This window comes from Spinacia oleracea, chromosome 4 (assembly GCF_020520425.1).
Source record: "Spinacia oleracea cultivar Varoflay chromosome 4, BTI_SOV_V1, whole genome shotgun sequence".
NCBI classification, from domain to species: Eukaryota; Viridiplantae; Streptophyta; class Magnoliopsida; order Caryophyllales; family Amaranthaceae; genus Spinacia; species Spinacia oleracea.
In genome coordinates this window covers 87,549,574-87,621,662 of record NC_079490.1, presented here as the reverse complement: position 1 = coordinate 87,621,662, position 72,089 = coordinate 87,549,574, and the positions used below count along the sequence as shown (strand labels likewise).

The window sequence follows — 72,089 nt, the reverse complement described above, 5'->3', positions numbered from 1 at the left end:
GTGTCGTTTTTTGGGCGTTTTTGTTAATTTTTCATTAAAAATTAAAAGTGACGGACAGTAATTCAATTAAAAGGTCAACCTAAACTACTCGGAATTGCTTGAAATTTTGACACAATGTTTCTGGGAATATTCTTGATCTATGGTAAAATTTTCAGATTTTCAGGATAAGTATTGCCTTTCCCCAATTCGTAAAATTTGAAACCCTAATTGAATTTTAATTAATTTTGGTTTAATAATTCGGTTAATTGGGAAAGGGGATATAATTTCATGGGTCAGTGGCTAATTTTAAAAATTATTGTAATAAATATTTGAATGGTTTCGTTAATTTTAATTGCACTTAAACCTAATTATTAAAAATCTGAAATTTAAATGTTAAAGAACGATTTAAAGCTTCGGATTTTATTAATTAAAAGTTCAAATTTTAATGTTGATTCGTTCGTTCATAAAAATTTGAATAATGTTAGCCTTTGATTTAATAATTTTACGAAATTGGATTGTCGTTGAAGTTTATTAAATCGTTAAAAATCGTTGTTTTTCGAAAATAAAAATCGTAACTTTTTGAAAAATAATATTAATGCAAGTTCGTGAAATTAAATTTATTTTTAATTAAGTTGGTCCGTAGGCACGAACACGATGTGTGGTGGACGTATGGCTCGACGAGCCATGCGGGCTGCTATACGATGGCCGAGCCGCAGCGACACGGGCAGCAGCAAGCGTGCTGCGTGCCTCGTGCGCGTTGGGCGAGGAAAGGGGCAGGCGATTGCTTGCGGGGGGCTGCGACGAAGCAAGGCGCAAGGCCATACGACGTCCAGCGCAACGATGCACGACGACGCAGCGCAGGGGCAGCGACAGCTGCGGGCACGCGCGCGGGCGAAGGCTGCGGGGTGTGCGAGCTTGCTCGTGCACTCGTAGGCCACACGCAAGGTCTATGGGGCTGGGCGCAAGCCTAGCCCAACTACGTAATTGAACTTTTTCGTTGAAAATTGTTTATTTCGTTGGGCTTCGCATATTTGCATTAATTTGGGCTAACAGGATATTTAATTTAATATTTTATTTGCTTGGGCCGGGCCGCGAGTTTTAATTTAATATTTCATAATTAATTATCCGGAATAATTATTGGTTTGAGTGGGAGCCACTAAATGAAATTAAAATGAAATTATTTTTAATTATTTTCGTAGGTCGCATTATTTTAATTAAATTCAATTTTAATTAGAATAAAGTCTAAGGATTAATAATTTGGAAATTGATTAATCTTTTAGGACGCGTTTATGTGAACGTGAATTTTAATTAATTCACGTAAATACTTGCATATTTATATGGGTCATTCGTTTTAGCATACGAATGGGTGAATGCATAGAATGTATATTTTATGTAACGCAGGTACTCCAAGTGACTAGTATGGCCAATTTAGGATAGTTAAATACGGTCTGCTTACCGTTCTATCTTTGAATGTAAAGTTTTAAATATGGTCTGCGTACCATGGAAATTTTGATGTAATTTTATTATTTTCAAGTATTTCTAAGTTTAGAACTTTAAGTTAGCATTTGAACGAAGATTCAAGACGATGCCAAGCTAACAAGGAGGTGATGAAGATTGGATGCTTCAAGACAAGATGTTTTGGGTCATACTAGATCACCATTTCTTTATGCAATTTAATATATATATATTATACGTGAATGTATGAATGTATGTATGCTTTGCATGAACAGGTTGTTTCATATGAATCGATTAGATTAAGTTCACTAAATAATCGAACCAACATAGAAACAACTAGGTCCAAAGTAATATTGAGTTTAAAAATTGCCTTCCAAATCAAGCACTTACAAAAATCTAGGGATCTAAGATAGTAGGTTTCCGCCAAAGCGAGGTGCTATTTTAGTAGACTTAGGTGGTAAGGCGTCCCAAAGGAGCACGTTGATTGTGGTTTCAACTCAAACAACAATGGCATTATGTTGTGGCAATGGGATAAATTATGGCATTAATTTATTAACCAAGAGTAATTTGGAGATTACTAGCAATAGGTTTTTCTTACCTAAAATCTTAAAGTACTTAAGACATGCCAAAGCTGCTTAAGGATTTAGGACTTTTGGGGTCTTGGAATCGTTTCATTCATTTTTGGACCATGCTTTTGCTTTTTGCATGAATGAAATGTTTTAATAGCTTTAATGATTGCATGTTTTTGCTTTTATTTCAAAGTTATTGAATTATATGAATGGTTATTTATTGCAAATTTTTTTCGATTGTAGTAATCAAATGGCCGCAAACAATAACAATACTTTCAACCTGCGTTCAATTCTCGACAAAGAGAAGTTGAATGGCAACAATTTCCTCGACTGGCAAAGGAACTTACAAATAATTCTTATGCATGAGGAAAAGGAATATGTCCTTGAGGAAGAGTTACCGGAAGAGGCTGGGCCGGAGGTAACTCAAGCTGCCCTTAATCGTTGGATTTAGGCCAACAGGGATGTCAAATGTGTGATGCTTGCATCCATGAGTCCTGAACTTCAGAAAACGTTCATTAACTCGGATGCTTACCAAATCATCTCGGAGTTGAAGAACATGTTTCAGGACCAAGCCAGAATCGAAAGATTCGAGACTCAGAGGTTGATCCTTGAGACTAAGCTCAAGAAAGGAGAACCAGTGAGCCACATGTTCTTAAAATGATTGGACTCTTTGAGAACATGAGAGCTCTAGATTCTGACGTCTCAAATGAAATGGCTATTGACATCATTCTCCATTCGCTTCATAGTGGATATGATCAGTTCAAGTTGAATTACAACATGAACAGCATGGAGAAATCTCTTACTGAGCTTCACGGTATGCTGAAAACCGCTGAAAAGACGCTCAAGCAAGAGAATAAGCATGATATGCTTATGTTGCATAAGGGCAAGAACTTCAAGAAATCAGGAAAGAATAAGGGCAAGAAGGGTAAGGGCAAGGCTGCGCCCTCATCCAAGTCCAACGGCACCAGTTCTGGTAAACAGAAGAGGGTGACTCGTTCTCCTGCCGACTCTGAATGCTTCTACTGCAAGAAGAAGGGGCATTGGAAGAGGGATTGCTTGAAGAAGAAGGAAGATGAGAAGAACGGGAACGTTGCTTCTACTTCAGGTATATATGTTATACATTGTAATCTTGCAAATTCTACTTCTTGGGTATTAGATACTGGTTGTGGCTCACACTTATGTTCCAATTCGCAGGGACAAAGGAGAAGTAGAAAGCTTGATAAAGGCGAGATGGATCTACGCGTGGGAAATGGAGCACGGATTGCTGCATTAGCCGGAGGATCTTATTTTATTTCTTTGACTAGTGGGTTTGTTTTGGAACTGGAAAACTGTTACTATGTTCCTAGTATCACCAGAAACATTATTTCCGTTTCAAGTTTGGATTCTAAAGGTTTTAGTTTTCCAGAAACATTATTTCCGTTTCCGTTTCAGTTTTCATAGTTGTTCTTTTTCTTTGAATGGAATGTTTTATGGTTCAGCACAACAAGAAAACGGTCTTTATGTGCTAGATACGAGCAAACACATTTATAACATAAATACCAAAAAGGCTAAAACTGGTGATTCGGATCTCACATTTCTGTGGCATTGTCGATTAGGCCATATAAACACAAAGCGCATGGAATTACTTCAACGGAAAGGAATTCTAGAATCATTCGACTTGGAGAAGATTGATCAATGCGAATCTTGTTTACTTGGCAAAATGGCAAAGCAACCTTTCTCAAAGGTGGGAGAAAGAGCAAGCGAACTACTAGGGCTAATACATACGGACGTATGTGGGCCTATGAGTACGAAAGCTAGAGGTGAGTTCAGCTATTTCATAACATTTACGGACGACTTCAATAGATATGGATATATTTACTTAATGAAGCACAAGTCTAAATCGTTTGAGAAATTCCGAGAATTTCAAAATGAAGTAGAGAATCAACATGGCAAGAAAATCAAAGCTCTAAGATCAGATCGAGGAGGTGAATATCTTAGCCACGAGTTTGATGACCATCTAAAAGAATGCGGTATTCTTTCTGAATTGACTGCTCCGGGGACACCTCAATGGAATGGAGTGTCGGAACAGAGAAACATGACCTTACTCGATATGGTCAGGTCAATGATGGGTTAGGCCGAACTTCCTTTACAGTTCTGGGGACATGCGTTGCAAACTGCAGCACTCACACTAAATCGTGCTCCGTCAAAAGCTGTTGAAAAGACTCCATACGAATTATGGACTGGGAAACTTCCAAAGTTGTCTTTTCTGAAGATTTGGGGTTGCGAAGCATATGTCAAGTGATTAATTTCGGACAAGCTACAACCTAAATCTGACAAATGTTTCTTTGTTGGGTATCCAAAAGAAACAAAGGGGTATTATTTCTACAACAAGTCAGACAACAAGGTTTTTGTTGCTCGTGACGGTGTCTTTTTGGAAAGAAATCATATTTCCAAATTGACAAGTGGGAGAATAATAGACCTCGAAGAGATTCGAGACGAACAACGAACTCAGAACTCTTTAGAAGAAGTTCAGGTTGATGAACCTCCAAGGTCTTTAGAAGAGCCAGTGGGAGTAGTTCCTCAAAATGTTGTTGCCCCTCGTAAGTCAAGTAGAACTATTTTTCAGCCGGACAGACGGACAGGCGTCCTCTTGACTGAAAACTTAGACGTTCTCATATTGGATAGTGATGAACCTATGACTTACAAGCAAGCTATGACGAGCCCAAGCTCCACTAAATGGTTAGAGGCCATGCAATCTGAAATAGACTCCATGTCTAAAAATCAAGTCTGGGATTTGGTTGATTTGCCGGATGGGTTCACACCTATCGGATGCAAATGGGTCTTCAAGTTGAAGAAAGACAAATATGGAATTGTATACATATACAAGGCTAGATTGGTAGCAAAAGGTTACAGGCAAGTTCACGGCGTTGACTACGATGAAACCTTTTCTCCAGTCGCGATGCTTAAGCCTATTCGGATAATCCTTGCGATTGCCGCTTTTCATGACTATGAAATATGGCAAATGGATGTCAAAACTGCCTTCTTGAATGGTGTTCTTGAAGATATTGTGTTCATGACACAGCCGGAGGGTTTTGTCGATCAAAAGAACCAAGGAAAGGTATGCAAGCTTAAGAAGTCCATCTACGGACCAAAGCAGGCATCAAGGAGTTGGAATAAACGATTTGATGAAGCAATCAATAAGTTTGGCTTCATCAAGAATCAGGATGAATCTTGTGTATACAAGAAGGTCAGTGGGGGTAAAATTGCATTCCTAGTCTTGTATGTTGACGACATACTGCTTATTGGAAACGACATTCCTATGTTGGAGTCTATAAAGACTTGGCTTGGGAAGTGTTTCTCAATGAAGGACTTAGGAGAGGCATAGTACATATTGGGCATCAAGATCTATAGGGATAGATCTAAGAGGATGATTGGACTAAGACAAAGCACTTACATTCACAAAGTGCTAGCTAGGTTCAATATGATGGAAGCCAAGAAGGGCCATCTACCCATGTCACATGGCACATATCTAAGCAAGAATCAGTGTCCCAAAACATTTGATGAGCGTAGAAAGATGAGTGGAACTCCATAGGCTTCGGCTATTGGATCCATCATGTATGCTATGATTTGTACAAAGCCGGATGTTTCGTTCGCACTCAGTACAACGAGCAGGTACCAGTCAGAACCAGGTGAGGCGCATTGGACTGCTGCCAAGAACATCCTAAAATACCTGAAAAGGACTAAGGATCAGTTTCTGGTTTATGGTGGTACAGATGAGTTGATTGTTAAGGGCTATACGGACGCAAGCTTTCAAACCAACAAAGATGATTTCAGATCACAGTCTGGGTTTGTGTTCTGCCTCAACGGCGGAGCAGTAAGGTGGAAAAGTGCTAAGCAAAGCACTATTGCGGATTCTACAACTGAAGCCGAGTAAATTTCTGCCTCAGAAGCAGCAAAGGAAGCTGTTTGGATTCGGAAGTTCATCGAAGAACTTGGTGTTGTCCCCTCCATTAAAGGACCAGTGGCTTTGTATTGTGACAATAGCGGAGCCATTGCCCAGGCAAAGGAGCCTAGGAGCCACCAGAAGTCCAAGCACGTACTGCGGCGATTTCATATACTTCGAGAGATCGTTGAAAGAAAAGAAATCGAGATTTGCAAGGTTGGAACTGACGACAACGTCGCGGATCCATTGACTAAACCGTTGCCACAAGTGAAACACAACGCACATGTAGCAACCATGGGAATCAAGCATGTTGGAGAATGGCTTTGATTTTCTAAGTATTGTTTTAGAACATCTGTTAGATCTATGTTTAAAACAATTGGTTTAACCATTTCATATTTATGAAATTTATTATTTCATATTCATTTAATTGTGGTTTAGAATTAAATGATAAGTCCATGTGATTCAAATCATTCAAATGGGATGTCAAGATGGATTCTTCGACAAAGAAACACCCATAAGTGAACTTGAATATTGAAGTCACAAAGGATCCCTAATCCAGGTCATTGAAAGGTGGACGACCAATGACTAATGAAGATTAGATTGCAAGAAGATTACTTAGTTCTGTTTCTTGAACTAGAGTGACAGGATGTCAGAATCTTTTGCATAGATACTTATTGGATCTTGAATCGGATTGACCATGAGAACACTTTAAGAGATTAAAGTCATGTCATAGGTAGTTCTCATTAATGGTGATTAGAAACCGTTCCTCAGAACATGAGCGATGATGTCTGCTCGTTTGAGAATTAGTTCGCTTTGATGCTAGCTAAACGTCGCACCGTAAAAGGAGGCTATAAAAGCAGTTATCGGGCGTACTATGAATCAAAGTGAGTGTTCATAGATTGGAAGAATGGATTATCCTCCTATCTTTGATAGGATATGGTGTTGTTGTGTAACAAGGCCTCTCGGAGAGTTAGATACTGTAAAATGCATGGTCGTGCTCAGAATGGTTAAGGCTTAACCTTCTGCAAAAGTTTGACAGTTGAACTCTGTAATCCGAGAAACACTTCTGGACCTAATAAGGATGGCTTGGATCTTACCTTATGTTCAGTAAGTAACACTAAGTGACAAAGGAATGTGAATACACACTTGTCTGAATGACAAGTGGGAGACTGAAGGAAATATGTCCTTCACCCAAGGTGCATTAAGTCTAATACCAAGGTTCAGATTAATTGCGAACAATTAATTCAGTGAGATCAAGTAATCGGAACAGCTAGCTGGAGCAATGCTTCCGATCAGTGAGTTCTAATGGACATTAAACTCACAGCTTACTCTTGACTGAACCTACAAGGTCACACCAATGACACGTAACAGATCACCGGATTAAATGAATCGGAAATTCATTTAATAGCTTTTCGGGAATTAGTATTATACGATACGACCTTGCATCGGAATCGTATATCATATCGCGGATATTCGTAATCTAGGCGAAACGAATAAATCGTATCGTACGACGGTGATTCGTCGTATACGAAACGATAAATAATATATCGGAAATATATTTAATCGCGGATACGAAAGGGGCAACGCTGCCAGCCCAACGAGCCAAGGCGCGCAAGCGCGCAAGGCCCACTGGGCGTAGCAGCGAGCCAGCGCGCAAGGCCCATGCCTTGGCTGGGCGCGCGCACACGCAAGGGACAGCAGCAGCAGCAGCAGCAGCAGCGCACGCCCAAGGCCCAACGCCTGTATGGATGTGCGCGTGTGGGCTTGCGCGGATGATGCTGGCCGGCCTTGCCTTATGGCTTGGTCGGTTAGTAAGGTTATGTAAATAACCTTCTAACCCCTTTTCCAACATAACACAATTAATACACACAACCCTAGGAGAAAACAGAGAACCCTAATTCTCTCTGTGCCTCCAAAGTGTGTTCATCCCAAAAGCACAAACTCTTGATCGATTGTCTAAGCTACGATAATCAAGACGGATCTGATCGTGTCAGTGAACCAAGTAGAGGAACGAAAACTGGAGTTCTAAGTTCGTGTTCGTTGACAATTTGTGGAAAACACGCTTCAAACGTAAGTCTGCTTAATCTGTGCTTTATACATGCTTCCTGGCTTTGGGGTTTGTTTCCGCACATGTTATTATGTTTAACTGTATTCCCCTACACCAAGGGGGTATGTTACTATTGAGACCATGCCTGATCAGAACCAACACACTACTGATGGTGTTGATACCGTTGCTCACTTTAATTAATATATTGTAATAATCCACCCTCATTTTCTTATTCTGATTTGTAAAAACCCAAATATATGTTCTGATTTATAAATTTCTAATGAAATCAAATATGAACTAGTGACAGGAAAGCAAAATAAATTTACTTATTTGTGAAATAGGAGTACTTGATATCTTGTGCAAATGAGCAAAATAAGTTTACTCATTTGTGCAAATGAGCAAATAAATTTACTCATTTGTGCAAATGAGCAAAATAAATTTACTCATTTGTGCAAATGGGCAAAATAAATTACTCATTTGTGAAAATGAGCAAAATAAATTTACTTATTTGTGAAATAGGAGTACTTGATATCTTGTGCAAATGAGCAAAATAAGTTTACTCATTTGTGCAAATGAGCAAAATCAATTTACTCATTTGTGCAAATGAGCAAAATAAGTTTACCCATTTGTGCAAATGAGCAAAATAAATTTTCTCATTTGTGGAAATGAGCAAAATAAATTACTCATTTGTGAAAATGAGCAAAATAAATTTTCTGTTCATGTGTTTGTTTTATGTTCAGCTAGTTTTTTATTGATGTTTTGTTCTCTTATTCGTGCTTCTTATCTTACTCGGTTGATACTTTTGACTGATTTTTACGAATTAGGTTTTCGAATTATTATTTGATATTAGGTTCAGTTATTAGATTTTATTTGATATCTTTGAATTGGTAGTTTTTTTGAATTAAGTTCATTGGATTTCATCTTTCGAATTAGTTTTTTGCTTTTGATTTTCTGGAATTAACTAGGTTTTACTCGAATTGAATTGATGCTAAAAGTTTTCTAGGCAAGATCTTATCACTGATTGTTGCAAGAGAGAACCAGATATCAATAACATGTAAGTGATGAAGAATCAATGTATTTGTTTAATTGCAACAAGGTCCTGCCATCCTCTTTAAACTAACACCAACAGCAGATTGGTTGGATCAGATCCTTCTGCATGTTTAGGTATTGTGCCTGATCCCTTTTGTATATTAAGGGGTGTCCATCCCTTTGGAGGAAAGATATGTTTGTAATATCTTGCAAATACACTTGAAACTATTTGTGGTCTTTGGCTTGCGTTTTATGCAACTCTTCAAACTGTTTGTCCCGCTATCCTGGTTTTCTAGATGATAGGAAGACCTACTAGCCTAACTCTGGGTTCTACCTCCTTGGTTTTGGCTATTGTTTCTTTCTTTATTGCCTTGCCTAAATCCACCCATGTTGTGGCTAAGAGGATTGCTTTTTAGGCCAACTTGTTATCATTTATGTTGTTGGCTACATCAATGCTAAATAATATAATCCTATCATGCATCCTCTCCATGTTGCTGCCAGCACCGCCGTTGGTGCCTTTGCTTGTGTATTGGATATGCCTTATAATCCAACTGTAACTGTTGCAATCACACCTGACCCTATTGGAATGCCTTAAATAAGGCAATCGTTATGTGTAATTTCTCTCCTCTTATATGCTCTTCCCCGACTCTTCTCAGTATTATATGGTGTTTTTCTTCTTGTTTGAGAATATGACTCGTTCTTTACTCTTAGTGGAAGTACAGGGCTTGATGGAACCCAATACTCTTCCTTTGGTGTTTCTTGAGGGAGAACTTTTGCATTAGCCCGTGTCTTGAACGTACCATGTTTCCTAACTGTTGTTGCTGCATCTCTGAGCTTCTGGATCTCGGGATATGTTCTTTCTCCTTAGTATTAAGATCAGAGAAGTATTTGAAGGTGGTGATTTTAGTACAACCAATTTGAGATTGATCTGATGGTTTGTATTGCTGATATCCTCGTGTCTCTTTGGAGTTCGGAGTACTTAAAATGGAGTGTAAGTGTTTAACTGCAGCATTAGAGAATATTTCCAACAAACCAGGCATAAGTGTCAGGGTATGTATAACCTTGGAACCTTGATTTGATTTTCTGGTTGCTGCTGCTTTTAAGCATTTCTGAAAGTTCAGACAAAACATCGAAAGTTCGTATTGTGTTGGTACCAACATGAAGTAATGCCTATTAGCTCAATTGGTAGAGCTTTGTGCCATTGCACAATGATGTAGGTTCGAATCCTACATAGGCAACTCTTGTATTTTGTTTATGATATTAGTTCTCGTACTGGATTATTCTTTACTTTTGAATAAGCAAAAGTAAACTATTTAAAAAGTTTTCAATATTAACAAAGCCGAACTTTAAAATTTAAAAAATGAGCAAAAAAATTTGCTCATTTGTGTCAACTATAAAAAATGAGCAAAAATATTTGCTCATTTGTGTAAACTATAAAAAATGAGCAAAAATATTTGCTCATTAGTGTAAACTATAAAAAAATGAGTAAATATTAAAATGAGTAAAAATATTTACTCATTTATGTAAACTATAAAAAATGAGCAATTTTTTTTGATGTTAAATAAGATGAGATTTTAAAATATTTGCTCATATAGACACAATGTGCAAAAATTTTGAATATTAACAAATCCGGATTTTAAAATTCATTTCTTTGAACTATATAAAATGAGCAAATATATTTTTGCTCATTGTTTCTAAATGAGCAAATATTAAAGTTCAGATTTTAAAGTTTTTGCTCATTGTGTCTAAATGAGCAAATATTAAAATCCGAACTTTAAACCTTTGCTCATTGTGTCTAAATGAGCAAATATTAAAGTTTGGATTTTAAAATTTTGCTCGTTGTATCTAAATGAGCAAATATTAAAGTTCGGATTTTAAACATTTGCTCATTGTGTCTAAATGAGCAAATATTAAAGTTTGATTTTAAACTTTTGCACATTGTGTCTAAATGAGCAAATATTATAGTTTCGATTTTAAATTTTTGCTCATTGTGTCTAAATGAGTAAATATTAAAGTTCGGGTTTTAAAGTTTTGCTCATTATTTCTAAATGAGCAAATATTAAAATACGAACTTTAAAGTTTTGCTCATTGTGTCTAAATGAGTAAATATTAAAGTTTGGGTTTTAAAGTTTTGCTGATGCAGTCAATCAGGCAAGTCCGGTTTAGTTTTCTATACAGCCATTTAGTCATGCTCAGTTAGTTCTAACAGAGATCGGTATACTGTTATGCTCAAGTCTGCCTTGAAGGGGTCCGTTTTAATCCTACCTTGGTTAATTTGGCCCGAGTTCCTCTGCTGTTGTTTGGACCTACATTCTGATATGTGCAGACTGGTTGTTCTATAAGTGGTGTTTGCAGGATGTTTGTACTGATTTCTGTTGTTGCAGTCTACTGCTGTGGTTTCTGGTTTGTTCGTTGTCTTCTGCTGTGATTCTACAGTGTGCAGTATGAGTGTGATTGTTTGTTGCAGCTACTACTTTCTGTTGCTGGGTTGTTTAAAGTGCAGCTATTGCTTCTGTTTGTCTAGCAGTTGCTAGTTGTTAGGGCTGCTATTGTGGAGTTACTTGTTGTGCTGTGTTCTGCAGCAGTTGGTTCTATTGATTCTTGTTTGTGCTACTGGCTGCTCTCCCGCATCTGCTAGTTGTGTTGTTTTGTTAGGGTTGCGGACTGTGCACCCTTTTCTGCTGTTTGTTGTTTGTTCGCTTGGATTCTGCTATTTTCTACCTTTTGGAAATCAAGTTTTCTAATTTACCAAAAAAAAGAAAGAAACATAATAGTTCAAAAAGAACATGAACTGATAATAAGTAAATAACATTAACCCAGAAGTAAATAAAAACAATACAAAAAGTAAAGATTAACCTACGTGGAATTCGAACCCACATCTTTTGTGCATTTTCACAATGCTCTACCTATTGAGCTAGTAGGCTAGTGTTTTTAAATAGAATCAACAAAAGTAAAACAAAAACCAAAATAAAAAATGGATTAAAAAAGACTTTAAAATATTTTTGAGTGGACAAAGGGAATATTACAAGCAGTCAATCATATTGATTAATAAAACACATGAGTTCAAATATTTGACAGAAGTTAAAGGAAGAACTTTGGATCTCAATCTGAGAGTTGAAGCATGAGTTAAGGACCAATAGAACAAATCAATCTGAAAACAGTCACATTCACAGCTGTCTGAGATTTCTGCAATAACTGCAACTTTTTAAATTAACACTCGTCTATTTCAGAGTAGTTATCATATCGTACAAGCCCTCAAATATATGACTCTAACTTGGTGCACGCAACAAAATCCAAGTATGACTTACATCTATTTCTGGGTTTAAGGTAGTAGATTTATCCTCACATGCCAAAGTAGTAGGCATGACTATTATTCTCATTTGGAAGAGTTCTAAATTACCATTGTGATGACTGAATTCATTAGCAGTTTAAAATTTTAACTAGCATACGCTGAAATTGTGCAGAAATTTAAAATGATTGGAAGAACAGATGAACTTGAACTGTTAAGATGTACATGTATCCTTGGAAATAAATAAAGAAATCAACAGTGGAAAAACAGAAAATGCAAGGGGAAACAGGTACTTAAATTATCATTTTAGGAGGGTATCAAAGACTAAACAACAGTCCACAATTTTCTAAGACTAAGACAAATAGACAATACAATAATGATTTTCAAACGCAACTCCTTGATAAAGGAGCAACATAGGATTTGAAAGCTTGATAGTCATTAAAAGTTCAACAGAAGATTTAAAATTGCCGCTTTAACATTATCAAGTCTGAAACTGGAAATTGATACAACATACGAGAATGATTAAATGAAAGAGAAAACCCTAGGTTACGATATTGATCCATTATATACTTGTTTAGGCTATAGCTCGCCATGAATTTTCTTTATCTAGCAGTCTAAGATGAAGTTATCGTGACTAGTGAAATGAGTTCTCAACTTCTCACAGAAGATGCATACCATTGAACAACTTCGTTATTCCAGCAGCACTAAGCTAAAGGTTGCAGAACATCTGAAGGCATATCTAAATTTAATACGAAGTATATAGAGGCCCCAAACCATGCAGCTTAAGTGCTTAGCATCTGTTCTCTTTTACTGCAATATTCCGATAAGTACACAAATGATACTCTGATAACATATTCATATAATCTTCTATAGTGGCAAGACTACCTTGAATAACCTAGACAAGTTATCAAGTAATGCTGAGAAGTCTCTTAAGAAAACAAGATGTCTCTCCAATATTCACACTAATCAGTTTAACAGAATGTGAATAACACCCCGGCCACATTTGTATCAATTTAAGATTTAGGGAAAGGAACCAATAGATGACTCATCATAGAACTTGGCGACAGTCCAGAAACATATGGTTTCCTCTCAGACACAAGTCACTAAACAAAAGTATGAGCTTCTGATTTTTATTCTTATCATTTCAGGCATACACAGTCTCCGTCTTAATATAATGATAAGAAACAGATAGGCCCGAATAATACTAACCATGGTTGATGAACTAAGTGAACCATCTATCAGCAACGTTATCAAATTCTTAGTCCAAGGGACAATATACAGGGAAGGGTTTCAACAAGGACTACTCTCCAATTCTCTCTAGGGACGGCTTTACAATCACAATTACATTGACAAAATCCACGAGCTATGGACTCAAAACTCAGGGCTTACTTCTGAGTTCTGACTAAGATAGTATATGTTGCATAAACCTACCATATATGCTGAAAATCAATGTAGAACATTTGGAATCACTCATCAATTGCATAAACCTACCCTATAGAGAAATGATGTAGTGTTTGACAAATGATTATGAAACCAGAAGCCACATGAATACAAAAATTCTTCTGCAATTGGAAAAACAACCCCTCGTTCCATGGAAGATTGCTCATTTGAGTCAACAGTCCGAAATGAGCAAGAGGACTGAAAATGATGATTGCTTGTAGTTTAATCTAATATATATATATAAAGGAGGCATATTTGCTAGAATATTAGAGCGCCACCTAGGATTACTATAGGTTTCCGCCAATGAAAAAAGATATTTCTAATTTATTTAGGAATTAAAAAAACTGGATGCCACGTAGATAATTGATTATATGACACATAGATATTTTAATTAATTAATTAATAATATAACTCTCATAATTAATAGTGATCATAATCCTGAGTTTTGTTTAATAGTTATCATAATTCTACTCGCGAGCCATTAGATTGTAGACTTTAATTAATATGAAATACAAAATTTATATTGTTAGTTTTAGCTTTTATCTTGACAATATTGAAACAATACAAGAGTGATTTCTCTCCGAGAACAACAAGAAACAATTTGTTGGATGAATGGGAGTTTATGAAATCCAGGGAGTATATCCTTAGCTCCTTACTCCTTAGATACGGAGTACAAATTATCCTAAGGCCAAATTTTGATTTTTATTTACACATTAGATAAAGATGCCTATATTGTTAAAATCTCATGTAAATTAGATAAATTTAAAAAATAATAATAATAATTAAATGATAACATACATATAAATCATAAAAGTTCTAATCAAATCATGATTCCAAGGTACGTAATGTACTTACTAATGTACTATAACTCTTCAAGATATGAATTGAAATTCTAATCAAATCCTGAGTCCAAGTTACGTACTAATACTAACGCACTATAACTCTTCAAGATAGAAATTGAAAAGTCTAATCATATTCAAATTTATAATTGATTAAGTCCTATAAATTGATCATATTGTTCAATCCATAACCCATACACAATCACATCTTTGACTTTTAATTTTGGTTATTCTTCTAATATCGATCTACTTTATGATTTTAAAATAAGCTTCATAAATTAACTTATAACGTTATCATGTAATTGCAAGTGATTATGTGCATGCCTCAATTAAAGCAAAATTTGTTCAAGGCTTTCGTCCAAAATCAATTGAGGGAAAAGTCTACACAATCAGATATTTTCCGGTCCAACCTAATAAGGAACAATATCTATATTTTTGTTATTTACTCCGTAGTAAAGTTTTTTTTTGATTTATTATGTAACAATTTTGATTTATTTACTCCGTAATAAATTGTATTTTTTTCCTTTGTATTTTTTTTCTCTTTTTAGATATCGTTGGTATGGTTGTGAATGAAGTTGGAGATTCTATCGAAACAGAAGACCATTGGTACACTTTTTTTCTTCTTCTAAAGAGTTAATTAAATATACTTTTTATGGTGTTATTATTTATTTAATTTCTTTATCTAACATGGTACAACGAACCCAACTAAAAATTTAGAGCAATTGTTTTGATGAATATTCGCAACAAAAAAAACCAACTTGGTGATTCCACTAAGGCCTTTTATTATAGTTGTTATATCTACCATGGTAAAACAATTTTTAGGTAAGTATTGGCATTGCACATTATAACTCATGTATCTCTTAAAATTGTTTTATGAACCATTTATTTATTTTATTTTATTTTATTTTATTTTCTACATGTAAAATTAATCTAACCACTTTACCGTCAACCAAGATATATATAAATCTTGATGTTCCAGAGGTTCATAAATTGAAAGAGATATGGAGGTATAGTTCATATACACATATATGGTTTTTATACTTCAAAACTACTCCGTACGAATTAGTCTCATTAGAATCTGTTGTTGCTTGGTGGATATCCTGTTTTCGATTGGAGTTTTGCTTTTGGATTTAGAGATACAATAAAAGTCTTTTAATTCCGGAGTGCTACGTACAATGCTAAATTAATTATCAAGTGAGCTAGAGAAAACAATATAAAATTTCCTAAGGAAAAAGATCAATTTTACAAGTATAAACTATGGTAGAACGAGACATGCATAAAATTAGTCACAATTGTAGGATGAAGGATTGATGACGCAGTAAGTCAACATAGTGAAGAAGGTATAATTAATTAAACGGTTGAAATTGAAATCGTATATGGATTTTTTTGTTTTTAGACTTGAGAGCTTACAGTATAGCCTATTAATTAGCCTATAGGATGGTTTGCGGATATTCTATGATACGTTTTCAGCCTATTTACCAATAACACTACATGCATGAAATTCTAGATACGTTTTCGGCTACAAACTAACACTCCATGCATGAAATTCTATGATACGTTTTCGGCTACAAACTAACACTCCATGAATGAAATATAAACATGATTCACTCTTAATATATACTATATGTTCACTCATAATTTAGATGTTCATCTCTTAATTAATATATGTTTTCTTATATATATTGTTGTTATTGTGAAAAGTTAGAAACTATAATTATTGGACAACTCGAAGTACAACGTACTAAAGAAATCATCTCTAAAACGATGATATCTCAACTCTCATTGATCATATCCAGAAAACTGTTGAAAAGGTATTTAATATTTTTTACATTAAACTTTTTTTCCTATAGAAATACAGAATTGTTCATGTCGTAGTCACATTTATACATTAAACCCAATCTAACTTAACTCTATTATTTGTGAATATTTATATGATTTAATCTTCTACTGTAAGGCGAAAGTTACTAAAATCATGGGTTAAAATAGCTGGTATTATATCTCATGCCAGGGTTGTAAAAAATGCATCATTCAAGGATTAAAAGGCTTTTATACCATCCTTTGCGAAAAGTAAAAGGCCAATTCCAAGGTTTATATTCTACACTCTATAGCAAGAAAGAAGATGGTTATTGCAATTAATTGCCTAATTTTAATTGAAGATTTTTATCTGTTGTTAGAGTTGGAATTTATGAGTAACAATGGTGATTGGTGAAAGTGATAAGGATAAGTGTTGAGGGTTTAGAATGATAAATGTCAAATTGCCACATGGGTTTTGTTTTTAAAATTGAAAGTAAAAGCTACAAGTCTAAAGCAACAATATAGGGAAAGCTTAGGCCTTGGACACGAGTGGACATGAGTCAAATAGAGGGGTATGTGCTTCTTATGAAAAATGATGGACGTGAGCTACAGATTTTTGGTTTCTTATTTCATATCATAAATTTTGTGAAATTATGTATATACATTATACATTGATTTGGGGTTAACATAAAAAATAAAATGATGCTAACGGAATCCATGTATTCACCAAAACGCAACCTAATAATATAAGTAAAAATAGTTATTATAAAAATAAAATAAAAACGAAACATGTGCATCGCACGGGCTTCAAAACTAGTTATCAGTTAAACTAGACAACATTTTAGTCAACAACATAAATCACAGGAAAACCCCAACAAACACAACTTGATTCGGAATGAGCAAAAATTGACCAGAATGAGCAAAACATAAATCTTCAAAATCATAAACACCTAAAACAACTTTGAATATACTATCAAATTCGAGTTAACCATAATTATTCAAACATACTACGGAAATCAATCACAACACCTTCTCAATTGCACCAGAATTCGACCGAAAATTAAATGCAATTCGACCTAAGTTGATTCATTATCTACAATTTGAAGAAAACAATTAAAGAGAGAAAGAACAATTGAACAAACAACAATAAATCGTGAAATGAACATTAAATCTCAACAAAATTGCAATAACACTCAAAATATAACCCTACAATTTACATAAATCAGCAAAGAAGCACTCACCAATTGCAATAGAGGAGAAGACACGCAGATGATAGCAACGTGGAAATGGTGGCGACGCGGTGGTTGCAGCAAGTGGGAGACGGTACCGGTGTAGCGAGTGGTTAGGCGCACAAGAGGACGAGGAAAGAGAATAAAGGAGGAGGAGCCGCAATGGAGCCATGGAGGTATGCTTCACGAGGAGAGAGAAAACGAAGTAAGTTTTTTCGGAAGTCACGATAAGAAAATATCATATCTTTACAATATTTACCATTTTGCCATTACTAAAATAGGGTAGTTAGAGGTTTGGAGCGGTTAGATCTGGTCGAGATGTACGCACGAGATTACTTCTCATTCTTCTCATTTTAAGCTCCCTTCTCATTTGAGTGTAAATCTATATATATATTAGATTAGATTAGATTAGATTTACTCCCTCCGTCCCGGAATACTTGACCTGTTTTCCTTATCGGGCCGTCCCTTAATACTTGACCTGTTTCTAAAAATGGAAATATTCTAACAATATTATATTATTTCTCACTCCACCCCTATTAACCCACCTACCCCCTACTCCATACAAAAAATAATTAAAAATCCAACCCCTACTCTCCCCCAACCCCACCCCTTTACACATTTCCCACTAACTACATTAAAATAATACCCCACTATCAACTACTACCTATTAAATTAAATAAGTCAATTCAAGTCCCTTAAACTCTATGTCGGTCAAACCGGGTCGAGTATTCCGGGACGGAGGGAGTACCAAATTATCAACTGATTTATTTAAATTTAACAAATTATTGTCGATTTCATTTAAATTTACCAAATTGTCGCAATAGTGCTTTTACTAATTTGGTGAATTGGCCCCTTTAACTTACACCCACCCCTACTGCTGTTCACCAACAAGGGCTACAACTCTACAAGTCTACGACCCCCATCAAATCAATCATCAATGTAATTTAACAAGAAGAGGAAAGCTACCTTCGTTTTCCAATTTTGAACTTCTGAAGAAAAATATACCGAATTATTCAAAAATTAATAGTTTTAAACAGATTATTAATTATTCAGATTCTTCTTCTTCAATTCTTCATCATACGGAATAATTATTACGGAGTATTGAATGGAAAAAACATCCAGTCAAATTCAAGCACCCCTCTTTTTCTTTTAGTTTTCTTGTTCTTCTAGAAATAGCTTGGAACTTCAACTTCTCCTCCTTCTCTCTATACTTTCTCTCTCTAGATTTTTGGCTAACAACTCTTGGATTTTTCTTGTGGGAAATTAGTATTTTTCAAATGGGGTTTTAATTTTTGATCGAGGGCTTGTTTTTTTAGCTGTTGTCGCCACCCATTACGACTTTATTTTTCTTTATCTCTCTACATCTTCTCTCTCTAAAAATGCCATTGACCTCTGAATTTTCTCATACATGGCGGAAATTGCTTCATAAGAGGGCAATTCAGCTCTGCATTGGGTTTTGTCTCAATTTCTCTCTCCTCCTTTCTCTCTCTACGCAAGTAAGTTCTTTCTCCCAAAGCCCATCATAAGCTCAGCTAAACAGCTGTAATTTGAGGTTAGTACATGCTTTTGTTGCAATCGATTGTATAATTTATTAGCATTTTGTACAAAGTTTGAAGTCTTATTAATGTGCTAGAACTTGATTTTTAGCATACTTTTTGTATTGTTATACCAACGTTGATTGAAGGAAGGTGTAAAGTTGTTGAATTGCCCTAATTTGTTGATGTAGAGGGTGGATTGTTGGATTTATAGCGTTTTTTGTGAGGAATTAGCATCTGGGTAGTTGATGAATTCGAGTATAGTTGACTATTTACAGTATAAGGGTATTATTATGTTTAGATCATGAGCTCGAATCGACCACTTTTGATCCCATCACCGAAAATATCGAATCCCGGTGAAATCGTGTCGGTGCCCGCAGCCGTTGTTGATCTTAGCGTTCCTGAGAGGTCTCAGTCTGTTCGTGGGATGGATTTTAGTAAACCTGTTGAGAATTCGTCCAAGAGTGACTCGGTTTTGTATTCGGCTTCTAGGGGGAGTAGGTTGAGATCTCCCTCACTGAGGGACTCCACCCAACTAGCTGAAAATATTGTAAAGAATGATCCATTTTTACTTTCTTCGTCTAGAAGGAGTGTATCATCTTATCAGTCTGTTTCTCGTGGAGCTGGTGAATCTGTTTTTGAGACAGACTCAAATTTTGCTGTTGAACATTCAGCCAGGAATGATGGTCTCATGCACTCCTCATCTCGGGGAAGCATTCAGTCGTACCACTGGAGGTCGGCTGGAAATTCTGTGAGGGAGATGAATTATGGTGATTCTGACCCAAAGCCAGTAAGATATGGATCAAGAGCAGCTGATTCTGAAGGCTTGGGTCTTTCTCAGAAGGAGATAAATGAGGAAGATGCAAGGTTTATCTATATAAATGATCCAGAGAAGACAAATGAGAGGTTTGAATTTTCCGGGAATTCTATACGCACTTCAAAGTATTCTTTTATCACCTTCTTGCCTCGGAATCTCTTTGAGCAATTTCACCGGGTAGCCTATGTATACTTCCTTATTATAGCTGTCCTCAACCAGTTGCCCCAACTTGCAGTTTTTGGCCGGGGTGCGTCTGTATTGCCTTTAGCTTTTGTATTGATAGTTTCAGCTATAAAGGATGCATTTGAGGATTTTAGGAGGCACCGGTCAGACAAAGTTGAGAACAATCGGCTTGCGCCAATATTGGTCAATGGTAAATTTGAGCATAAGAAGTGGAAGCTTATTCAAGTCGGTGAGGTGATAAAGATTTCTTCAAATGAAACTCTTCCATGTGACATAGTGCTGCTGTCAACTAGTGATCCAACTGGGGTTGCTTATGTGCAGACCATAAATCTGGATGGGGAGTCAAATTTAAAAACACGGTATGCCAAACAGGAAACCCATTCAAAGAACCATGAAAAGGAGAAGATTGGTGGTTTAATCAAGTGTGACAAGCCCAATAGAAATGTGTATGGATTCCAGGGAACCATGGAGGTTGATGGGAAGAGGATGTCGCTAGGGCCTTCTAATATAATTCTCCGAGGTTGTGAGCTCAAGAACACTGATTGGGCTATTGGGGTGGTGGTATATGCTGGGCGTGAAACTAAAGCTATGCTTAATAATGCAGGAGCCCCATCTAAAAGAAGTCGTCTTGAGACGCAAATGAATCACGAGATCATTTTGCTTTCTCTATTCCTTATTGCTCTATGCACCATAGTGTCCACCTTTTTCGGAATTTGGCTGAGGCGTCACATGGATGAAGTGAATGAAACGCCATTTTATAGGAAAAAGGACTACAATAGGGGTCCTCCAAGAGACTATAACTACTATGGCATAGGCCTGGAAATATTATTTACGTTCCTCATGGCTGTTATTGTTTTCCAGATTATGATTCCTATTTCACTCTATATATCCATGGAGCTTGTGCGGGTTGGTCAGGCTTATTTCATGAATCGAGATGCCGCCATGTATGATAGTGTCTCAAATAAAGCATTCCAGTGCAGGGCCTTGAATATAAATGAGGACTTGGGCCAAATAAAGTATGTCTTCTCCGATAAAACTGGGACACTTACTGAAAACAAGATGGAATTTAAATGTGCCAGCATATGGGGGACGGATTACAGTATTTCTACAGTTGATGAACCAGATGAACAGAACGCGTACTTTATTGAAGGTAATCTCTAATAACAGTCTTAAATGGCTTTCTTTATTGTCTGGCGTAAAACAAACTGAATTTCTGTTTTTGACCACTCTTTTTTGTTCTGTGGAAATTTTAGTGGATGGGCAGGTCCTGGCACCAAAGGTGAGGGTGAAGGTTGATCCCACTCTTCAAAGGGTGGTAAAGAGTGGAAATGACACTGATGTAGGAAGATGTGTTTATGATTTCTTCCTTGCACTAGCAGCCTGCAATACAATCGTGCCTATTGTGACAAATTCATCTGATTCCACCGTGAAAACAATAGATTACCAGGGGGAGTCTCCTGATGAGCAGGCTTTGGTTTTTGCAGCTGCTGCATATGGCTTTATGCTTGTAGAAAGAACCTCCGGCCATATTGTTATTGATGTACAAGGAGAGAGACAAAGGTGATTTCAGACCCTTCTATTCCCTTATCTTTTGTGCTAATTTGATGCTGCTACGTCATGCTTCCATGTATAGATTCATAGTTGTCTACTTATCTATATTCTTCTGTAGTTAATGTTAGAATGTCGGAATACAGTTGAGTATATCTCTTTCCCTCTGTCAATGTTAAGGAGTTTGATGCTGTCGTAGCTCACAAGAAGGTTGAAAATGCGTTTTGTTCTCATCAGCGTGCGTTATTACTGGTGGTTCTTATGTACTTTACCCTATTTACTTTGTTAGTTTTTTACCTCTTGGACTACTTTGTAATTAATTTTTCAGGCTCAGATATGAACAAATGACATCGTGCTATTAGAGAAAAATGGCACTGTCCCAATCCATGATTAGCAGTATAATTATGATTTTAAGATTCGTCCCTAGTATTTTACACTGAACTTTTGCTTGCTTCTGAGCAGGTATAATGTTTTGGGTCTTCACGAATTTGATAGTGATCGGAAAAGGATGTCTGTTATACTGGGTTGTCCTGATAGCACTGTTAAAGTCTTTGTAAAAGGTGCTGATACTACTATGTTTAGTGTCATTGATAAATCCTTGAATACGGATGTATTGCAAGCAACAGAAGCCCATCTTCATTCTTACTCCACAGTGGGTTTAAGAACACTTGTGGTTGGGATGAGGGAGCTTGACAATCTAGAATTTCAGCGGTGGCAGTCATCTTATGAGGCTGCAAGCACTGCTATAATGGGAAGGGCTGCTCAACTTCGTAAGGTTGCTAGCAACATAGAAAAAGACTTGAAGATACTAGGTGCATCTGCAATCGAAGATAGACTACAGCCAGGTGTGCCAGAAGCAATAGAATCTTTGAGAAATGCAGGGATTAAAGTCTGGGTATTGACTGGTGACAAGCAAGAAACAGCAATATCAATTGGTTATTCTTCAAAGCTTCTCACAGGAAGAATGAAACAAGTTATTATTAATAAAAACTCCAAGGAGTCATGTAGGCGGAGTTTGCATGAGGCACTGGATATGTCAAAGAATATGTCAACAGCCTCTGGGGTTGTGGATGATAATGAAGGGACTTCTGAACCAACTCAACTTGCCCTAATTATTGACGGTAGCAGCCTTGTTTATATTCTGGACTCGGAACTTGAGGAGGAGGTAAGATAAGGACAATTCTTGCTTTTCTATATGTTTATTGTCTAACATTAACAAACATGCGAATATGATATATGGCTCCATGATTGTCAGAAAAGCGAATATCTTCTGATTATTTGTTGTTTTCATCCGCTGCAGCTTTTCTTGTTAGCCAGTAGATGTGATGTCGTGTTGTGTTGCCGGGTGGCCCCACTGCAAAAGGCAGGAATCGTTGCCCTTGTAAAGCAGAGAACTGATGACATGACCCTTGGAATTGGAGATGGTACAGAGAAACTTAAAATATTTTCTTCCCCCTTTCCTTTCTTCTCCTTTTATACTGTTTGTATCTACTGAAAGCATACGATTACAGTTACAAGGGGAAAGTAGTATATGCTTTGTTACTGTTTCTTATCCTGGGCTCTTGTTGAAATCACTTCAGGGGCCAATGACGTGTCGATGATTCAAATGGCTGACGTTGGAGTAGGGATAAGTGGACAAGAAGGTCGACAAGCTGTCATGGCTTCTGATTTTTCGATGGGACAATTTCGATTTTTGGTTACACTATTGTTGGTTCATGGGCATTGGAATTATCAGAGAATGGCTTACATGATATTATATAACTTCTATAGAAATGCAATATTTGTCCTTATTATGTTCTGGTAAGTTTTATTATTAAGTATAATTCTGTGGTTGAAGTGGATAGTGGTGTATGAACTTATAATTTAGTTCATGTGCATTCCTGTACAGGTACACAATCTTTACTGGGTTTACTTTGACTACTGCAATTACTGAATGGAGCAGTGTCTTGTATTCTGTTGTTTATAGTGCTGTGCCTACCGTTGTAGTTGCAATTCTTGACAAGGACTTGGGACGAAGAACCCTTCTAAAGTTCCCTAGACTCTATGAACATGGACAGAAGGAAAAGTGCTATAACTCAAGGCTTTTTTGGCTGACAATGGCTGACACTTTGTGGCAAAGTGGAGCTGTCTGCTTTCTCCCTCTCTTTGCGTATTGGAAGACTGACATTGATTCGTCTAGCCTCGGTGACATCTGGACAATCGCAGTTGTAATTATAGTCAACTTGCACTTGGCAATGGATGTAGTAAGGTGGAACTGGATCATGCATGCTGCCATATGGGGTTCTATTGTTGCAACTTTCATCTGTGTTCTTGTCATTGATGCCATTCCTGTCTTGCCTGGTTACTGGTAATTTCTTTATTCTTAATATTGCTTGCATTCTTGTTGCTTCACCGATTTTGATTTTCCTTTTTCACCCAAACTATGAGGAAGTAGAGGCTTCATAGCATCTTTGTTATCATGAATAGATCTTGTGTATCACTAATCTACAATAACAGCCAGGTTTCGTAAAATCTATCCTGTATATTTACTTTATATCACAATAATAGCCAAGTTTTGTGAATGTTATCATGACGTTCATTATAGTTTATGGAATATATCAAAATGGCTCTAGTAAACTCTCTATTTTTTTGCTAGAAAACTGTGTAGTCACAGACAGCATGCTTCATATCCTCTGTAGGAGCTTTCCCAGGTACTTTTAGGAGTTATGGGGCGCGATATGCTACTATATTATCTATATGCATATCTTGGATATAAAACAATGCTTTCTCCTCTTTGTAGTCTGAGTCAAGTGTTACAGAACAACTTTATGAGGCCTACAGTAGCAGATAGTAAACATTTGCTAATACTAGTGTCAAAATATGCACTGAAACTCAGGCACCCTTTTGTTTTTTCACAGGGCTATGTTCTATGCGATGGGCAAGTGGTCATCCTGGTTTTGCCTGCTTATTGTCCCGGTTGTTGGCATAATTCCTCGTTTTGTTGTTAAAGTTTTCAGCCAACGCTTTAGCCCCGGAGACATCCAGATCGCAAGGGAAGCTGAAAAATTCGGTACGTTTTCAGATTGGGAACGTGGGATTGAAATGAACCTATTAATTAATGATCGACCGAGATGATTAATTAAGAAGAAAGCTCCTCATTTTAGGTTTTTGTAAAAAGTCCCATATACAAGTAGGTTTTATTTTTCTTCTTTAGAAAATCATTATTCTTTGCTATCCGAAGGATAGAGGTTAGTATGTTGCTGGGTTAGCGACGTCGGATAGAGGTTGTGTATTCGTTTCTTCCTTGTATCTATTCTTTTATTTTTATACGAATGTAAAATTAAACATTTTTTTGTAATACAAAAGAAAGGAAAAGTCGAATGATATGGATTTTGTACAATGAAGAATTGTTAGATATGTTGATCCCATGTCCTCATAATAGGATACAAAGCCTATTTTGACCTACAAAATGTCAGCAACTATTCTACCACAAAGAAACTAGCATTTTTGTTAAATGAACCTGATCCACCTATTATTATTGATTTACTAGTATTGAAGCCCGTGCGATGCACGGGTTCGTAATGAAAAATACATATTTGTCTTATTATATCATCGTATATAGATAGGTGTCTTATAAATTATATCCATAATATAAAGAAGATTTTTTTTAATCTAAATTCTATCATGACACCCTTTTTGGGTTTTATGTAAATAAAATTCTATTACAAATTTGTTTCGTGGTTGCACCCAAAAAGATTATTTATCTAAAATTCTATCATGGCACCCTTTTCTTTGGGGTTTAAGTTTATTATGGATCAATCTCTCGTTTTTTAATTATATTATACTAATTTTTAATTAGCCGGAGGGTTGATTATAGCTTTCTTACTTGTCTTGATCTTCTTTTTGTTTATACTTTTAAATTTGAAATTTTAAAATATTCAGTTCATTAGACAAAAGTAACGTACACTCATAAGAATATGCATACGTATGTAATTGTATAGAACGAAGAATTGTATAGAATGATCACATAAACTCTATTACGAATATGCATATCTATGTAATTGTATTAGAATGAAGAATTGTATAGAATTATCATTACTATGCGTACGTTGTTCTATCTATTTTTCTTTTTTGACTATTCTATCCACTCCCTATGGTATTTTGCATTTGAGAAAACTCACTATTTGTAATTCTATCTTATTTGTTAAAAGGGGATAATTGTATCTTTTTCTCTTATTATCTTTTACTTAGTACTTATTTAACTTATTTATCTTTTTTATTCTTGTACAGACCGGATAACTCATAATTGAAATGGTTTCTAAATTTTAATGGGTACTATTAATTTAAAAGGGATTATTATAAATGCATACTACATCAAGTTAAAAATCCTGTTACTTAAATTGTAAAGACGATCTATAAAACGTATCTTCGACAATATCCAATTAATGGTAAAATACCAATCTATAACTAATACCCAAAGTCTTTTTCTCAGGTCAGTATTACTTATGTTGGTTTGGTTTGACCTCAGACAGTTTGCAGGTTAGAAAAAAATATCTAAAATAATAGAGTAATCTTAGGTAATACACTAAAAGGATTTCAGTATCAATACCCAAAAAAACTATGCAATGGTAAATTTTAATACGTGAAATATATATATTATATTAGACACTCATTAAGGGAAAAATGTATAGTCATCAATTGACAATTTTTTAGTTTATCCTAAATATTATAATCTGGGCATAACCAATTGAATATAAAGTCAAATTAATGACTTTTTTTTAGTACTCAATAAATATGTATTGCTAACTGACGCTTTTTGGTAGTCCAGGTTGTTTTTAGGCATACATTAAGTAAAAAATTTATCATTTTTTTTATACCGCTTATTTATAAAGAAAAGTAGACCAGGAAGAGTAATTATGAATCATTCGACTAAAACCAATGAGCTCATTAAAAATTCCAATTGAAATCCCTATGGTACTAAAGGTAAAGTCATTTTAACAAAATAATATAAGTAACCTCCATAATTAACAAAAATGCTAAAACATGCGGTAAACAACAAATTCTCAAAACTTAGTCAAGGTTTGAAAGAAGTATTACAATTAGCTTGGCAACGAAAAATCAAATAATAATAGATAAAGAGATTAAGTTCTAATGTACAAAAAAAGAGAGGAGAATAAAAAGTGAATGGAATCATTATTGAGGTAATTGAAATTACAATTACCATTTATTATCAATAACTACTACTCCATAATTTGTTGGATCAATCACCCTCCTTGAACTAAAGTTTGTGCTTCACTTTTTCTTGTGTGCAACCTATATGTGTAATTATCCACCATCGATTTTTGCGCTGAAACATAGCAAAGAATTGATGTACATGAGTTACTTAAGCAAGATGAAATCAAGCACAACAAAAACTTAAATACAAATATATCAATATCCAATAGGCATACGAAATAGTATTAAATGAACAAACATAAACGAATTGCAAGTTCTTAAGCCGATGGAGCATAAACAAATGTGTACAAAAAAAAATCTACGTAGATTTTTTGTGTTATACGTGAGTTTTTTAGTTTTTGTGGATCCTCAAAAAAGTTTATATGTATATATATAAAAAAAGGTAGAAGAGAAATAGGATAAATTTTAGTTGGAATCTATCTTTATTATGTTAAGTGGTCAATCCTTGTAAGACTCTAATATTATTTAATTAATTAATTAATTAATAATTTAAGTATATGATGACGTGGAAATCCTACGTGGACGCTCTAAATGCTCTCCAAAAAACTCCCCTTTATATATATATATATATATATATTAGATTATGCCCAAACCCAAAAGAGAAAGGTGATCCTCTTACTATTTTCATGCACACGTGTGAATGAAGGAAGCCCATTTTAATTTTGCGGTTGCTTCCTCTTCCCATTCATTCACTCGTCTAGTATTTTCCCTCTCCTCATTCACGATTTTCTGTCTCCTCCTCTCCATCTTCTTCTTCTCTCGATCTTCTGCAATTCTTCACCTTATCTATCGATCCCTTTTTTCAATTTCTCTTCTCAGTTTCAAACTTCAATTTCTCTCTCCTCCATTATCAATGTCGCCAAGAACCAGGGGAGGTACTTCAGCCGGCAGTCGAAGAGGCCTCCGTAATTCACCTAATCGAATCGCAGGTTCAGGTTTGTTTTCTTCTTCCACTGTTTTTGTAATTCCTTTAACTTTCGTTCGCCAATTTTACCTCAACTTACGCGCATGTTTTTTGTTGCTTCATGTATTTATGTGTTCATATTTTCTCGCATTGATGTTGTTATGTGATTCTACTAGAGGTTTTTCACGTTTTTGCTTGATATGTAGTTATTCGTTCACGAATTAGGGTTTGCTTCCCTAATTTTCAAAATTAGGGTTTCTAAGCATGTTGTGCTGATTTTTCTTGTTTATTGGTTTGATAATAGCTAGTCGTGTAAACATTAATAATTTGAAGTTTTGTGGCCATGATTTAGGGTTTAATTTTACTAATTTTCAGAATTACGGTTTCTATACATTTTATTGTTGATTTTTGTGGTTCTTGGTCTGATAAGAGGTATTTATTGTCCACATTTACAATTTAAAGGTCACTATGCTATCGTTTTAAGTATTAATGTGTATAATTGAGGTAATTGTAATTAGTATAATTTTAAGGGTTACTATACTATCAGTGATGGTCACTATATGTAGTAGAGTGGTGTTTTGGAATATTTATTATGAACACTGATTTCTGTTAAAGTACTGTGTAAATAATGAGCAGCCACTGAAACAACTTTTACTGAAAAATAAAAGAGTAGCAACTAAGAAACGGACAGTGGTTCAGCAACAAGATGATGAACTAGTGAATCCACCAATTAAGCAGAAGCGAAAGGCTGTCACATTTCAAGAAGAGGCCAACACGTCTGGTGGCGATGGTGGTCCGATTCAAGAATTTTACGGATGATGGATGGGTTGGATGACGGATGAAATGTCATGGATGGATGCGGATTGAGCCTCACCCGATCCAAACCCGTTCCATTGTCACCCCTACTTACCAAAAAAACAAAAAAAGTCGAGTCTAGGGGTGGATGTGGATCACGGGAAGGGATCGAGGTGATGAAGAGAGGATGCATTTTATTTTGTACCTCTCGACAAGGGGGTCGGGAGGGGTTGGTATCGTCTCTATAGTAGATGGAGGGAATGAAGATGAGAATTGTAGGCGGGTGCGGGTGTGTAGGCCCTCCCCGTCTCAAAGTCGTATCTAACTCAATAAAGTAAATGGTATAGATAGGTGTTAAGTGATCGGGTCATGAGGTTGACGAGACGACTATGCGAGTATTAAGTGGGTATTACTATCGAAGTGAAGGGCGGGTGAGATAACTTTATGCTTAACACAAGTGGTGAATGACAATGTAAATTATTTTATCTATGCACCCTTATTTTTTTAAAATTGTTCGAATGAGCAATAACAAATTTATCCATCATTATTATTTTTTATTTGGAAAATATCTATAAACTCTATTTTGATGATAATTGTCTATCAGATTTCATACAAATTTATATTTAGATTATAAATCGTGCATCACACGGGTACTATACTAGTGTTACTCTAAAGTTCACTAAAACTAAACAGAATTGTAAAAGGAAATACTGAAATAAAATAATAACCTAAAAAAATCCCAAAAATAAAAAAAACAATTGTAAAGGAGGCGTAACAACCTCACAAAATCCAAAAAATCCCAAATAATGTTGAAATAAAATGATCAACTTAAAAACAACTAATTCTATGACACTCTCTCTCTCTTATTCCGGAACTTAGCAGGAAAACTAATATTCACCTGCAAGAGACATTTAAATTTCCACAATTAGTGGGGAGTAACCTGCAGCAGTTCTCCCAAAGCAGTAGAATCACATAATAAAACATAGAATAAGCATAGAATCAACCAGAGTATTCCTGCATACAAGACACGATTACAGACACGTATTAACATAGCTTATATGACACTTCATGGTAACACAATTATTCAACAGATGAGAGATTCACAGTATAAAATTTATATAAAACTGTAAAAGTAATTTAAGAACTTCAAAATCCTTTAAAGTAGATTTCTTTCAACAGATTACTTTCAACAACAGGTTAACTTTCGAAGCAAAATGTGAGGAAGAAGATGAACGCCGGCTGGCCACGGTTCGTCTCCAAAGGTTTGTCTGATCGAAATCAACGAACAGTCTACGGGGAGCGACCCCTACTGCCCGCATCTAAGAATGGCCAAACTCCCGATAAATGGATAGATGCATACGAGAATTACACTATCCGGTTAGATGAATACGAGCCTTACACTAACATCGGACGACGACAATTAACCTAGGTAATTACTACTCGAATCACGATCCAAGTAGTTGGCATTGTTCCAACCATCAAATCATGACGTTTAATGGTTGTCTTACACTCAAAAATAGGAAAAACGCTTATAAAACTTCTTATAAATCAATACAAACTGCATAGATGCCAAACGGTCTTACACTCAAAATTAAATTGCAGAGATGCCAAACGGTCTTATACTCAAAATTAAACTGCAGAGATGCCTAACGGGCTTACACTCATTACATTTCCAAAATAGGATTAATAGCCTAATTTTATTCACCAAAATCATTGCAAGAATCTTATCTTCAAAATATTTCTTAAAAAGGTTTTCAAGCTTAAAATTTTAATTCGGTGTAATATACATTGTCTGGGTTCGAGCACAAGGCTAATTATTATGTGACCTTACAATATACACCCTACACAACCCTTGACGAGGTGGTGTTAAAGACAATATTATTCTCCCTAAAACACAACTACGTCGACAATTTAGATACACCCCTTAACTATTGATTTACTTAAAAGATAGAAAATATACTCATAAAAAAATATTGATTTATACCGTTAATGCATCGATACTAATACAACCCTTTTTTCTTATTTACCTTGTTTAATTAAACCCAAATAATTATAACTTTTAATTAGAAAAGATTGGCTCATTAGAAACCAATAGCTCACTGCAGCAACCTTCTCCTCCAAATTAGTATTCCAGATTTTTTTCATTACCATAGTAATAATTATTACACCAAAATATAAGAGCTTTAACCTATTAAATTCCTAATTGTTATAATTCATCATTTAACAATAACAGGAATAAAAGATATAATGCTACACTTATTCACCCAACAATCCAACATCAACGTCATAGTAAACATGAATACACAACATTAGCTTAATCAACCATACATAGTAGTTCACGGCATTATCAAGCTCATGTATATAAGCATAATGAAACTTTTATAAGTTCTTTCAAGTTCTAATTTACATTAAAAAAAAAAAGTTGTAATTTAAATTACTATACTAATACATGCTTATCAATAGTTAGACCTTATGATAAAAATCCTCAGACCTTAGGTAACTATGATCATGTTCACGACAATCATGAAGAACTATGGATGATGATTTTCGGATATTATATACTACGGATTTTTCATGAAATACCCCTCAATTTTCACGAAATTCACCAAATGCCCCTCAACTTTCAGAAATTCACCAAATGCCCCTCACCTTTAATATAATACCCAAACTACCCTTACTAATGACGCGCCGTTAGTCCGCCGTTAGTCTGCCGTTAGCCTACTTTTCTAATTCACCAAATGCCCCTACAATGTAACTTATTTCACCAAATACCCCTATTTTAAAATATAATTCACCAAATGCCCAAATGTAAAAATTACCTTTTTAAAGCCCAACGACTAGTTTTTTGGATTGAAAAATAGCCGTAGCTTATTGTTTTAGTATAAATAACCCTGTTCTGAGTGTTTATTTAGTCACCAAATTGTTTTGTTGTAGTTTCATCTCATTTTGTGTCATGAGTTATCATTCAAAATCATCATCCACACATAATGAGTCCACATATGTTAGAGTCCCAAATAAAATCTGTTATCGTGGGAGGAAATTTGTCATTCGTAGCTCCGATACAACACTCATTCCACAAAGGGTATACTACAAGTGTGATCCAAGCAACAATGGCGAATATGCTTAAATATGATGTTTTTGATCAATACTACATATTGTTTCAGTATATCTGTCACTATATGAAGTTATTTTTGAATGGTGAATATGATCATTATGATGTTTTTGAATGGTGAATATGCTTAATCTAGTTTGATAAATGATGTTTTTTTGTGTGTTGAATATGCTTAATCTGTTGCTGATATTTTTAGTACACTTTATTTCTGACACATCTGAAAATATTAGCAGCAGAAATGCTAGATTGATTACAATTTCATGAGGAAGCAGTTTAGTTCCCAAATATGGAGTAATTAACAAGAGAAATACGCAACAAGGCAACACAAGTAAGCATCACGAGTAGCTGCTTCAATTTGTTGTAAAGACAACATAGTAGCACCCCAACTTCCTAGAGGTGCTGCAGGACCTTTAAGCACGTACAAAAACAATTCTTTACCCGGTGTAAATAGATTCGTCAAATATTGCAATCCAAATATTTTGAACTTTTCATTGGTCTGTTTTTAACCTGTTTAACAGTTACAACCAATTCACGCAAATCAAAAGCATTCCTGCATTGAATCCCATAATCTCTGTTCAACGCTTTAAGACAGTTGTTCATTTTAACAGCAACAAAGGTAAGCTCTTGTCTTTGGAAGAACTAAGCCAGTGAACAAATAGGTTTATTAATCCGCAACAACTGGATAATCAAGTAATTGTCGAAGAAAAACAGCTTCACTATGGCAACTTTTTCAGCAAGTTGGTGTTTGGTGTCATCTTGACATTAGTGTCTTTCGATGTCTAGTCCTATTATGGACATGTGGTTGTCGCTAGAGCTACGGATTTTTGACATCAACTTCCCCAAACTAAGCTCAATTATGGTGTAAACTAATGTTGTATTCACATCTAATAATAAAAAGACTCTCACTTGTCTTTAAAAAAATGGAGAGAGAGAACCCAACCCCAACCAAACCCCAACCCCAACCAATGGACAATTGTTAGCCGGAGAAATCACAGAAACGCCACCAATAAATTAGCACGGAGAACCTGCTTCATCAATTTCCTCCCCCATAACACCAGCCGACAAGGACTGTTCCTTCTTTTCGGCCGACATACACATGCCCAAAAACTAGCCGTTGGACTTTAAAAATGTAATTTTTACATTTGGGCATTTGGTGAATTATATTTTAAAATAGGGGTATTTGGTGAAATAAGTTACATTGTAGGGGCATTTGGTGAATTAGAAAAGTAGGCTAACGGCGGACTAACGGCGTGTCATTAGTAAGGGTAGTTTGGGTATTATATTAAAGGTGAGGGGCATTTGGTGAATTTCTGAAAGTTGAGGGGCATTTGGTGAATTTCGTGAAAATTGAGGGGTGTTTCATGAAAAATCCGTATATACTATATATCTATTTGTGAATAAATATGAAAGAATTCGTAGTGTAAATAATGTAAAAAGTAAATGGTGCGATATTTTCGGAACGGATGAAGTATATATGATTGTACGTTTGAACTCTTGAAATAACTCCGGTATAAGACAATGTGATTACTCCATTTAAAAAATATTAAATAATGTCCAAATTTTGATACGGAGTAATAATGTGATTATATCCTACTCCGTACTAAATTTGGAAATGAATGATGAAAGGCTCAACAAATAAGTTAGATGGGGGAAGTGAGTTAGCGGAAAGTGGGCAAATGAGTCAGCAAAAAGAGATGAAGCTTGACCACATATATTTCCGTGGCTACCATTTCATTGACGTCAATTTGTAGCTGGAATTTCTTTGAAACTTTTGCCAGATGTCAATGTTCGGGATGATAAGTCGAACTCGAACTGAATTGAACCAACTCGAACGCGATATATTTTGCCACATCAAACTTTATCGGAGAAAAGGACCGAGTGACTTGTCTCTCCCGTATGAAACTTCGACACATGGTCTTATTTTTTTATTTTTTTTATTTTTTTTTGACAAGAGTGGTCTTATTATTGATTCGCAACAAAAACCTTCTTTCTTATCTAATATCTATGTCTCGTCAACAAATCAACAAATCAACAATCCTGTTTTGCTAATTTCTTTGGAACGCACACCTAAGTTTGTCATTACCTTGATTTTATGGTAAGATTATCTAAATTTCTCAGCTCAATTTGATGATGTTAAAAGCTTTTTGATATGTTTATTAGATTATAAATTATAAATTATAAATTATAAATTATAAATATGATACTATGATTATCATTTACAAGTTTAGAGTAGTAATTATAAAACGTTCATCATGGGGTGTTTGTTTTTGGCAATTAGAGGGCATTTTGGATCTCAGAACTCAGAACTCAGAACTCAGAACTCAGAAGTGAGAACAACTGCAGATGGTGGGTTTTTAAGTTTCAAGATAATTGCAGTTTCTGAATCTAAATTCTAAAATGGTGCAAGCCTGTGTCGTGAAAAAGGGATTGGATCTGTCATTTCTAGGCGTGTGCTTGTATTCTTTGATTATCTAAGTTTTATACTGTTGGAAATTCTCATTGGGAAACACAAAGGAAAAAAGGGTGAGTGAAAATTCAAGAGTCCCACATTGGAAAAACTCTTCATATTCCTCTTGTTTATTAATTGGGGAATGAGTGTAACTCTTGTTTAAGAAAGTGTGAGAATGGTATGGGTGGACACATCACACACGCGCGCGCGCGCCGGGCCGGGCGCGGGCCGCGGGCGCGGGCCGTGGGCCGTGGGCCGTGGGCCGTGGGCCTTGGGCCGTGGGCCGTGGGCCGTGGGCCTTGGGCCTTGGGCCTTGGGCCTTGGGACTTGGGCCTTGGGCCTTGGGACTTGGGCCTTGGGACTTGGGACTTGGGACTTGGAACTGGACCGTTTTGCTTAAGTCATTGTTACGGGAATCTGTTGCAACATTCATTCCCTCAGCCGTTTTTGTCTGTTGCAATGCTTTCCCTCAACATTCATTCTTACTCTCACACAAAATTGCTCTCGGTTTTGGGCATACGTTCTGACTCCATCCGGCTTTGTGAGTGCACACAACGTCGGAGTTGCGCTAATCCTGGAGGGCGACCGCATTCTGTTCTACTGCACCGGGAGGTAGCGCGGAATCGTCTTTTAGGACAGTGGGTGTCCACGACGCAACAATTGTTCTTCGTTCAGTTCATCGAATCAGATAAGTTTGTTCTAATTTTCGCTTTAATCGCAACAATCTAAAAGACGATTATTATGGCTTTGACTTCCAAATTCATGATTCCTGATATGTCTAAGTTAGAACCTCTTGATGGCAAGAATTATAAACGTTGGGCTGTTAGGATGCGATTCTATTTAGAACAAATTGAGATTGCTTATGTGCTTGATGATGTTGTCGAACCTGATGATGAAACTGAATTGCATGCTTTTGAGTTGAAATTTGCTAAAGATGATAGGACATGTAAGGGCATGTTGCTGCATCATATGTCGAATACCTTGCTTGATATCTATATGGGGTTTAATCATGCTAGGGATATTTGGGATGCATTAGAAAAGAAATATGGAACTGATGATGCTGGTACTAAGCGTTATTGTGTCAGTAAGTGGTTAGCTTTTCAAGTCCAAGATGATAAACCAATTATTGATCAGATTCATGCTTATGAAAATATTTGCATTGCTATGGCTGCCGAGGGTTTGAGTATTTGTGATATTACCCTTGCTATAGTTTTAATTGAGAAACTCCCACCCTCTTGGAAAGATTTTCGTAATCAGTTAATGCATAAGAAAAAGGACCTTACCTTAGAGGAGCTTGTAGGTCACCTGAAAATTGAGGAGGAAAATCGTATTAAGGATAAGGGTCAATCTGTGTTTTCCGGGTCTGCTAAGGCTAACCTTGTAGAACCTAAGCCTCATGCATATTCTGAAAAGTTTAAGGGAAAGGGAAGTCCTTTCAAGCCTCAAGGGAAACCAATGAAGTATAAGTTCAAGGGCAAGTGTTTTGAATGTGGGAAAACTGGTCACAAGTCTGTAGATTGCAGATCCAAGAAGAAGTCGGATCAGAACCAAGCCAACCTTGCTGAAGCTAATGAAGTTTCTAATCCTAACCATTTTGTTGCTGTTGTTTCAGAAGCTAACTTGACAGGTAATGTTGCTGAATGGATCGTTGATACTGGAGCAACGAGACATATCTGCACCAACAAAGACATGTTCACTACCTACGAAAAAACTGATGGTGAAAATGTCTTCATGGGTAATTCAGCTTCTGCAACTGTTCAAGGCAAAGGGAAGATCGTTCTCACTCTTACCTCTGGAAAACTTATTACTCTTACCAATGTGTTGCATGTTCCAGAAATGCGTAGGAACCTGATTTCTGGTAGCTTGCTAATGAAGGCTGGATTGAAGCTTTCATTTGATTCTGATAGGCTTGTTATTACTCATAATGGGGAGTTTGTGGGAAAGGGTTTCTGTAATGGGGGTTTATTTACTCTTGATGTCAAACTTGAAATTATGAATAAGAATGCTAGTACTTCTTCTGTTTATATTGCTGAGTCTATTGATTTATGGCATGCAAGGTTGGGTCATCTTAACATTGCTTCAATTAAAAGGCTTAAACAACTTAACTTGATTCCCAGTTTTTCTAAAACTGATTTTGCAAAATGTGAAGTATGTGTTGAGGCCAAGTTTGCAAAGAAGCCATTTAAATCAATAGATAGACAAACTAAAGTACTAGAGCTTGTTCATAGTGACTTGGGGGATTTTAAAAATTATGAGAGCAGGGGTGGTAAAAGGTATTATATTACTTTTGTTGATGACTGCTCAAGATTCACCATGGTTTATCTTCTCAGGTCAAAAGATGAGGCTGAGGAAATGTTCCTCAAATACAAGGCCGAAGTGGAGAACCAACTTGATAGGAAGATCAAGAGACTTAGGAGTGATAGGGGTGGTGAATATGACCCTAACACTCTTAAGGCATTTTGTGAGCAGAATGGGATCATTCATGAGACAACGGCTCCCTACACACCCGAGCAGAACGGGATTGCTGAAAGGAAGAACAGAACATTGAAGAACATGATGAATTCTATGCTTATTAGTTCTGGGTTTTCTGATAACATGTGGGGGGAAGCTATATTATCTGCTTGTCATGTTTTAAACAGGGTACCTCACAAGAAGCTAGACAAGACTCCATACGAAATATGGAAGGGTCGTGCACCTAACCTAAGTTATTTGAAAGTGTGGGGGTGTCTAGCAAAGGTGGCTATACCCAGCTTCAAAAGGGACAAGATTGGTCCTAAAACGGTTGATTGTATTTTTATTGGTTATGCTTACCAAAGTGCTGCATATCGTTTTCTTGTTAAAGGTGCTAACAATTCTTATGCAGGTGGTAACATCATTGAGGCAAGAGATGCCGAGTTTTTTGAAACAGTATTTCCTTTGAAAATATCTTGTATCAATGATGTGCCTTCTTCTAGCACTTCTTATAGCATGCCTGTTGTTGCTCCTCCCACCTCTGATGTGAATTCTGAATTGGAGCCAAGGAGGAGCAAGAGGGCAAGAAAGGAAACCAGTTATGGTGATGATTTTATTACTGCTTTCTTAACTGAACCTTACTTGATTGATGATGACTTTGTTTATGTCTTTATTTTGGAAGATGATCCTAGGACCTATGAAGAGGCTATGAAATCTGTTGATGCAGTGTTTTGGAAAGAGGCAATAGATAGTGAACTTCAGTCAATCCTAAGTAACAATACTTGGGAGTTGGTTGATCTGCCTAGGGGTTGCAAGCCCATTACTTGTAAATGGATCTTTAGGAAAAAATTGAAATCCACTGGATCCATTGACAAGTATAAGGCTAGAATTGTGGTAAGGGGATTCACCCAAAGGCATGGTATTGATTATTTTGATACTTATTCTCCTGTCACTAAAATTGCTACTATTAGAACTTTGATTGCTCTTGCTTGCATTCATGATCTTGTTGTGCATCAAATGGATGTTAAAACTGCATTCTTAAATGGTGATTTGGATGAGGAAATTTACATGGTTCAACCGGAAGGGTTTGTTGTTCCTGGTCAAGAGAATAAGGTTTGTAAATTAGTCAAGTCCTTGTATGGGCTTAAGCAAGCTCCAAAGCAATGGCATGACAAATTTGACAAGACTATGACAGGTAATGGGTTCCATGTAAATGAAGGTGATTCTTGTGTTTACTCTAAGCATGATTCTGATGGTTGTGTGATTATTTGTCTTTATGTGGATGATATGTTAATTTTTGGGACTAATTTGGATCGAGTAAATGAGACAAAAAGTTTTCTAAGTTCTAAGTTTGAAATGAAAGATATGGGTGAGGCAGATGTGATTTTAGGAGTGAAAATCAAGAGAACTCCAAATGGCATTTGTCTTAGCCAAGCTCACTATGTTGAAAAGTTACTTAAAAAATTTAACTCTTTTGACGTCGATCCAGTTAGGACTCCCTATGATCCAAGCATCCACTTAAGGAAAAATAATGGTGATCCTGTTAGCCAATCTGAATATGCTAAGATTATTGGTAGTGTTATGTTTCTGATGAACTACACTAGACCTGACATTGCTTATTCTGTGAGTAGATTAAGCAGGTATACTCATAACCCAAGTCATGAACATTGGGATGCTTTGAAGAGATTGCTCAGGTACCTTAAGGGTACCATGGATTGGAGTTTGCACTACTCCAAGTTTCCAGGAGTTTTGGAAGGCTATTGTGATGCTAACTGGGTTTCTGGCAATGATGAAATTAACTCTACCAGTGGTTATGTTTTCACCCTAGGGGGTGGAGCTGTGTCTTGGAAATCTTGTAAACAATCTTGTACTGCTATGTCTACTATGGAATCTGAGTTTATTGCTCTTGAATTGGCAGGTCATGAGGCAGAATGGTTGAGAAATGTGCTTGCAGATATTCCGCTGTGGGGGAAGCCAGCTCCTTCAGTTGCACTTCATTGTGATTCGCAAGCGGCTATTGCTGTGGCAAACAACCATGCCTACAATGGGAAGAAAAGGCACATTCGTTTGAGGCACAAGGCCATCAAAGAATTGTTGTCAAGTGGGGTGATATCACTAGACTATGTAAAGTCTGAAATGAACATTGCGGATCCGTTAACGAAAGGCCTATGTAGAAAACTAGTTTTGGAAACATCGGAAGGGATGGGCCTGAAGCCCGTTGAATGAATTGTAAAATAATGAACTCCTACTCACAGAGTTCAAAGGACGACATTATTGTTATAATTCGGAAGCACAAAATTTTATTTTTTTGTCCATCCCCTAGATGTTATAATGTGCTTGCTACAATAGGAAAGAGGTTGAGCATACGGCTCTTAATGAACCCATACCATATGTTTGGTGGTGTGAATGTAGCTCACACTTGATGGGATTCACCTACGTAGGTGTGGAAGTGTGGCCGCTTCCTATGAGAATTGCGATATGGGCTATTCTCTAGAGCACCTATGAGCATATCCAGGTCGGACGTATGGCCAGTATAAGGCGTCACTTTATTCGCGGAGTCAGAATGTCATACATATTCAGTTGCGTGCTTTAAGTGACGGGTTTCTATCTCCCTATCAAGTTCAATACGAAAGTCACTTGGTAGGAAAGAGATCATAGCTTAAATGTCACTAAGTGTTAATTCAAGTCGAAAGACATTGACACCTATTCAATTGTTTTGTTTGCCCAAAACCAATATCCTTCTCCTTTCTTTTCTTTCTTTTCCGCATATTCGAACCTGTGGGGGATTGTTGGAAATTCTCATTGGAAAACACAAAGGAAAAAAGGGTGAGTGAAAATTCAAGAGTCCCACATTGGAAAAACTCTTCATATTCCTCTTGTTTATTAATTGGGGAATGAGTGTAACTCTTGTTTAAGAAAGTGTGAGAATGGTATGGGTGGACACATCACACACACGCGCGCGCGCGCCGGGCCGGGCGCGGGCCGTGGGCCGTGGGCCTTGGTACTTGGTACTTGGTACTTGGTACTTGGGAATGCGGTTCGCGGGCGTGGGGTGGGTTTTGTGGGTCAACCCTATTCTTTTTGGTAACTGGACCGTTTTGCTTAAGTCATTGTTACGGGAATCTGTATTGATTACGTAACCGTTGGATTAATTACCATTAATTACGTCCGTTACTACATTCAATGTCTCTGACCGTTTTTGGCTGTTGCAACATTCATTCCCTCAGCCGTTTTTGTCTGTTGCAATGCTTTCCTTCTAATTATTTAAATCAGAGTTTCAGTTCCCTTCTCACAGAAAGTCATACACACAAAATACGAAAACACATTCTTACTCTCACACAAAATTGCTCTCGGTTTTGGGCATACGTTCTGACTCCATCCGGCTTTGTGAGTGCACACAACGTCGGAGTTGCGCTAATCCTGGAGGGCGACCGCATTCTGTTCTACTGCACCGGGAGGTAGCGCGGAATCGTCTTTTAGGACAGTGGGTGTCCACGACGCAATAATTGTTCTTCGTTCAGTTCATCGAATCAGATAAGTTTGTTCTAATTTTCGCTTTAATCGCAACATATACAACCCTGTTAAGTGTTAAGTGTTAAGCAATAAGCATATATGTATTGTTCTGGTGCGTCACTTTTGCAATGTCAGAACCAACTAGGGTCAGGATTTTATGATGTTTCTATAGTTTCCTGTCTACTTCCGAGCCATGCCCTTCAATATTGGGTTTGTTGTCTTCTGATCAACTCATCACATCCCCTTCCCCAAATAACAAGTTACAAATTTATCTGCAATAATTGATGAATATTATTTATCAGTCCATATACCTTAAAGGGGTAGCAATGTCGAAATGCTGAGTTATGCATGTTTTTCTTTCTTCAAACTGGAAGCTAGACGTAGAAAATAGAAATTGATTGCTCTCTAAAGTCTAAACATATGCAAATTGTCTTTGTTGCGTTTGACACTATATGAATTGCTGCAGTTTGCTGACTTTGCTCTCAATTCTCAATTCTCAATTCTCAATTCTCAATTCTCAATTCTCAATTCTCAATTCTCAATTCTCAATCCAATGCTGTCCTATGAACATTTCCACATTTAGTCATTCAGTCTGTCAACATGGGAACCCCCCAGGTTAAGGTAAAATTAGATTGAGGCATTCTCAAAAAGGTGACACTTGAAATTCAATAAATATCCAACAAGAGACCTGTATCATTGAAGATTCTAGGTATGGAGTCCTAATTCCGATGTCAGAGAATCTGGAAATCACATCGTCTGTGCAACAAAGGACAGACAAGAGTCAAGAGGCGACCAAAGTTGCTGTGATGACAAAGTTTGATAAAATCCTCTCGTGCCCACGCTGCAACAGCATAGAAACAAAATCCTGCTACTTGAACAATTACAATGTTAATCAGTCTAGACATTTCTGCAGGAATTGCCAGAGATATTGGCCAACTGGAGGAGCTATAAAGAAACTTCCCATTAGAGCAGGTCGTTGTAAGAGTAAGCATGCATCTTCCTATCTCCGACCAGTAACAACATCCTCTCATAAAGAATTTCTATTTCCTTTCATATCCCCAACAATTCCAGAGGTTTGCATTCAAAACATTACCATTCCACTTGTGCCTTCCACTTGTATCAAAAGACTATCTGCTACATACAATGACTGTTCCGGAAATACATCTACTTGTCCATCTTTGAGGAAACATTCAAGGGATTTAAATTTACAACAAGACGAGAGAAATGACAAGGGTCTTTGTTTACCAAAGACTCTGAGAATAGTTATTGACCCTGTGGCAGCTGCAAAAAGTTGTATATGGAGTACATTAGGAATTAAACCACCTGGACAAAGGGATCCCGTTCCCGATGGGTGTATGTTTAGAGCGTTTCAATTCAGGCCTGAAGCAAACGCGGAAACATCACAAGTTTTCAAGGTGTTGGAAGCAAATCCTGTAGCACTTTCAAGATCACAGTTGTTCCGTGAAACTACTTAGAAATATACTCTAATTCTCTACTTGAGCTTTAATATTGACAAGCTTTGATATTCCTTGTGTTTTTTCATGTAAAAAAATAGATACAGTACTAGATTTGTTGGTGTTTTAACTTTTAACCTCCTAATTAATCACCCTCCCCCGTTTCCAAACATGCCTTAGAACATCAGTTTGTTGTGTTTCATTGATTTAGTCAGTCTTAACTCTTAAGCATTTTGAAAGAGATGCTGTAAATGAGACCATGAATCATGAATGTACTGTTGGAGCCATATCGCATGCCTTAAAATCACCGAGACTCTCACTGAACTTGGTGAATTTTTATTTATTTTTTGGCAATTAATAATTGATTGTATTAATAACCAAAAGCCTTGAGAAAACCCAAGGGAAAGAACAGTGATAACAAGCCACCAAAATAACAGCAGAAAAAACACCACCTACCCCAGAACTACAACAGCAGCTAGCACTAGACATACACTATTCTACCTTTAAGTTGATGAGAGCTTCTACAACAAACTTTAAACAGGATCTCTCTAACAAGACCATCAACTGATTTACCAGAAATGTCTAAAAACAAGAGCATTTTGAGCTAGCAAGAAATGGTAGATTGATTCAGTGAAGCACATGACACATAATTTGGACAGACAACCAGTCTTCCTGGTCCTCTTAATAACTGGTTCAAGCTCACTAGCAAAACCAGGTCCTCTTTTGTGAATCCCTAAGCTCATCAGTAGTTTCTGCCACACTGCAGCTGAAAAGGAACAACTATAAAACATAGATGTTCAATGGATTACACAATACACAGACATCAGAACAAGGGATGCCCCAAGCCTGAATCCTATCAGAAGTATACAGCCTGTTGAGGATAGCTAGCTTTGTTATTGCAAATAACCCTCCTCCAAGGAACCTTAATGCAGGCATCTATAGACCTTACTACTGATAGAGAATTTGCCTCTTTGAATAGAATTCCTCCACCCACCAATCTGATGAATAAGAGCCCTACAGCCAATGATCTTCTTCAATGCCCAAGAACAAGATTTAGGAATAGCACTAGGTCATATATTTTCATAGTTTTCATCAATTTGGTAGTGTAAGTGACGATACTTTAAAATCATTCTACGTGTTATCACTTTTCTGTAAATTTTAAATTTGTAGAGTTTCCTCTTTATCCCAAATTGGATTGTGGTGTTCGATATTACTCATACTCTTTATCTCACCTTAAATACCCGTGCTAGAATAAAAAACACTCCAATACTTGTACAAACTATGAACACATGACACTTCATTTTGGACTAAAAATATGGAATTTTTTTTTTATCAAGATAACAGTGTCTGACATGAGTATGTAAGTCCGAGTAGCATAGGTCGTGATCCACGTTGGACCTGATGAGTGAATACTGCCAAGGCAGCCCGGGAACCAACTAACCACCAAATACTGGAAATTTCTGAGTATTGGTTGGGGGAACAAGAGTTCAAAAACAATTTCAACATCTGCCTCCTGAATGTACATTCAACTATCCCCTTGTATGATAATCATGTCCCATTACCCAGAAAATTGGCATTATCTTTAAGAACATTATTTTCAGGTGCTAGCTTAATAATTTTTTGTTCTAAATAGTATATACATGATTAGAGAAAACCAGAAAATGAAGTAATGTACAGAAAAGCAGTATAAGATTAGTCAGAAAGAACCATTATTAATTGATATTGGAAGTTTATGATGGATTATCTCACTGGGAAGTGAAAACAGGGGACGATGGCCTGTCACTTGAAGCATCTCCATGATATGAATCTTGAATCTGAGCAGCGAAGTGCAAATTCCAGAGTACATCTTCAATGGACGGTCTATCATTATGGTCGTTTGAAAGTGATCTTACGCAGAGTTCCATTACTACTTTCACCGAGTTGTCTGGATACTCCCTGTGTACTGCTGGATCTAGAATCTGCTTTCGAGCTATCTTGTCTGCTTTAATGCCAACTTCAAACTGTAGATGAACATCAGTACTTAGAGATTTATGTCTTACTGTTTTCACCATATATAAAGATTAAGCTTTTTTCTGTAGGCGTTTATCACTTACTAAGTCTTTTACTACGGATACATCATTATCTGATGTGATTTCACTTCCTGCAATTATTTCCAAGAGAATCACCCCCAAGTCGTAGACATCACTCTTTTCGTCTTGTTTCACTCTGTATAAATGCAATAAATTGAAGATTATGTATTTCTCCGTCTACAAAAATTGTCAAGAAGGATGGCAAATGAAAACATGACATACTTTGGTGACACTAAGGCACAATAACATGGCATAATAATCAACAATCTATGCTCTCTTGCAGCCTAGGATTTTTATTTGATCAAGAAGAGCCAAGGTGTTGTCGCTTTTCATTCATCAATTTATTTATTTTCAAAAATGATTACACGCTTTAGATGCAGAAATAAATCTCTAATCAAGCATTATACATAGTTATTGCCTATTTTTTCCGGTAATCTGCAATGTAGCATCAGGCTAAAGTTAAGAACTTACATTGCTTTACCATTTTCCTTTGCTCCAGAGGATGGTAGAATATTGACCTAGAAGAATCAAAGCGGATGGTGTCAGACTGTCAGCTCCCTAAGATTTTTTTCGCGCCAAAATGAAGCATAAAACAAGATAAAAATATATCTTGGTGTGATAACTTACTTTGTTTTCAGCTAACAAAGGCAGATTATAGCTGTTCAGTTTCACATGAAGGCTATGATCCAGTAAGACATTGGTTGTCTTGATATTATTTGAATATAAACCAGGTATCATCCCTGTTTGGAGAAACTGAATTCCTTTCGCAACTTCAACTGCAACAGCAATTCTCTTTGCCCAGCTAGGCTTTTGCCCTTAAAAAATAGCGGATTAATTGGAAATCAAGTGACCAAGCAAATATACCAGGCATCTTTGAGGATATTAACCATATGGGTTTCTACCAATTTGATTGATGAGAAAATTTTTATTTTTATTTTTATTAAGGTGTTTACCTAAGATGAAATCTCTTAAGGTCCCATTCGGTACAAGCTCGAACACAAGATAAATTCTGCTTACAGTTGAGTCTTCTGTATTATACTCGAAGCAATGCCCTAGAGCACTGACCAAATGAATATGTCTCAGTTTCGACAATAGCTCTATGTCATGGGTATAGGCTTGTGTTCCACGCCGTTTTCTCACTTTCAAGCATTGAATGGAAACAAGATTATCATTGGCAAGTATTCCCTTGTATACCTGATAATCACAAAGGACATGCTTGTATCACTAAACCAAAAAATTTACTCCTATTTTCAAAGAATGAGTACAAGTTATACTTCATATTTTTTTTTGGTTCTCCCTCTTTTCTCCTTTTTTGTTGGTGGGGTGAAAAGATGACAAACTGTCATCTACAGACATAACTCTGATAGATACAAGTAATAATTGAATAGGGTGGAGAGATTCATACCGGACCATAAGAACCTTCCGTGATTAAATGTGACTCATCAAAGTTTGCTGTGGCCTCCTTAATCTCATCCAAGAGAAAGTTGCGATAAGCAGGAAGACCAAGGGGCCCAAGCTTGGCCATTTGACAGATTTCCCCTGCAATAACGAGTGAATAAAAACGTATCCTGGATAGTGAGGTTCCCGCCTCTCAAATTACTTACTGGTCTGTTTCTTACTGTAATATGATGATGATGATGATGATGTTTATACTGAATGGTTCACTCTTAAAAACACAAATTCTAAGCACATTGCATTTGCATCTTGTTTCATAGGCAGTCTCAAGTCCCAACACATGGAAATAGTGCAGCATGTGTATGTATTTTTGCAAGAAAAGTCTAGGTGTCAATGTCTGTATCCCCAAGCATTACCGGAGGCGGAGTATGTATTTTTTTTGTACAAATTTGCATTACTTCTATCGGTGGTATTGAGTAATAATGCAATAGACTCTTAGAGGTGAGGAAGTGAGGAACACTTCCATGGACTTTCTTTGCATAGTTACATAAAAACCTATTACCATCACCACCTACCAAACGGACCATCAAGACAGCTGAATTCTAAGCTCTTTGACACAGGAAATCATGTTTCAACTTTATGGGAAAGTACACAGAAAATTTTGATAAAAAAAATAGTAAAGCAGCGTAAAAGAAATCGCTTACTCGCGTCCAAAAGCAGCTTGGAAGGGTACATCATTGTTGCCTTCTCTAGTATGACTCTTGTTTGAGGTTTCTTAAAGGCATGTTTGGAGAATACAAGGCCAACACCCAATACCATTAGACCTGCAAGTGAAGTTGCTCCTACTATGCTCATGGCTACCACAACTTTAGACCCATTGTCTTTGGTTTTATGAGGCAATATCTTTACTGCCAGAGCTTCATTACGACAAAATGCATAACGGTGTTGCCTTTGTCTCCCATTCGACAAACAATTCCCTCGGTAATGGACAATTCGACTTTTATTTCTTGATTTCAGACAAGCAGGCAAATCACCAGTCAAGTAATTGAATGATAAATCCACAAAGTTGAGGTCTACACCACAAGTCATGTTGTGCAGAAGCATTCCATGGAACTTATTCCCAGCAATATTAAGATAACCAATCATTGGCAAAGAAAGCAACGACGGCAAGAACAGCTCAACAAACTCATTGTTAGAAACATCCAGCTTCTTTAGTTGATAAAAGGAGCTCAAATTATCTGTCATCCCAAACCTGAAACTATTCCTCCTTAGTACCAAAGTCACCAATTTATTATGCAAAGTGGGAAACTTTGGTCCTAAAGAATTGTTCCCCAAATCAAGAACTTGCAAATTAGTCAAATTACCAAGATCAGGAACTTCACCATTGAGTTTATTCATTGAAAGTTGAAGAATCCTCAAATTCTCCAACCTTGCTAACGAACTCGGTAGCGAACCATTTACTGAATTATTCTTTAAACTAAGAACAGTTAATCCAGAGAAGGAGCCAATCCAAAAGGGTACTTGACCTGTAAACTGATTATGGTCCAATACAACAGTTTGAAGATTTCTTAAACCCAACAATTCGAAAGGAATAGTGCCATTCAATTGATTTGAACTAAGATTTAGCATTTCAAGAGAAGATAAGTTACCTATAGTTTGAGGGAGGGGTCCCCTTAAACCTAAGGACACGAAAGATAAGACCTTTAAAGCTGGTAAAGCTGTAAGAGCAGCAAAGAGAGCTTCCATGGAAATATTACCTGAAATTGAAGTAAACCCATTAAACCCTTGAGTATGAATTTGAGTAATGTTTTCTTCATAGCATGCAACTGTGAGATATGGGTTTGGTTCAAAGCTGCAAACATCAATGTTTTGGTCTAAGCTGTTGATGGTTAATGGGTGGTTTAGAATCTGATGAATTGTGAGAAATGCCTGTAATTGTGAGTGTGGCAACTGATTAGAGAAGTGGATTTGTAGCAAAATTGTGAAAAGGAGGAGCAAAAATGGAGATTTGAAAGCTTTTTCCATCTGACCCAACCTGCCTTTGGAAAGTTGGCAAGTTCCAAAGAGTTGAAGGCGTTTTGTATGGTACTATTGGTATTTTAAGGCAAGAATATCTTAGGAGTTTAAAAAAGTTCAAGTTAAAACATTACAGTAGTAATTAAGGAACTAATAGGACAATGATATATCGATGTTAAGGGGTTAGCGACTAACAAAGATTAACTTGGCTAAGTAATGCTGAGGCCTGAGGGACGGGTCAATCAAACATTCAAACATTCGCGAATGCCTTAAGTCTTATTTTTATAGCTGGAGGTTATTTTGAGATTACTGAAGAAAACAAGAGCAGTAATAAAATATTAAATATGGATACGTTAAGACAAGTGCAGTAATGCAAAGTAAAGAGAAAGGAGAACATCTGTTTGTGCATGTGTCAGAAAATGCCTACTTTTACTGTCAAAATCTCAATGGAATCCTGTGAATCAAAGCATTACCACTTGCTAAAATATAATTAATAAATTCTTTCATTTTTTTTTTTTTTTTTTTTAGTAATTCATATAGAGTAGGGAGTCATTTTCGCCTTTTTCTTGTGGGTTTTTGTTTTTTTTGGCGGCAAACGTCGTTTCAGTTGGTTCACGGGATAAATAGTGTTTAGTGGTAATAGTTCACACTTAGCTCAGTTTCCAAAGCAAATATCATGAAATATTACAATAAAGTATAATATGGAACTGTTTTGTCTTTTTATTACTTTATATAGGAGTATTTTCCAAGAAAAAGTAGTGACATCATACATTACTAAATTTAAGCATGAGGACTACAAATGCCCCAACCTAGAAAGTAGAAACATAGCACGCCAACATCAGATACATTTAGTTCACGGACATCAGAATATCAGATACCACAGACCACAGTACTATATCAATAATTCAGTATATCAGTATGTAGTGATTACATATTTTTCCACAAATAAGTGATGAAGATAAAATTGGACCTAGTCCCTTTTAAGAAAGTTGAAAAAGAAAAAAGGGTCCTAAAATAACAGAGATACCCACTTCCCAACTTTCATTTTCAGCTTATTGTGTAGTAGGCAATTAGGCATTGCTCACTTGTTGAGTCTGGAACAACCGGTTTTGTTTATCTGCAAACCGTGTTAACTCGGTATAAACCTTCTCAAGTATCAGAGTTTGCACAGTCCAGATTTATTAACAACTGAGGATGGAGTTCGTTCAGAAACACAGCAAAGGGAGAGTATGTATGTTGGTTTGCTGAGCCATATGATCAGCCTATCAAATCCATTACAATACACTCGGAAATCATCTGATCGTTTATTGAATGAAATAGTACAGAATTTGTCAAATCCCTTCACATAACCACAATGATAGTTTCAAAAGGGGTGGAACTGTGGAATAAGTACGAGAGATATCATAATATTCATAGAAACTGCAAACTGCAAACTTTTCAATCTTCAACCACAAATCTATTCCTCCTAGCACCAAACACAATTCTCTGCACAAGGAACCGGAAATGAAAAGTTCGTTTCAGCAAAAAAATATGGCAATAAGCGAATTGCTTATTTGAAAACAGAGCAAAAATCTCAATTTTGTCGGACTTACTGAGAAGATTTGTGTGTATGCTTTCAACCCAGTCAGAAACCGTACATACGTTGGTTTTGTTGATCCACTGCCTGCTACCGATCTGACATTGGGAACAAGGTACTCCGCGACCTGTAAACAGGAATATGACGTTACTACTATTTTATCATTCAGAATCAGAAAACATAAGCAATTTGTCACATTTCCGGGTTTGTAGCTTTGTTTAGTGCCAAAAAGCACATTCAACCATGTCAACTTATTAACTATTTGACTTGACCTGTTGTTTCATATCTAAATGAGCGACCGGATTGACGTATTTGAACGAGAAACATAAATCCAATCTCGGCAGTCACCATCCTTGCCACCAATCATTGACAGCACAAAAACATAGGACATCAAAGGCTGTTGCTCCTTGTTTAATGTGATGGGGCTGAAGTAAAGCTTTTGGGTTTAATGACTTCTAATGCATTATGATTACAGAAAGCATTTCATAACTAAGAATCACTTCAAACGAGAGAGCTGCGTTTTGGAATGGAATGCTTGATCATTTTCAAAGGTAAGCTACAAGTCCGTTGGCAGATTAGCTGGTGATAAAGATGGAAACTTACTACTTCAGCAGGTTCTGCAAGAACATTTATGAAAAACTTTGCCTGCAGAGACGAAATATAATTAAATAAATTAAATCCTATTTCGGATGGAAAATAAAAAAAGTGAGACAGGAAATAAGTCGTCAATTGAACCTGCTTTGTAGTAGCACCTGACATCAGAAGATCAGTTGTGACCATTCCAGGCTGCACTTTCATTATTAGATGGAAAACTGTTCACATTGTAATGAAATCTAAAGGGAAAATAATGCTAATTAAATAATAATCCAGGATTAATTTAACATCTTCAGCAGACATCGTCACGGGGAGCGCAAATTCTCCCCTTTTTTACATTTAAAAAAAAAAACAGTGACCATCAATATTGGTAAAGTATCCAGCACAAGGACGGCAGTTAGATAAAGTAGATAAGAGATAACATACCGACAAATTATGCACCACAACATTTTTTACATCCTGCATCTGTAACTCGGCCTGGCAGACAAAAATTTCAATTAAAATATTGCATTTGCCCATGAACATGCATCTATGACTTTTTTCCTACTAATTCCAATGTTTTACCCATTTAAGATAATATTAATCGAACTATGAAAGTGAAAAACAGCGACAGAAAATATCTAGGATGACCGAAAGCTACACATTCTGTGATCACCTCTCAACCCACCTCTTGCCTTCAACTGTAAGAACTACAAAACCCCTTAGCTTGCTTGTTTGTCAAAGCACTGTCCACACACAGGGGTACCAGCACATTTATTCCTACTATTTATTAAATGTATAAACAAAGAGTTCTTGAGATATAATTTGAAAGTTCAGCTTCAAATTGGAAGATCTTAAATTCTTAATGCTCATGGACCTCTTAGCATGAACACTGAATAAACACAAGTCTAATGCTTATCCAGGTCCATCTAGCTACGCTGCATCCGGTGGTGGACGGGAACCAGAGCACTTATGCTAGAGGAAAACAGTCATAACAAGTTATTAAACCCAGTCTTGTCACTAATCCTCATCACACCAACAAACCACGACAATTCAGCAACCAAAAGAACATGTAACCCGTTCGGTATACTGCCAGTTTTTAGTTTGTGGTTTCATAATTTTGGAAGTCGTATGATTTAGGTTGGATAATGAACTTAAAATTATTCATACCTATAATAATCATGTTGATTTTGAAAATTGGCCACAAAATTATGGAAACTACATTTTCTGTAATCCATTATTTTTGTTTTAGTTTTCTAGATAACAGAAAACTGAAAACAGAAAGTGATAACGAAGTGATAGCAAGAATTGGCCAATTGCCATCAAGGAAGAATAAGTATAGAACTACTATCCGTCATTGACTCATGGGCGTATGCTAAAGAGAACTATTAGCTGTCGTGGCCACATGCTTTACAAAGATACGAAGTACGTAGTATCTGCCAGATAACCTTAAGCAGGAGCATAAAGTAAGTAAAATTCACAATTATCATGAAACCTTTGTCTAAGTTCACCCTTCCTCAGCCAAGAGGACGCTAACATAAAAGCAAAAACATAAAAGCTACTTTTCCACCTTCACATAACTTAAAAAGTTCCGAAAATTCTTAGCATTCCACGTCCATTTACCCCCCCTGTCAACCCTTCTCTGACCCACACCCCTTGTTTTGGAAAATAAAAATGAACCTCAAGTACGACCCTTTCCCACCGGTTTCGGCTCTAGAGCTGAAGACCTGAAGTGAAAGTGAATTTGATTTATGAAATATTTGACGCTCAAGTTTTATGACTCCATCAAGCACACCACAAAGGCCCAACAAGAAATGGCTTTGGGAAGGACAAAATATCATTCCGTCAAATATAGACAAGTGCAATAAATAGAAAATTATTTCAGTACAAGCTATTTCCGACCTGCAATGATTTTGTAAGGTGCACCACACTGCGCTTGGTTGCTCCGTATGCAGCAAATCTAATCAGTGAGATACATCAAAATCAACAACCATAACTTAAATCTTCTAACAATGACATGTCATCCAAAGTTAAAAATTATGTTATAGTATATATATATACAATGATGATAAGCTTAATCCAAAGTTAAAAGTTACTATAATGCCTAATCTCAAAACGTGTCATCTAACTTTTGGTTGCTCCACTCCCTGTTGCTGTAAACATGATGATAAGTTGATATAGATATAGATTTAAGACTATCTCTGGTTGGACGGAAACTTGATCTCATGTACGGTGATTCTCACACTTGTTCCAGGGCTCACTGTAGTTTTTGAACCTCAGCTGCTTTAAGACCCGACAATTCAAAATGCCATAAAGGAATCTAACAGCAAAATCACCTTGAAGGCTGGCTCAAGGAAAGAGGCAATCCAGGGGTAAACCTAATCAGAAGCTTTCTGTAGGTCTATCATAGACTGAAATGAGGATATTTTGGGGTATTTTCTATGCTTAGGTCAACAAAGACTCTGATAAAGATGAGGTTAAATCTGTTTATAATACTTTCACCAAGCTTCAACAAGGGGATCACTGGGAGTAAAAGTTCTTATACTTAGAATTTAGAAAGGTATTCTACAATTTGTTTTTTTTTTGCATGGGTTACCATAAAGGCCGGGAGTATTGGCGTCTTAACCAAATTCAGATAAGCTACTTTTCAAGACAGTTTAAAGAAAGTGAACAACTGTGCGCATCTATGGCTGTCGCAAAAATATTCTAGGATTCCCACACTTTTTCTGCTGTTGCTTACTTCATTTTGATTTTGGGGGACTCAAGGTAACAAAACATAAGGCATAAGAAGAAAAACCTTAGTCACATGGACATGTAAATTTCATCAACAAAAGTATTGTACTATATGACGTTAATATCAATTGAAAAGTACCTTGGAGTCGGTCTTCCATCAGAACCAGCACCATCAATATTAAATATATGACCACCTCTGGGTTGGTTTAACATCAGCTTCATAGCCTATATAACAAAAAACTGTAAGGGTGATGTGCTTGGATATTTTTTGACAGCAGAGAACTATATGTCAATTACCTCCCGACAGCAGATCATCAAACCAAGGGTATTTGTAGTGACCACCTCACTGCATAGATGTACAATATTAATTAATCTCAATGGAACTCCAAAAAAAGAAAGCTTGTGAAAAATGGATGTGTGGGTATGAGGATAAAGATGAAGAAAAACTAGGATTTAGGCTTACATGAGATCCTCATCTGAAGATTCTGCCAAAGGCTTATAGCTATATGCATTGGATCCTGCATTATTAATCTGCATCAGTAGTAATACTTCGTATAAGATTAATCTAAAGGTCACTAACGAGTAAACATCACATGCCAGATCATGTTGATATATAATAATCTCAGAACAAATTTTATCATGAAACGCTGTTCTCTGAAGCAGTGATACCTAATCGGGTGTTTTAAGACCTCGTACAAACATAGCCATCTTACAATAATAGCAAGCAGGTGAAACAACATTAACGAAGTTTATTGCCTCTTCCTTATGGTTTTAAGAGTGTAGGACTACTTTCCATTATCACTCATGCATAAATACAGTAGTGCATTCTCCAAAACTAAACAAAAAATGAAACAGTGATGGGATCGAGGCAAGTTTTGACACCAAAACTGTCAAACACACATATGAAACGTCATAAGTCATAAGAGTACCTACACATGCATTTATATCAGTCTAGACTAAGCATCAATAGCAGAAAGACCAACTTTAGTACTTTACATTATTAACTTGCATTCATTCTCCATATATCTCGGGGTTATTCTGGTAGATAGCAAGTTTATTATGGAGCACATTTTGTAGCCAGAATAACCAAGATCTCTTCTTTCCCAGGCCATGTTTAGGCATGCAGTTTCTGACTCAACAGATGGACTCAACATTCATCCCAGAAATAGATCTAAAACCTACAAGAGTCTCCTAATTCTACATCATGTAGATCGGTCTTCCCATCAAAAAGAAATAGTCGAGGATATAAGTATACCTATCAAACAGACCTGTGAAATCTGTTACGGCTCTAGCGAGTTTGGGTCTAGTTCAGATCAGTTTTATGGTCAGTTTTGGGTCAAATCTTTACTGTTATTTTGCAATTTGTTTCAGATTTTGGACTGAACATTTGTGTTGAAGACCTTTTGGGAAAGTTCTAATTGATTTTTCTGGACAGATTTTTTTTCTAGGTCTAGATATAAGCTCGCCAACTAGGAGGGGACACTATATGCTCAGGAAGACCATACAACAAACTCAGCAACCAAAACCCCTAAACCGCTTATTGGAAACCACAAGGGACAACAGATACAAAGATACAACAGACCAGAACAAATCCTCTTTATGGACACTTGGACACCCAGCCTTTCAGCTAAAACCTTTGAAATTTGGCTATCCAGCAGAAAATACCTGTTCTAGTTTCACCACTTCCTCATGCTTTAGCAAACACTCTACAATTCCTCTCTAGGGGTATGGCCATGTTCTATTAACAGCATGAGCTAGGACTATTTTAATACTATATTAGCCAATCGTGTCACGCGGTTACCAATACCAGACCCAAACTTCCATCTATGCTTGGTTGATTGAGCATCTAATTCGCATTCCCTTTCAGCACACCAGATCCTGGTGTGATGATGTCCTTCAATGTTGTCGTTTAGGCAAAGCTTATGTATCACAAGCAATGAACTATGCCTATTTAATGAAATTGGAGGGAGCTAAAATAATTAAATTATTAAGATTCCATCCTGAGATTTTATTGAAACAGACTAGTGACCCGGACCAAAAAAATGTCGAAGGATAAGAGTAGAACAGGGGAAGGGGGAAAACCCTTAACAAGAGAAAAGACAAAAGGAATTAACAAAATAATAAGAAGAAGAATCAACTAATCAAGTACCCATATATCAATGTACTTTAGTTTTTCTTGTGCAAATGCAACTAAATTCTTCACATCTTTCCCATCCCTCACATCACACTTGGTACCCTGCAAAAAGGTTATTTTAGACAATTGATGAACTAAGTACAAAATAGGTGGCCATTATAATGAGATGTTAATGAGAAGAATATATAACAGTATTTTCTTTGAAAAGAAGATAATTGATGAACCGGTATGAAAAACATGGCAATTGCAATGAGATGCCACTAAAGAAGAATATTTAACTGTATTTTCTGTAGAAAATAAAGTCTGATAATAAAGAGGTTTTGGAGGAGTTACCCACACAAGCAGATCCCCGAATTCTGCTCTCAAGCTCTGAACTGCCGACTCTACTCGTTCGCCTACCACAAGAATGGTCCATGTCATCATATGACTGGTTTATATCACCTTACACAATTATTTCGAAAAAAGGCCTTTTGGACCTTCCTCAAAGTATGCGCTAAATAGCGGGAGCCTTTTATACTGGGTACGACCTTTTTAAAAGACCTATGAGGTCAAGCGAATTGTCGGTTATTCACCACAACAACCAGTTGCAACAAACCAAACTAAGACAAATGCTGAAACACCGCCAACTTGTTTGGTAGGCAGTAATAAATGACTTCATTGGTAATGAATTCAGTGGTAACTCATGAAGAAAGTCTAATGTCAAATTGTTAATGTCCATGCCAATGAAATTTCATCCAAATATTTTTTTCCTCCATAAATTCCATTACCACTCAATATCACTGTCAAATTGGTAATGAAATTTATGAATAAATAGAGAGATTTGGAGTGGTCAAGCATTATGGTAAACATTGACATAAGACTTTTTAGTAAACTATGTATAAATTACTATTATTACCATTCACTATCATGATACCATCTATCAACGAGTCGTAATAGCATTAGTAGCATATAATTTGTTTCAAGACATTTCACGGAATGAAGAAAAAAATAAGCTAGGGTCCTATGGTGGCGAGAGACATATAAATTAACAAACAACTCAATTGATCATAACCAGAAATGCATCACCTGTTCGTCTTCCTGTCATACAATGTTAAGAATATAATCCATATGTGCATATTAAACTAGAATCCAACATTGAAGAAATAGAGAGAAATTGACTAATAAACAAGATTGGTGGGCTACTCCACCTATCTCCAATTGGTTTTAGGATGGAACCTCGTCTGGCTCATATGTGGTCAATCTCTTCTCTAATATGGGCTTGTGTATGGTCTGGTGAGTTTAAGATACAATGACCACATTCGTTAGAAATTTTGCTATTTTCCTTTGATAATAACTTAGCAACCAAGCTCGAGTAAGATAGCATATGCTAATATACCGGCCTAGCTACCCTGATATCAAACATTTAACTGGTCCCTTTAAACAGGCAAGAAATTAATGTCCTCAAAGTGAATTAGCCACCCTATACATTTGGCTACCATATCTAAATACAAGGCTACTGTTTTATCTAGAGGAGATCTCTCAAAGAACAACCTTAATGAGCATTTTCAAGAAGTTGTAGACTTAGATTAATCACATTTCTATAGCTTTAAAATTTGAAGTTAATCCAAAAGAATCCAACATTACTTATTAAGAAAGCATCAGATTCATTAAATTCTTAGAAAAAGGCTCAATCAAGGTAACACTTCGGCCGCCAAGTGAAAAAGGCTTAATCCCTTTATTTTGTTTTGCTTTTAAGATTCATAATATTAACATCTGTAGAAATGAGTAACGGGTCAATTGGATGAATAGTAAGCCACCTTCCAGCATTTTAAGGTTGTCTCCGACTCTCCGTCCCTGTAATTCTCGATACCGAAGTAACCGAACAGTCGAACACTATTCACATCCACAAACTCATATATCCAACCATTAAGTCGCTCATGAAAATCATATATGGGTAAATTCAATTAATCAAACATCATGTATTCATGAAGGAGCATTTGAACTTCACTTGAAGTCAGTTGCTCAGATAACCTATGCGGACGTTTCAGACCTCGGTGAAACTTCGTGAAACAGTTCCTTCATAGTCCTTTGCAAGCCGGAATTAACGAAAATAAACAGGACTAACCTCTAAGTAATCCAATCTAACAACTTCTAACATATGTATGAAGCCATATTCAATTGAGCATACACTTTGTTCAAAACTGCCCTAGGTAATCCATAAAATTGACAGTGAATGCAGAAAGAACTTTATCTTCGTAATATGGATGGATTGCGTATAATAACTCTCACCTCCCCTTGAACAAATAATGACACTGTCACCTGCTTTTAGAAACTCTTTAGCTAGTGCATAGCCTATCCCTGTTCAGAAGACGAAAAGTCAATACCATGAAGTGAAAAGAAAATTGAAAAGAGAGAGACAGAGTTAAAGAGAACTGAACATCCAAGTAAATCATGCCTAGCTCTAAGCCTCTAAGAGAGCTGATCCATATTTGATCTTGTGTTTCTTCCAACCCACTTAGCAATAGTGGTGAGGGGTGATTATTCAGATTATAGTTCAATTGCAAGCTAGTATCATCAACAGTTCATCACTTATTCATCTATACAATTCTCAAAAAGACAATGACCAACTTCAACTTCTGATCCTAAAGGTATAACAGAAGTGTTTAGATAAAAAATATAAGATTAAGTAAAATTGATAAACACATTGGTGGCTTTTGGCATTTGATCTTTCACCATATGCAAAGAACTCTCTTTAGTCAATATAATTTTCCTATTTAATTCATGAATATCCAGAAAACATGATATTACTCAAGGTAGAGAACATCCAGCTAAAAGTACAGCAACTCATCAATTGTGACAACCTTTAGCACCAAGTCTAATGAGACAATTGGAAACAAAGTCTGGCCTCTTCTGTTGCCCAAGGGGACACAAATCCTGTGGGAGTAAATAATTTAAACCAACTCCCAAAAATGGCCAAAAATTGAACATGGCCAATTGCTTTCAAAGAGAGGATCCTAAGGGAGAATGATTTAGTTAACATATTTCTTTCATGATTTCTTTGGTACAAGAGAACTAATCCATATTACTCCCAAACGAAGAAATGACACATTAACATAAATTAGTACAAATAAACACAACATGACAACTAATTGGGTTACATTTTGTTGTACAACCAACTACATATACTTGCACTTCATGGGAAAGATTCCACTTTAAATGTGTATATATAAAAAATAAAAATATAAAAAACCAAGGATATTGCAATCTCATTCTTATGGATTTATACCCCCAAAAAATATTAGAACAACCGATAGCACCATTGAGCTTCAATAAACAAATGCATAAACAGCCTACAAATTCTCACATTTGATAAACTTAAATTTCAATAGTAGTATATCAACTTAAAGTTTGAGTTTCCGCGTCATACACGAATCCTTTCAAAACATCAGCTGACAAAAATCCAAAATATCATTAACAAATCACTCAACCCACTACTAACAATTAACAACCCAAACAAGCTGATCAATTAACAAAAGAATCAACAAATTTAAGCTCAAACTTCGACACACGTTTACAAGATCAAACTTCAAACATTAATTGATGGCGATCAATAAAAATTAGAAGGGTAAAAAAAAAGGGAAAGAATGAAAACAACCTTTGGAGGAGCCAGTGATGAGAACATTGAAAGGAGGAAGCATAGGCTGTTTTTCGCCATTGACAGAAGAAGCTTGAGCTTTAAGCAAAGTAAGGGGGGTCCTAATATTATTAACAAAATCGCCATTGATGAGATTTTGGCGGGAAGTAACTGTAAAGAAATTGGATTGAGATGTAGTGAAGGAAGAGTAGAAAGAGAATTTAGGGATTCTGGCTTTGGGTAGAGGCAGTAGAGATGGAAAGGATGAAGAACAAGTGGCTGCCATTGTTGTGGATAAACTACCGGTTTTTAAGCTTCTATGATTTTTGGACTCTCTGTGTTGCGTATTGCACTATTGTGGAAGACCAGTGGGACTGGGACTGGGACTGGGACTGGGACTGTGGGAGGAGAAATGTCCAAAGCAATTTTACAACGATGGACGAACACAAAATCTTATTTTTAAAGGGCTGTACAGTAATTTATTGTACATAAAATTTATTTTAGGCAAGCCCACTTAGCTCACAAGTGTAAATTTAAAGGTATATTGTAGATCTGTCAAAATAGGTCATCGGGTCGGGTTTGGATCGGGTCATGATCGGGTCGGGTCAATATTCCATCCGGGTTGAGTTCGAGTTCGGTCGGGTCGATTTCAGGTCGGGTCATGTCGGGTTGTTTTTCTATCCCGAGTTCAGGTCAGGTTCGGGTCGGGTCACATTTCGGTCAGGTTTGATTTCGGGTTCGGGTCTTATCGGGTCGGGTTTAAACCGGTTTGTAGCAGGTAATTTCGGGTTCGGGTTTTATTGAGTCGGGTTTAAGTCAGTTTGCAACACAGTTATTTTCGGGTTCGGGTCTTGGTTTTGATAGAATAAAAATCGGATCAGATAGAATTCAGTTCGGGTCACCCTCGGGGGTGGGTCAAACTCGTGTCTGATAATTAACCTATACATTTTAATTATTTTATATTGTAAAAAATATTGTTTAACTTATTTTAGAGTTAAATTTTATATAGACCAAATAATCGCGTGTTTTTGTCAAGTCAATACATATAAAGTGAATGTGGATTACGAACCAATGATCGATTTGGTCATCTCAAAATGTGAAAATGAAAAACATTTACTCCCGCAACTCGAATTGCATTTTTGGAATGAGGGGTAAGTTAGTGGATCTCGTGCCAATGCGAGTCTCCTGTGTGATAGTGTAACCGTTTTTCTTGTTGTTGAAGACATTGACATAGGTCGCGCAGACAAAGAGAAAGACTATCAGTTAGGATGTTAGATTCAATTCTTATTTTTCATCTCATCCAAATTGCAAAAAATAACTCGAAATTATTGTAAAAACAAAACAAGTTTTACTTTACTTTTGTTTATTTATATAAAAACGTTAAGTTGTTCAACACGTTTTAGTTTTTTTTTGCGTTTTAATTTTTCAGTATCTAGTAATAAATAATTAAAATAGATTTATCGTTGAAGTTAATATTTGGTCGTGTCAATGACAAGTCGGGTTATCAACAGATCGGGTAAATCGGGTAGCGGGTTGTCACAGGTCGGGTTAATAGCATGTTTCATCGAGTTACAATCGGTTTCGGGTTGACATCGGGTCGGGTATCGAATCGGGTTCGGGTCATTGTCGGTCGGGTCAGTTCGGTTATCGGTCATCTTCGGGTCGGGTGTCGGATTCGGGTTCGGGTGTTACAACATCAGGTTAAAATCGGTTATCGATTTTTTCGGGTCGGGTACAGGTCAGGTTTCGGGTTACCTGTTTTATCGTAATTTGGGGTCATGGTCAGTCACGGGTTCGGTCGGTTCAGGTCAGGTTTTCAGATCGGGTTAGTTTTGACAGCTGAAACCCATACCTACGACAACACCAACTGCATTGGTCATCATAATATAATTCCACTGGAATAAGTCGAATTCATCTTCGGAATCATCACTAATTGAATTGTCCGTTGGTGGAACAAGGCTTGTTGTATGACCCTTTGGCATTGGCAACCCATATAACCCAGTATTTCCTTTGTACGAATCTTTTAGAAAGGTGTTAAATTGACCTCCATGTGGTATGGGTCCCACCAAATGATTTTCTGATACGTTGAACATTTTCAAAAATTTCAAATTTGTCAATTCCCAGAGTATTTGGCCAGTGAGTCTGTTGTATGAAAGGTCTAAGAAATCTAGCAGGGTCAAGTTGCCCATTGACTTGGGAATGGACCGTAAACATATTGTGTGAGAGATCGAAACCATGAATTGAAACCAACAAACCAATACACTATGGGAGTTCTCCTTCAAATGTATTATTAGACAAATCAATATAGGTGAATGCTCCAGAGATATTTGAGATATTACCCTTATATGTCAACACGATGGAAGGATAAGTTTGGGGTAGCACATTATCGATTATATACTCAAGACTACCGTGTTGCAAGCTCATATTCATCAACGCTCTAAAACCTTTTATGTATAATGTCGGTATCATACCGCTAAAATAATTGTTCGAGAGGTCAAGAATTCGCAACATGGGAAATTGTGAATTTTCATATACATCGGTGATTTGCCCATGTAAGTTGTTAGAACTCAAATCCAAGACCTCAATTACCGGAAGACTATGAATTAGTATAGGAAATTCACCCGTCAGATTATTCCTTCTACAGTTTATCAACTTCAGGTTTGTGTATTGTGCCAAAGAAGGTGACAACAACCCTTGTAACCAATTATTTCTCAAATCTATATATTCCAAGGTTTTGCAATCGGAAAAATTAGAAGGTAAAGTTCCGGAAAAGTTATTGTACCTTAGTTTCAATGTTTTAAGACTACTATTTGTGAACAAACATGTGGTATGTCTCCACCCAAATTGTTATTAAACAGATTTAATCATAAAGGTCAGGTCTGGCAAACGGATAAGGCTATTGGACAAGTCAGTTTATTGTGTGAAGCTTTGAAAAACCCGGTGTGTAATGGTAGAGGTGGGATATGTGTTTGTAGCAAATTGTAAGAAAAGTAAAAATTCTGGCTACTAAAAAGTTTTTTTGGGTTTTCCCCGGGAAGATTTTCTAAACCTCCTGTCAAAAAATTGTATGAAACATTTAATTCGAAAAGAGAGTCAAGATGTGAAAACCATGCACTTGGGAATTTCTCCATGAATACTACTGTTAGATAGGGCTAGCACTTCCACCAAAGAAGATATTGTTCTATTAGGTTCATCAGTCAAAGTCACCGTTAAACCACTAGATTGGAAAAATAGTATTCGAAAATTTGGAAGCTTAGAAATAATTGTGTGCAGGCTAACAGTACCATTGAAAAATGTGTTAGTGAAATCAATAAATTGTAAAGACTCCGACTCAAAAACCCAGAGTGGCACTTCTCCAGAAAGCAAAGTTTCAGAAAGCTCAATTGACTAATAATTTGCATTTGCTGACGAGGGAAGACTACCAGACAGATTATTAAAACTAAGGTTTATCAAGGAAATATTCCATAACCAGATTGGAATAGTCCCGTGTAGAACACACAGTGACAAATCTAATTTATTTAACTTTTTGAAACTTGGAAGAGAAGGGGGTAAAGTTTTAGATAAATTGTTAGAAGATAAACTCAATGCTTCCAACGGGCTACTAAAGTTACACCCGACTAATGAATACAAGTCTATATGAATGTTATTACCAGGAAGATTTAGCGTCTTCAAAAAGGGTAGGTTTAAAATTTCAGTAGGTATTTCTCCTCGTAAATTGCATGAGTAGAATGTAAGATGTGTTAATGAAGATAAATTAGTAATAATTACTGGAAATTCTGAATCAAGGTTTACATAGATAAGAGAGAGGACTTTTAACTTTCTCAAGTTGCCACTGGTTTCGAAATTTGGCATGTCAAGGAAGTCATATAAACTAAGGTATTCCAACTGAGAAAGTTGGGCTAGTTGATGAGGGACCCGTCCTTTTAAATTTTGAGCTACGGAGACTTAAGTGTTGGAGAAAAGAAAACCTACCAAAGTTGGGAGATATCGTAGATTGGATAAAGTCATTGTAGGAGAGATCAATTGCACGAAGATGACGGAGTTGAAAGAGACTGCTATTATCTGCTATAGGGCCAACAAGACCATAGTCTTGGAGGTCAAGCCCAATGACGTAGCGAGCAACATGGTGACAAGTGATTCCTGTCCACTCGCAACAATCTGTGCCGTTCCATGAAGTTGAAATATTCACAATGCTAGACTTAAAAAAGGACCTCTAGTAGAAAATGAGTCTTTGAAGTTGATGAGAGCATCGTGTTCATCTTTGGGGCAAATTCCCCAAGATGACAAAACAATAAGCAGAGTGAGTACTGAAAAAGGAATAGAATAAAGAAAGGAAGCAAACCATGCATGTCGAGTGTTCTAGTGGTCAGGGCAACCAAATTATTAGCCCAGAAATTCGATTATAAAATATGATGATGAATTTGATTTATGGAAAAATAGTAGAGATTTTTGTGGAAATGATGAATTTGATTTATGGAAAAAGAGTATGAGAACCATGTGGAAATGAAAATGAGAGAGAAGGGGTGAAACTAAGTGTAACACCCTAATAATTCCTTGCTTTTATAAAACCATTTTCCAACTTAAAAATAAAGGAATTACTAAAGCATTACCGCCACCGTGATAACGGTTAAGGCTATTACCAGAATTACGCAGCGGAAATTAATGTCAACTAACTTTTAAAAACATAATAAATGAAATATCGAGGCCTCCTACAATTTGGAACCATAATGGCCCAAAACCAAAGTATAAATAGTTCAACGAATTCAAAACATAATTAAAGTATAATTAAATAGTTTCAAAATACGAAAACATGCAACTTTCTCGATCATCCCAAGCCACATGATTCCGATCAACCAACCTGCTATTTTATTCTACTCCCCATCAATGCAAGTGCAAATGATAGATCATCATAGGGTCATTAAGGAAAAGACCATGACCAAAACACACAAAGCACGTAGTCAGCAAAAGCTGAGTACTTACAAGAATAGAGTGAAATGAAACTAATACATGCATCACTCGCTAAGTACTAATCATCATGCGAAAGCCATATAATAATTAACAACCAATCATGAATACAAGACTCGACACTTGACTCGACTCTTGACTCACAATTTAATTAGAATAAGCTTCGAACGGGCCAAAAGAAAGTTCCATAAAGGAAAAGGTGATGGGAGCCAACCATACACCAAATAATAAATAATAAAATCGGGCCATACCGAGTGTCGGGCCATACCGACGAATTCCTATGCATAATATAAATGAAACAACGTCTTGTATCATTAGTAGGAGTACGAGCTTTCCGGCAAGACTCCCCCCATTGTTCATACTCAAGGTATATACGTTCCAAGAGTTTTGAAGCTTGTTCTGGTTGCACTTTACGTTTATTAATATTTTATTAAAGATGAACTAAAACTCAACAATGTACATTCATACAATTAATAAACAACAACCAAAACAATCTTATTTTAATGCTTCAAGACTTGTGATCAACCAAACAAGACTCTTGTGAAATTACTACCATGTTCCTCTTCACCAAAGTGAGACTCCACATCATGCACATTAACATGAGGGTTGTGCCCTTGCACGACAAATCCTAATTCATTTCATACAAAATATTCCCAACTGAACCCTACATGTGCGGTGGCTTACATGAGCTAACCCTTCACATGTGGTAAAATAAATAGTACAACGAGGTACGAATAATTGGCTCAAAGTATGCTAGACATCCCGTACAATAGCATACAATTAAATAATTCATCCCTTGCATGTGAAACAACCCATACATGCATAAATATTGAACAACATGATTGACAATGAAATCCACACTCATAATGATATCAACATGCTTGTTCAACCAACAATTCAATAATTCCAATAATATTAATCCACATGATCGTTCGCCAAAGCATATATGAATCCACATAATATAATTCACATCATCAACAATCATGTAATGTCATTGACAAAAGGTGTGGTCGCCCTAGACTTGTACGTACCTGGAATACCTAAGCGTAGGGGCCACTTTGCAATAACGAGCACTCAACTAGAAATCACCTCCTATCATCAAAATAATGAAACTTAAATTTTCCATGTTCATTAAATTTCCAGCAACTTTATAAAATCTAAAACCTTATTTAAACTTTAGAATTCACTCGTTTTTCAATAATATAAACGTCTCAATTTACAAAACCAATCCCTAGTACGAAAACATACTTTTTCCGTCTTTAAATCAATAAAAATCAACACTTTAAGCCTTTATTCAAATCTGAAAATTGTTAGGTTATGATACATATGACAAAACATAAATCATGCGGAAAAACCTTAATGCCAGGAAACATATTATTTACACATAATCATTTAGCATAATTTAGGAGCATACACTTTGTAGCGTGCCCTCCCTAGCTGCGCCCGAACCGAACAAGAACAAGTCTTTAGGACTCCAAATGTCGTCCCTCCGTAGATAGTCCACAGTACGTCCGGATCCGCCTCAAGTTAGACCAACTAGAATCGCCCTTAAGGTTACTAGGAATTGCGGCTATTGTGTTTGCAAGTGTATGGCTGATTTTCTTTCAAAAACTTACCCTTTGAATACTTCAATCGTATCTATAAATTATGACCCTAGGCACTTATTTATAGAGGTATGGAAAATGAATTATAATCCTATTAGGATATTAATTAGTTTAATCAGAATCCTGCTAGGACTCTATTAAATAATCATTATCTAATAGTTTTAGGATTTAATCATATTTCGAATCCCGATTGCTTTAGGATTCCCGCACGAGCATTGCACGAGCACAGTACACCCGCGCAAGCCTTGCGGCCCACGCTAGGCGCACAACGCTCGGCCCATTGCTGTTGTGTTTCTCGCGCGCGCGCGCCCTAGGCCTTGGCTGGGCCCGGCCTTGCGCTGGGCCTGGTCGAGGCTTGGCGTGCGATGGTGCGTGTGGCTCGCTGGGCGATGGCCTGACTTCGTGCTGGGCCTTCGTCTAGCGGGCCTCGTCCGATGCTAATTCGTACGATACGCTTCCGATTAAATTCCCGATTCCGGAATTCATTTTCGATACGAACAATATTTAATATTTCCGATTCCGGAATTAATTTCCGTTTCGAACAAATATTTAATATTTCCGTTTCCGGAATTATTTTCCGATTCCGATAATATTTCCGATTCTGACAATATTTCCGTTTCCGGCAATATTTCCGATTCCGGCAATATTTCCATTTCCGATAATATTTTCCGATACGTACCATGTTTCCGTTTCTGGCAACATCTACGACTTGGATAATATTTATATTTCCGATACGATCCATATTTCCGTTTCCGGCAATATCATCGTTTCTGGAGTATTCACTCGCTTGTGACGATCTCAGCTCCCACTGAAACCAAGATCCGTCGATTCCGAATATCCATAGATAGAGTATTTAATGCCATTAAATACTTGATCCGTTTACGTACTATTTGTGTGACCCTACGGGTTCAGTCAAGAGTAAGCTGTGGATTAATATCATTAATTCCACTTGAACTGAAGTGGCCTCTAGCTAGGCATTCAGCTCACTTGATCTCACTGAATTATTAACTTGTTAATTAATACTGAACCGCATTTATTAGACTTAACATTGAATGCATACTTGGACCAAGGGCATTATTTTATTCAGTCTCCCACTTGTCCTTAGGGACAATTGTGCATTTCCTAATTCCTTTGTCGCTCGATGCTTGCTCTTGAACATAAGGTAAGAGTTGTCATCCTTATTATGTCCAGAGGTGTTTCTCGGTTTCAGAGTTCAACTGATCAAATAAACAGATAATCATAGCCTATGATTCATCCGAGCACGGCCTTGCATTTCACAGTTTCTAGCTCTCCGAGTGGCCTTGTACAACTTTTAAGCATCTCATCCCGATTTATGGGAGGACAATCCCAATCTTGCGATCTTGAGATTAGACTTCGTTTGATAGGTGATTACCTGAGCGTTGCCTTTATAGCCTCCTTTTACGGTGCGACGGTTGGTCAACGTCAAAACAACCAGTTCTCAAACAAGTAATCTCAAATCACTCAGGTATTGAGGATTTAGTGTCTAATAATTTTAATGAAATTTACTTATGACAGATTTTCATCTCTTACAGTAAAGTTTCATAGGTCTGTCCGATACTAGTCTTCCCAAAGTAAGTATCTATGCAAATGATTATGACATTGCCATGTCCACATAGTTCAAGAAACAGAACTACTAGTCATCTTGCATTCTAGTCGTCTAATGTTTTCTATGCGTCCATCTTTATAGAAAACTCCGACCAGGGACCTTTTTCAACTTTTGACATTCAAGTTCACTTGATAGACATTTCTTAGTCACAGGACTGGTCCTGACAGTCTATCTTGAATATATCGTCAAATTGAAGGGACTCATCATTTAACACTAAACCAAGATTAAATGGAATATGAAAATACATTTCATATATGATAAATGTTCAACCCCGATGTTTTACAACCATGGGCCTCAAACCCATCTTTAAAACAGTTCATGGAATTCAAAGCTATGCTTGATTTCCAGTGCTACAATGTGAGTGTTGCTTCTCACTTGTTGCATAGGTTTAGTTATCATGCTTTGCCAATCTTAATATCCTTTTCATCGAATGTTCTTTGAGATAGGATGATAAGAGAGTTTGTTTATTGTGTGATCTAGTCTTTCTTACTTCAATAGTGGTTCTACGCATTTTGCAATGAAGAACCATTAAGTCAACAGACATGTGGTCTACCCAAGTTCAATGAAGAACTCTTTAACATAAACAACCCTGTTTAATTGCTTCTTAGGCAATAAGTACTTTTACTTCAACTGTATAGGTTGCTAGTGATGCTTTGTTTGGATTTACTTATCCAAGCAGTTCACAGATATGTGGAAGACTTTCCAGCTGTATCTTTGGAACATAGAAATTAATATTTTAATTTCCCACGCAACAACTCATGGTTTCCAACCCATGTTGCTATTTTCAAAACACGATGCTCTATAGCTCGTCCTTGCCAATGGTTAACTCCAAGGGAATCTTGCTTGATCCTTTGCCAGTGTTTATGCTTGTAGCATCAATATTTAGCATATCTTTATTTCCTTGAATCAAGAACTATTCCTATGTACCTTTTCAAGTACCATAAGTATTCTTAATCTCAATCTAGTTGATCTTCACTTAAATCAATAGAGATTGGTATATGTTCGTCATGCCTAAAGTCATACGATACGTTTTTGGCGATCCTCATATTATATCATACATGATAAATTCTTTTGCAGAATAATTCCCAATTGAATTCTATTCATGTAACTTTAGCTCATTCAATTTCAGTAGATACTGAATCTAGCTAAATTCTTTGACATATAATATAGGCTAAGAATCTCACTTAGATCGTTTGATGTTTAACTTAGTAAATGCTTATACATAGTTCAAACATTCATTACTTACATTTATTCACATGGGTCGAATATCTCCAATGGAGTCTTTCGTGTTTGATTTAGTAAATGCCATTACTTAATCTAAAACAATATTATAAGATCTTTGTAAATAGATCTTAATACCCAGTATGCACTAAGTTTCGCCATGGTCCATCATCGATGAATAATTTCGAATCTAAGTCACTAGCATATGAATCTTATTTCACAATAGAGAGATATGTGTGTGATACACATAGGACCAATTAAGTTTTATGTACTCCCACTAAAATTCTTATATATCTATAAGAATCATGTATATTTTATGAAACTAAAATACTTATTAGCTTCACTAAAATACATTTCTAATTCCCATTGCTTGCTTAAATCTGTACTTAGATTTCATAAGCTAGCTTTCTTTTTCAAGCATTTATTTGGATCCACAAATCCTATGACATACCATGTACATAGTTTATTCCAACATTTTATTGAGGAATTTTTTTGTCATCCAATTGCCATATGTACCAATATGCAATCATTGCTTGATTTATAGACTTGAGCATTACGATTATGCATGAGGTTTCAACACAATCCACGCCGTGAATTTGCTTGTAACCTTTAGCAACTAATCTAGCTTTGTGTGTGAACACAATTTCATTTTTGATGGTTTTTATCCTTAAAACAAACTTGCAACCAATAGGTGTGAAACTATTCTTGCAAATCAACAAAATTTCAATTTTGTCATCAAAACTTCGAGTATGTTTTTATGGCCTTTAACCAATTAAACATTAAGTCTATATATGACCTCTAACCATTTTAGGGAATCTATGTTTCGTCATAGCTTTCTTACGAGTCACAAACTCATTAATCTACATGATAATAGTTTGACTAAAAGTTGTAGGTTTCTTCACTATCTAATAGAAGAATCTCATAGTTTCAGTGGCTTGAACTCTATGCCTACTTGGGTATAGAACATCAAACAATAGAATATCAATAGCCACTTGAAAGTCCTTTGAATATTCTGTTCTCCTTGAAGCACTTGTAAAGTCTTCTAAGAGATGTCTATTCTTTAAAATCCACTTCTAAAGTCCTTAAAGAATACGTGTTCGGATTTTCCAAAGAACTTCGAAAAGCCTCCGGAATGTCCGTTTATGTTTTTTGTTCGCCTCGAAGACTTTCTAGGTCTATTTTCTCCCACTTGTCATTTTGGAAACGAATCTCCAAAAGGAAATTATTTCGAGCAAACAAACATTATGTTCTCAAAAATTCGTGGTAGAAACAATACCCTTGTGTCTCATTTGAATAAATCACAATGAAACATATATCTATACTTGGGCCTTACTTTGTTGAATAACAAACCCTAAGCTCCCACTGAGTTTAGGAACTCTTTAGATATATTATGAAAAGATATTCTGAAATTACTTTTCAATAGCTTTGACGAATTTGGTTTAGTTTGGTGGTAGTTGAGCATTTTGTTTTAGAAATTATAGGAAAAGTCTTTATGATTCATCATTGATCGAATCAAGTACTAATTGACTTCGATCATTCCACTTAGATATGCCATATCTCATGGAGCTAGATTGTGAAATTACAACACACAATCATTGATGATCATTATTGGTCTTAAGCAATCATTAACATGATCTATCCTAGATCTTTATGATTTCTTACCAAGAGGGATTACTGAAGGAAATAATGCCCTTGGTCCAAGTATGCATTCTATGTTAAGTCTAATAAGTGCGGTTCAGTATTAATTAACAAGTTAAAAATTCAGTGAGATCAAGTGAGCTGAATGCCTAGCTAGAGGCCGCTTCAGTTCAAGTGGAATTAATTATATTAATCCACAGCTTACTCTTGACTGAACCCGTAGGGTCACACAAATAGTACGTAAATGGATCAAGTATTTAATGGCATTAAATACTCCATCTATGGATATTCGGAATCGACGGATCTTGGTTTCAGTAGGAGCTGAGATCGTCACAGGCAAGAAATGAATACTCCGGAAACGATGATATTGCCGGAAACGGAAATATGGATCGTATCGGAAATATAAATATTATCCAAGTCGTAGATGTTGCCGGAAACGGAAACATGGTACGTTCGGAAAATATTATCGGAAATGGAAATATTGCCGGAATCGGAAATATTGCCGGAAACGGAAATATTGTCAGAATCGGAAATATTATCGGAATCGGAAAATAATTCCGGAAACGGAAATATTAAATATTTGTTCGAAACGGAAATTAATTCCGGAATCGGAAATATTAAATGTTGTTCGTATCGGAAATGAATTCCGGAATCGGGAATTTAATCGGAAGCGTATCGTACGAATTAGCATCGGACGAGGCCCGCTAGACGAAGGCCCAACACGAAGCCAGGCCATCGCCCAACGAGCCGCACGCAGCAACGCACGCCTCGACCAGGCCCAGCGCAAGGCCAGGCCCAGCCAAGGGCGCGCGCGCACGCAGCACCGCACATGGGCTGTGCGCTTGTCGTGGGCCGCAAGGCCTGCGCAGGTGCACGGCTTGTACGATGCGTGTGCGGAAAATCCTAATTCTATTAGGATTCGTGCGAAGATTAAAATCCTAATCTTATTAGATTTGCTTTGTTATTTAGAGTCCTAATAAAGTTCTAATTAACAAATCCACATCCTAGTAGGATTACAATTCCTTTTCCATACCTCTATAAATAAGGGCCTAGGGTCATTATTTATATACAAGTTTTCAAGTATTCAAAGCTAGGATTTTTAAGCAGAAAAATCAGCCATAGCTCTTGCCCATTTAGCCGAAAATAAGTAGTACCTTAAGGGCGATTCTAGTTGGTCAATCTTAAGGCGGACCCGGACGTGCTGTGGACTATCTACGGAGGGACGACACTTGGAGTCCTAAAGACTTGTTCTTGTTCGGTTCGGGCGCAGCTAGGGAAGGCACGCAACAAAGTGTATGCATCTAAACTATGCTAAATGATTATGTGTAAATAATATGCTTTCCTGGCTTTATGGTTTTTTCCGCATGATTTATGAATTGTCATATGTATCATAACCTAACAGTGGTATCACGAGCCTCTTATTATTTTCATAATCTAAATTGCATGAACATGGTTAAATATTACAAATTTGCAAGAATTAAAAGGGGTGATTAATTTTCGTAATTGTTAATTAATTGCAAATTGCGTTTATTTAATTATACGTACGCAGTTTTTCGGCAGTTTCTTCGTTACTCATTCAAATTGAGTGATTTTTGTGTCAATTCCGCATGTAAAAGGCATTCTAAAATTTTGACAAAAATAACATTTTTCGGCCGAACCCAGAATTCTCAAATTCGAAGCCTAAATATGACTTTTCGAAGGTTTTAGTTTTTCGAATGCAAAATTTCGTAAATTTAAGATGTTAAATTAAATATTTGCGATTCTTGTTGATAAATCTTGAATTTTTGATTGACCTACTGTATATTTATAACAAGTTTGAATGCCTAACCTTGTTAATTATGCAATCTAATTTGTAATTATGATTAATTTGTTGAAAATTGGAATAATTTAGAATTAATTTGATTTTCATAATTAGTTATAATTTAATTAGATACCTATGATTAAAAACCACCATAAAAATTGTAAATTTATGTTAAATTTTAAAATTTTATGACCTAGACTTGAATCCATGTTAATCGAAAATCAATTGAATAATAAATTTTCGATTTTTCGCCCTAAAATTATGAAATTAATATTATTTATTAATTTGTCATTAATTTTGAATATAAATTTTAAATTTTTATGCGATTCGCTCATATAACTTGCACGCACAAAGCAATGGACGCTACGTGTTACCCTTAAGGGGTGTTGTATAGTGCGGGCATGTGACGACGAGCTCCCGAAAGCAATGAGCAAGGCCATGGTGCACGAGCACAAGGCAGCAGCCCTGCCTTGTATCGTGGGCTGTGTGCAATGGGCGAATGGGCGAGGGCGAGAGCAAGGCACGAGTAGTCGCGTGTGGGCAGCACGCTCGCTGCGCCACAGCGCGCACTGCCTCGCGCAAGCGTGCGGAGCCTCGCGCGCAGCGAGCGCAAGCTCGCGTGCCACGAGTGCTACGCCCAGCATCGATCGCTCGCGCGCAGCGAGCGCTATTGTGCGTGCGACAAGCGCTGCGCCCAGCGATGGCGTGCAGCGTGCTTGTTGCGACGTGCGACGAGCGCTGCGCCCAGCGATGGCGTGCAGCGTGCTTGTTGTGCGTGCGACAAGCGCTGCGCCCAGCGATGGCAAGCAGCGTGCTTGTTGCGACGTGCGACGAGCGATGCGCCCAGCGATGGGCTGCGGCAGCACGCTTGTTGCGTCGAGCGCTGGCGCGCGCAGCGAGCACCAGCTCGCGTGATGCCTTGCGATGGTGAGCAGCACCGATGCGACGCAGCGCATGGGCTGCGCGCACATGGCCAGCGATGGCTGTGTGCGTGTGGCCCATGGGCGTGCGATGCGTGGGATTGTTGCGTTGCGATTAGATCGTTTTGAAATTTTAATTTGAAATTTTCAGTTTACGTAATTTTAATTAATTTTAAAATTAATAATTTAAATTATTTTCTTGGATTTTAATTTTGAATATTGTAATTATAATAAATTTTATTTATTCTAATTATTTTACTAAAATTAAAATCATGAATTAATTTAAATACGACTGAAATAAAATTAAACTTTTGGATTCACTTATAAATTTATATGAGCTTTAAATTTTAATTAAATTTGTATGTTTCCGGTTAGACTAGAAATACATTTTTATGTTTAAAATTAGTAAAGCATATGAATTTATTGGTTTAAGTGGGAGCCCCTTTTAGTCATAAACTCTTGATTAGGTCTACAAATCCTTAAGGTTAAAACAACTTGATTAGAATTAATAAGGACTGAATAATTTGTAGATTATTGGTGCCCTTGATTAATTGCTGCAAATGTTTATGTGATGCATAATGTGTTTTACTAACCAGCTAAGTGGGCCATTCATGATAATGAATGGGTGAATGGTATA

At 36.6% G+C, this 72,089-nt stretch overlaps 4 protein-coding genes across 6 annotated transcripts; 2 read left to right on the top strand and 2 right to left on the bottom strand.

The window, feature by feature from the left end:
• The first annotated feature begins 18,539 nt into the window (after window positions 1-18,539).
• LOC110799789 (phospholipid-transporting ATPase 1) lies at window positions 18,540-25,038 on the top strand. Its single transcript, XM_022005060.2, has 7 exons — window positions 18,540-21,277; window positions 21,381-21,687; window positions 22,138-22,840; window positions 22,976-23,099; window positions 23,256-23,475; window positions 23,564-24,022; window positions 24,573-25,038. The coding sequence occupies exons 1-7, from the start codon at window positions 19,432-19,434 to the stop codon at window positions 24,787-24,789; spliced, it is 3,876 nt and encodes a 1,291-aa protein (XP_021860752.1). The 5' UTR covers window positions 18,540-19,431; the 3' UTR covers window positions 24,790-25,038.
• Window positions 25,039-40,841: 15,803 nt separating this feature from the next.
• Window positions 40,842-41,588, top strand: LOC110799791 (cyclic dof factor 3). Its single transcript, XM_022005061.1, has one exon. It carries the CDS (start codon window positions 40,842-40,844, stop codon window positions 41,586-41,588), a length of 747 nt encoding a protein of 248 aa, XP_021860753.1.
• Window positions 41,589-43,087: 1,499 nt separating this feature from the next.
• LOC110799792 (probable inactive leucine-rich repeat receptor-like protein kinase At3g03770) lies at window positions 43,088-47,451 on the bottom strand. The gene is made up of 7 exons (XM_022005062.2): window positions 45,736-47,451; window positions 45,042-45,175; window positions 44,590-44,830; window positions 44,264-44,451; window positions 44,108-44,154; window positions 43,661-43,772; window positions 43,088-43,567 (listed from the first exon to the last, which is right to left on the bottom strand). Exons 1-7 carry the CDS (start codon window positions 47,054-47,056, stop codon window positions 43,313-43,315), a joined length of 2,298 nt encoding a protein of 765 aa, XP_021860754.1. The 5' UTR covers window positions 47,057-47,451; the 3' UTR covers window positions 43,088-43,312.
• Window positions 47,452-47,917: 466 nt separating this feature from the next.
• Window positions 47,918-58,101, bottom strand: LOC110799793 (chlorophyll(ide) b reductase NOL, chloroplastic). 3 transcript variants are annotated; one of them, XR_002536477.2, is made up of 14 exons: window positions 57,698-58,101; window positions 56,332-56,400; window positions 54,397-54,458; window positions 54,079-54,165; window positions 52,393-52,460; window positions 52,227-52,275; window positions 52,069-52,154; window positions 51,099-51,156; window positions 49,644-49,694; window positions 49,359-49,409; window positions 49,227-49,268; window positions 48,896-49,137; window positions 48,640-48,750; window positions 48,506-48,532 (listed from the first exon to the last, which is right to left on the bottom strand). XR_002536477.2 is itself a non-coding variant. In XM_022005063.2 (13 exons), exons 1-13 carry the CDS (start codon window positions 57,960-57,962, stop codon window positions 48,485-48,487), a joined length of 1,047 nt encoding a protein of 348 aa, XP_021860755.1. In that variant the 5' UTR covers window positions 57,963-58,097; the 3' UTR covers window positions 47,918-48,484. The 3 variants fall into 3 exon arrangements, 2 of the variants coding, with proteins under 2 accessions (XP_021860755.1, XP_056697349.1); XM_022005063.2 differs by lacking the exon at window positions 48,896-49,137 and having other exon boundaries at window positions 47,918-48,532; window positions 57,698-58,097; XM_056841371.1 differs by lacking the exons at window positions 48,896-49,137; window positions 54,079-54,165 and having other exon boundaries at window positions 47,918-48,532; window positions 57,698-58,099.
• Between the last annotated feature and the right edge of the window lie 13,988 nt (window positions 58,102-72,089).

Excerpts from the sequence above, each read along its gene's own strand:
- LOC110799791 (XM_022005061.1), top strand. The coding sequence starts at position 40,842 with ATGTCAGAGAATCTGGAAATCACATCGTCTGTGCAACAAAGGACAGAC.
- LOC110799792 (XM_022005062.2), bottom strand. The coding sequence starts at position 47,056 with ATGGAAAAAGCTTTCAAATCTCCATTTTTGCTCCTCCTTTTCACAATT. Across the intron at positions 44,452-44,589 it reads CTTAAGAGATTTCATCTTAG|GGCAAAAGCCTAGCTGGGCA; the intron begins GTAAACACCTTA and ends CTATTTTTTAAG. Across the intron at positions 43,773-44,107 it reads AAGGAAAATGGTAAAGCAAT|AGTGAAACAAGACGAAAAGA; the intron begins GTAAGTTCTTAA and ends GCATTTATACAG.
- LOC110799793 (XM_022005063.2), bottom strand. The coding sequence starts at position 57,962 with ATGGCAGCCACTTGTTCTTCATCCTTTCCATCTCTACTGCCTCTACCC. Across the intron at positions 52,461-54,078 it reads TAAAGTACATTGATATATGG|ATTAATAATGCAGGATCCAA; the intron begins GTACTTGATTAG and ends CTACTGATGCAG. Across the intron at positions 48,751-49,226 it reads TTGCAGAACCTGCTGAAGTA|GTCGCGGAGTACCTTGTTCC; the intron begins GTAAGTTTCCAT and ends TCCTGTTTACAG.
- LOC110799789 (XM_022005060.2), top strand. The coding sequence starts at position 19,432 with ATGAGCTCGAATCGACCACTTTTGATCCCATCACCGAAAATATCGAAT. Across the intron at positions 21,688-22,137 it reads GTACAAGGAGAGAGACAAAG|GTATAATGTTTTGGGTCTTC; the intron begins GTGATTTCAGAC and ends GCTTCTGAGCAG. Across the intron at positions 23,100-23,255 it reads GACCCTTGGAATTGGAGATG|GGGCCAATGACGTGTCGATG; the intron begins GTACAGAGAAAC and ends AAATCACTTCAG.